We start from the raw sequence: 70493 nt of genomic DNA, 5'->3' as shown, positions 1-70493 counted from the left end.
TCTAACCCGCAAATTATTGACTTGAACCAAATCCGACTCGAACCCGAGAATCACCCTAACCCGTGAAAATCCTAATTAAACCCGACCTATTGTTCACCCGACCCGAATGTAACTTGACATGTTATTAACCCGATCTAAACCCGACACAAACTCGGTAAGAAGTATAACCCGACGTGACCCGACTCAAGCATGACCAAACCCAAACACGACACACATAGGTTATGGAATTAATTCGAATTGACCCGACTCACTATTACCTACCAAAACCCGACCCGTTTACCTGAATCGACAGCTCTAGTTATAAATTATAATGTCGTTCAAGGATTTGCTTGATCCTTGTCATGTGCGTATTAGACACGTGTAAGTAATCTCACATAGAATAAGAGAAGGAAAAACAATACGACCCATTGGCCCAACATAATTTTGGGCCTAGGATTTTTGCATAAATTTAAAGTCCGGCAAATGATCATAACAGATTTTATGGGGTATTACCCAACTCACATAGTCTATTCTTGTGTATTTTTAAATGTGGCGTAATTTTACAAAACTTAAGATTCACAGTATTGATATTATTGTGAAGGAGCTTTTGAAGGAAAGCTATTGTCTCTGCCTCATCAGTGATAAAAAGAGGTTGAAATTTTAAAAGCGCTTTATTTATATTTATTAACTAATACTAAAATAAAACTTTGTTGACATCATGACTTTCCCAAATTGTACACGTCACTTTGACATAAAATCGTGCATTGCACGGGAACTAAACTAGTATGCAGCTATATAAGAGGAGGGTGAATGTGGATGAATTTCCAAGTATGTGCTTAAGCTCCTAGGAAAGTTACTGCCAACGTCAAGATGCCCCATTTTGAATCATTCAAGGTGTCAATCCGCTAATACACAGATAATTGTACACCCTTATATCAATTTTTTTTTTTTGGTGTTTAATGAGCCACAAGGACAAGTGATGAGAATCGATCCGAATCACCTGGAATTGAGAGGAGAGCTCTAATCACTTGATCTATCCCTCACTCTTTACATCAAATTTTTAGGCTATGGGCTTACGGTTTAGGTTTAGTAGTCAATAATCATACCAATTTCTTTCGTTTACTCTCGGTCCTTCAGTCCTTCGCAATATTAACGACCTTATTCTAAGGCCTTTGATCTGAGTAATCGACATAACCTATAGATATATTTATTTTTTTTCTTTTTTATTTTCCAGCCACAAAATCATTACCATCAATCTCAGCTTACATCCAAGATTAATCAAATTGTTTAAGTTTCCATACTCGACAATTAACCTACACGATGATGATTCCTAGCTGCCTTAGTTGACTAATAACAATTTTAAAAACTAATTCTTAATTTGGGGAACGTAATTAATTGTTATATTTTAGCAATTTTGTTACTTTTTTAGCTGTAAAGAAGTTTAATTTAATCATTTCCGATTCTCGTGAGATTGATGTATGCATACAGTCATATAATTACTTGCTAATTAGCCTGATGATGTAATGTTTATTTCTGTCTTGTTCCGTTTTGAAGTATGAAAACTTACTAATAACATTTGTTCAATTCATGCGTGCATGTTTTCATGTTTTCGGAGAATAATCAATTAGTCTATATAATATAAGAACGTGTCTTTAATATATATTTTGAATCAATTATAAATTTAGATCGTTGATTGTCTCTAAGACTTGTTACAGAATCTAAATATACATCATATGAAAAAATGATGCATTATAGCAACTAACATGGTTTCGCAAAAATTATGGGTTTAAAATTTAATTATTATTTAGATTTAAATATGCTTTATAATTTGTATAGTGTTCAGTTCATAAATACTTTTTTAAGTAGCTTTTAGAGTTTTGACTTGAAAGACAAAAGGTGTTATTCGATTCATTGTTGTAAGTTAGCTTTTGGCAATTGAACTAGTGTTAAGGAAAAGCTATAAGATTTAGCTTTGAGATAAAGGTGGATTTGAAGATGAATACTATGTAGTATATAACTCTTTATCTTTGTTCTTTTTCTAATCCAATGTGTAAACTCAAAACAAATAAATTATTTGAAAACTACTTTGAAAGCTAACATCAACCGCATGCAATAATAAGTAATATGATACCTAACACACAAAGAAATATCTAAAATCTATTGCAACAACTATTATTGTCGAACATACCTCGCATAAAGATTCTCCCTTTTAAGATGAACTTTCCTATAAGTCAACTATCTGAACCCAACTCACAAGATAAAGCTACTAATTAAAGCGGAAAAACCTAATCTTTAAATAGTTATATAGCTGCTTATCGATGTTTAAATTTATTAACTAATCTAACTATTTAATTTAAATTATTAGGTCTCAATTCAATTTATCGACCCTTAGTAACATATACCGTAACCCATTCAACTATAGCTCTCATTTTATATGGAGGTTTAAGTAGTATTATCACAATACTAAATCCTATCTTCACCAAAAAAAAAAATAGACAACAAACTATGAAACTATATCCAATAAAGATATTAATAGACTGCATAATATGAACACATGAACATGTTGAAAGTTTAAAACTAATCAACCGAAAGAGTATATCACAAGAAAAGATCTCCAAATTCATCATGACAAAGTTAATTAATTCGAATTACAATCCTAATAAATCCAAAAACCAGGATCATATATATATATATAATCACATAATTAAAAAGAACTATAATCCCCCTAACTCAAATCTCAGTGCAAATCGCACTAAAGTATATATGCATGTAACTATGTGCAAAACAAAAGGATCTCTCTTGATATGTGTTCTACATGTTCGTTGAATCATAACCTATCTCTTACACTATATCAGTATATCTTAATCTAAATTAATTAACCTACTAATATTCCCATGATGATGTCATTCATTCACACTGATGTTTTAAGCAACTCCTTCTGATTGGGTAAACTTTCTGCAACTAACAATATAAAATGTGTAACACATGTTACCCTCAACCTTATATTATAATATTATATCATATCATAGAATAAATATACTTAAATAAAGTCATTGGATTCGGGCTGACAAAGGTGACAATAATGCAAAATTGTAAGGAAAACAAGGGTCGGATTTTTTTAAATTTTATGTCTGTCTAGGATTTTATTTTCCCTTTTTGGAGAAAACAACTTTTGCAAGAAAAGCATGTGCTTTGCCTAGGAAAGCAAGTTTAGGTTTATTTAGCTTTCATATACTATATACTTATGGAGTATTAATTAATCAAGTTTGTTAATTGGTAGGTGGGTAATATTTAGGATCTTTTACCAAAACGGCTAGTTTGACAAAAGTATTTACCAAAACGGCTAATTATAAAATTTAATTCCCAAACTAGCTAATTTATTAACTTGGTAGGAATTTAGCTATTTCTTATTTCCTTTGAACCAGTTTGGTTCACCTTTTTTTTATTTATTTTTAATTTTGTTTTTTTGGTTTATTTTTATTTCCTTAAAGACTTTTGTAAGTTGGAAAATTTAAGCAATATACAAAACTACGAAGAACGTAAACAATCGCATACTCGCAGATCCCTAATTTCGATAAAAAAAATAATAATTAATAGCCTTAATTTTTCATCTTGATCATATCAGTCACAAAAATTACGACGATAAGGGATTTTAAGGTATTGTTCATCTTTTTCATGTCTATTAAATCAATTGTATACTCTTTGTTTATGTCGGCTAGTATGAATATTTTTTTGTTTGTTTGTTTAATGTGTATGATAAATCAAACCTAAATATATTTGTTTCTATCTATATCTTTATGTGGGTTTAGGAAAAAAAATTATATATTTATGTGTTAAAAAAATAGTTGTTTTTTTTTCTTTTGTTGATTTTGGATCAATATTTTTTTTTTTTGAGTGGTTGTTTATGTTGTGTAACTTTTTAAAAAAATTGAGAATTGTTGCATATATATTATGTTGATTGTTATTGTTCAAATTAATGGGATATTTTAAACTATGGCATTAGAGTTTTAATAAAACCAACATAAAAAAAAAAAAAAAAAACTAATTTTCTTTAATTAAAACCAAATAAAAAATAAAGTGAACCGAACGGGTTCAAAGGAATATAAAAAATAAATAATATCCTTTCAAATCAATAACATTAGCTAGTTTAGGAATTAAATTTTATAATTAGCCGTTTTGGTAAGTACTTTTGTCAAAATAGCCATTTTGGTAAAAGATCCTAATATTTAGGTCTAAATCTTGTTGTTCTTTTTATTCTTCTTAGGCAAATCTTAGCTTGATTATTAATATTTATTGTAATAAATTCCTCAATTGTTGATAAACTAGCTTTGTGTTCCTCAATTTTATGATTTCTATGCTTAGTAAGTTACTAGGAGAATATTTTAGGTTTGTGTTTATACTCTATGTTCACACTAAAATGATTTATAGAATTATAAACGACTATTATCTATAATGCAATGGAGTGAGTTATGATCCTCGGCTTTGATATTTCATTAAAAATAAAAAAAATAAAAAAAATTTATGCATTACTCTGTACGTAGTATATGAGGGAGCGAGTATATTAATCACGGATTATAATGTAGTCTATGCTCATTCATCTTTTTTGTGTTATTAACTTATTATTCATTGTTTACCAACTTTCTCATTCACCTTTTATTTCATTTTATTTATTTATTTATTTATTTATTTATTTTTATTTTTATTTTTTTTTTTGTGCTATGCTAGCTCATGTATATAAACTTAGAAATAATGTAGTAAGGGCTTTTATTTTGGAATCAATTATATAATTATAGTCTGATTCTTTTTAAGTACACAAGTTGATTATGATTTATAAATGCCAACTTATATATGTAATACTCCATTAAACTCTAATTAGGTATACACTTCAACCTGAATTAGCTGGTTAGAACAAATATGTACTCCATAGTACTATTTACAAGTACTTTTATTAGTGTATAATATGCCATACAAATATACAATCAACTATAGTAGTAATTAAATAAATTAAGCTAAGAATTTTGACTAAACTGATCAGAAATAAATCTGAATAAAGTTGTCCTGGATTTCCTTTAGATCTAAGGAATAAAAGTTCCTGATGAAATTGAAATAAACTCTGGCAAGATCAGAAGGAAGATAGTGGTGTTGTTCCCACTCGAGCAAACACCTAATATTTCACATCATGATGAATATATGATCTAGTAATTAATCCTATAATACGAAATATGGATGAACATTATTCTTAACTGGTAAAGCATATACTTTATGATAAAATAAATATGAAATATAGTGTAATAGTATGGAAACAAAAACAAGTGCAATGTTGGTCCATGGCACGTGATAGAAGATGGTTGTTCAGGTGTCAAAGACAATTAGGTCAATTACTACGACCACTTGGAAAAAAATAAAGAGCTTATACTAATATACTACTTCCCAAATGCCAACTATGTGTCTATGTCCCATATGATTTTATGTTAAAGATAAATAAATATAAGGGAAATTTGGATTTTGGTACCTCAAATATGGGGGTAATTGAATTTTAGTACCCATCTAAAATTTTATTTTAAATTGGTACCTCCAAAACATCAAAACTGTAGATATCAGTACATCCGTTAAGGTTCTGTCATATTTTCCGTTAGTGGGTCCCAGTTCAACGGCTAGTGGGTAAATTTTGGCCCTTTTTAAGAACGACTCTGTTCTTATTTTTTCCCCAATTTGATTGGGTTTATAATTTAGAATCTAAACAGTGAAATTAATGCATAGCATTTGAATTAATCTTAGGGTTCTTGTTGATTGTTGAATTGCGAAGGGTTTGGGAGGAGTTTGAAGGGAATTTTGAAGCGCTCCTGCTGGCGAAAAACAGAGGTAAGGTCTCACTAATTTTTTGCGTAAATGTTAAATTTAAAGTGGAATTCAGCTGAATTTTGTTATAGTTGTGGTTGTTATGTTGTGAAATTGTGAATTGTATGCGCAACAGTGTGCATAATTGAATTATGTTGTTATAATTTGTTGATATGGAAAAATTAGGGTTCTTCAATTGAATAATTTAGGGAATTGTTGGTTCTTTGAATTTTTTGTCGCATGTTAGTAATTCATCTGAAATTGTGTGTTGTTGTTGCATTTTTGGTTCAATTTTATTGCAGAATGGCTGAGAATAGGGTGGTATTCAGATTTAAGTACTTGAGTGTAGTGATTGACATTGAAGTAGACATAGGTAAGGACAACTTGATGGATAAATGTCTAGAGAGGGAAGATCGTTTGCGTGAAATGGATGATCCAGTAGAAGGGTCTATAGATATCTTGTTTCCCAAATTCCAGTACATTTATAAAGGGAAATATAGGGACTTAGAAGATGATAGTGATGTGTTCAAAATGATTAGGAGGCTGCCTAATAAGGACATCTACACCATTCATGTGGGCACCACTGATGATCCTGGGTTCTTGGCAGATTGTATGTGGGAGTTTAGGCAGAAACAAAATGGGAATTGGCCACCCCCTGGCTATCCCTATAATGGTGCTCAGCCACCAGTTTGACAAGGTTTGTGTGTGATTGGTGTGGGTATCAGATGTTGTTGTTGTAGTTGTTGTGTCTAATGCTTTTTTTTTTTGTTCTTATTTTTTAAATTTTGCAGGAGTTATAATGTCCTGGAATTCTCAATCCCCCTCCAAATTGAAGAAGTGTAACTGTGGATTGCCACTTGCAAGACTCACATCTTGGACAAGAGACAATCCAGGGCGCAAGTTCAAGGCTTGCAAATTTTGGGATCCCAACACTTAGACAAGGGGATGCAAATGCTTTGAATGGGTTGACTTAGAGCAAACTGAATGGCAAAGGGAAGTGATCAATCAGTTGATGCTTGAAAAAAAGCTGATGAAATCTGATATGAATTCATTGCAAAGGGAGGTTGATGATTTGGTTGGGCAGAGAAGGTGTTTGCTTAATGAAGTTGACACATTGAAGACAAAATGCAAGGCCTTGTCTGGTGACAGGAAGAAGATGACACAGCAGCAATGCCACTACTGACAGATTTCCCTTGGTTGTATTAGTTGCAATTAGTGTAGTTGTTATGATATTAGGAGTTAGTGTAGTTATTAGAATGATTTAGGGGAGTTTGAGGGATTTCTGGACAATTAGTGTAGTTGTTATGATATTAGGAGTTATTACAATGAATGTCATTATCAATTTCAAGCATCACTTATTGTTTGAGTTTTTGAAAATATTGAATGATGTGGTGTTGTGAATGACTTTGATAAGTTCAAAATAGGCAATTTACACACATATTTGTTCAACAAAAGGTGACTTAGCACAAAAATGATATAATGCTAAGTACATGTGTTCAACACACAAAATACATATTCTTTGTTCAAAATAACAGACCCTTCACATGTGTTCAAAATACATAATGCTAATTACATGTGTTCTACCCTAAATTTTTGTTCTTGCTTGTCCTTGTTGCTGCACTCTTCTTTGCTGTAGTTGTTGTTGATGCCTGGCTGCACTAGTGTGGCTCAGCTCCTACAAACTTTGTAGACCTTGTGGTTGGTCCTTGGGATGATGCTGCTGCAGCCTGAGATGGTCCTCCTTGTGATGCTGCTCCCTTTGATCCTTGTCCCTTTGAGGCTACTCCCTTGGAAGCTGCTTTGGCTGCAGCTGCTGCAACTTTCTTTTTTGCCTCCTCTTGGGGGAATTTTTTGTTAGCAATGCCATTGGGGCCTGCTGATGCACCAGGAGTAGCCTGCACATAATAAATAAGCACAACAAGTTAAAAACAGAACAAAATGATATGTATGAGTCTGATGTACACAGAAAGTATGAAGAACTGACCTTGTTTAATGCCCTTGCTGCTTTGATTCTTCTTTGTTCTACTACCCAAGGTGTGTTCACAACAGCCTTGCCTTTTGTGTCAGGGTGGGAAGTAGACTTTGCTACATCTGCAGGCACATTGGTGCATGTCTTGGCATAGTGACCATATTGAGCACATTTTTGGCATCTCTTTTGCCCTTTTTGTGTACTTCCCTCAGCAGGATCAGAGACACCCTCACCCCTTTCTTTCTTCCTCTTCTTGGACTTGGGTCTGCCAGGCATGACTCTGACTGGTGGAGGTAGTGGCTCCCTCATTTTCACCTTTTCCCAGTGCTTGGGACCTGGCATAGGTTGCACAGGCAAGTCATATGCCTCAATGTACCTCTCCCTTGTGTAATAGTGATCCACAAACTCCTCTGGATCACTTCTCTTGTCAAGTATGCATGCAAAGCCATGCACACAAGGGAGGCCAGTTAACTGCCAGTGATAGCATGTGCATGTTCTTTTGTGAAGGTCAACAGTGACTTGATCTGCATTTAGGTTGACCTCATAGGTGTCATCCCTTGACACCTGTAATATGCAATGCCTAGCCACCCTCTCCATTTTTTCAAACACCTTACTGACATATGGCATCACTTTTCCTTGAATTTTTTTCACACCCTCCCACTTATCATTATGCCTCTTCATTGCATATCTCCTTAACCACTCCATTTAGGTTAGGATTGGTTTATCCCTAGCTTCTCTAATACAGGCATTAAATGTCTCACACATATTATTAAGAAGCAAGTTTGATTTGCAGTTAGTGGAAAAGGCATGCCTAGACCAATGTTGGGCAAGAATGTTGGCTAGATACTCATATGCATCCTCACTTAGGAATTTAATGGATTCCATAGCAATTTCAAAGTCATCCTACAATATACATCCACAAACACATGCTAATCAACTAGTATTCACAGTATACTCATAAATAATTTGCTGAGAGTAGATATTATGCAGAAATCTGACCAGCATAGTGAATTCACAATGTACTCATAAACAATTTGCTAGTCAACACAACATGCCAGCATAGTGAGGATTAAACCTTTCAGACCACAAAACTGACCAGTCAAATCAAAAATAAACAACAATGCACACCACACAACAGAGCTAAACATACAACCACTGACAAAAATAAGCAACAAAAATAAGCAATATTCCAGACTATTGTCAGGAACATATGTCAACAATAACCAAGGTAAGACAATATTCAACAATAATCACCCACAATCAGATAATAAAGCAACTGACAAAAATATAGATGCTGAGAGATATTCATACCCAAGTAGTGGCCCTAGCAGCATTCCAAAATAGTTCTTTGAATGTGGACCCTGAGAATTGAAGTTTGAAATTGGCCCATATATGCCTCACACAAAATCTTTTCTCAGCAAAGGGCACCACCTCCTCAAAAGCTTCAAGCAGTCCCTAACACATAAGATAAAAATACAGTTGTCAGTTGACATTAATGCAGACAATTTAAAAATAAAAAAAATAAAAAAAACAAAAAAAATCAAACATTATCATTCCCAACTAACCTTCTGCCTATCTGACATGTATGTGAATCCACCTCCCATTGCTAAGTCATCTAGACTCTGCTTCAAGCACTCTAAGAACCAGCACCAGGTTTCTTTATTCTCCACCTCAACAGTAGCCCAAGCAAAGGGGTAGATACTGTTGTTCCCATCCTTTCCTACAACCACCAAAATCTGACCAGGATAGGAGCCTTTCAAATGGCATCCATCCACACCAATTAGTGGCCTACACCCTTTCAAAAAGCCCCTCACCAATGGAGACAGGCACACAAACATTCTCAAGAACAAAGGTGGCTCTGGCCTCTCCAGCTGATCTACCACAACATTAACTACAGTCCTAGGGCTATACTTTTGAACAGCCTTGCCATAATCCCATACTCTGGCATACTGTTCAGATGCAGACCCATATATCATGAATTTTGCCCTTGCCCTAGCTAGCCATGCCTTGTAGTACCCAATTTTGATACCCAAATCACTTAACACTCTATCCCTGAAGCTGTTAGTCTTCCAGTGTGGATTACTTCTCCACTCTTCAACATATTTTCCAGCTAACCATTCTGCAGTCACATTTGCATTCATGTTGCTCCTCATACAGTTATGTTCTAGCCTAAGATCATGAATTTGCCAGGCACAACTTTTGAACAAAGGCCTAGCTATCACCTTGAACCTGCACCTCCTTACTTCATCACTGCACTGACAAACAGGCAGCTTGCTCCTCTTAGAATCCCATTCACACCCACACCTCCTCCTACAGAAAGTGGTCAACTTCACCTTGTTGTTGTGCAAAAAATAGAACTCATATCTATTCTCAACTGCATGAGTTCTTAAAGCTTTCCTAAGCACCAAAATGTTGCTAAATTTCTGACCCTTCAATAACACAACTGGTTTTTTGAAATCTGTCTCCTCTCTAAACCATGGACTATCATCTGCCTCTTCATCAGACTCATGCTCACTTCTGAGCTCATCATCCTCACTGTCTTCTTCTTGAAGTTCAACCTCAGGCTGCCCAATATCCTTCACAAGCTGCTCCAATTTCTGCTTACTGCTCTGACCAGGCTGCACAACTGCTAAGCTCCTTTCTACCTCTCCTAAAATGTGACCTGTACCCTAATCCAATCTCTCATCTTCAGAATCACCTTCTTCCTCCTCTCCTGGATTCCAATCTAGATCTATGTCACTCAAATCCTCACTTGAAGATTCAGATTCAGTATCCTCATCATCAATGAACAACTTCTTTTGACACCTGCCTTTTCCTTTCCCCTCTACTTTTTCTCTACTGCTACCCAACTCAAGCTCTTCTGAAATCTTCCCTTTCCCTTTATCAATTGCAAGTTTCACCTTATCACTCCCATCAGAAAACCTAGGACTCCTCCTAAATGTTGTTGTTGTGGATTGTTGCCACCTAGGGCTCCTCCTCACAACTAATGCAGTTGAAGCCTTTTTGGGAGTTTGTTTTGCTGAGCTTTTTGCTATAACAATGGGCTTTGACACTTTTTTAGTAAGAGAAGTTTGAGGTGGGCTGACTTTAGACTGACTCTCAATGTCTTTGGGTGGGCTCAGGTTTGGGTTTGGGTTTTCACTTGGCCATTGAGTCTGGATTGGATTTGTTTGGTCATGGTTTTCTTCAGAAACAGTACAAAATAACTCCAAGTTCCCATCTTTGTGTTTGGCCTCAAGAAACCCCTTTACAGCCTCATCATCCTCTAATCTCCTTTTCCCAGTCATCCATGTTTCTCCCTTCTCTTTATACCATAACACATAAATTTGAGGGACTGCCAACCCCTTTTCCCTAAACCCTTCAGCACATAACCATCTCAAGTACAACACAGTTATAATTGACACAGGCACATTCAACCTCCAATACACAAAATCAGCCTCATATACTTGATACTCACTCCCCTTTCTTTTTCTTTTCTTAAACACAAAGCCCCCAAACAGTCTTAGCTTTATGTCAACAGTGTTATCAAGCTGATCCATTTGTTTAATCTACAAATTAAGCAAAAAATCAAGTACCAGTACCTTAACAAACATAACCCACCCTAATTAAGTTCATATGACTTAAGCAAAATAACACAGTACATGCAACAACACATATACCACACTTAAGCATACAGTCACAATATTCCACACATATACCACACTTAAGCATACAGTCACAATGAATTGTAAATCAATTTGTTTAAAACTGATTATTTAACCTTAATTTAATCCACACACACATTTCTAGGGTTTGCGAATTTATTTTCCAAAATTGCCCAAAAAATTGATCCAAATTGCACTTAAACCATTAATGGAAAGGTACAAAAAGTTGAAGAAACCATACCTGGGTCGTTGTCAGAAGATTCTCCTAAGTGTCAATGGAGATGACGACTCCCAAGCTCCAGCCTTTCCCAGTTGCTGATGTGAGCTTCCAGTAAAAATTCGCGACTTAGTCAATTGCAAAAATTACAGTGAGAAAAAAACCAAAAATAAACTAAACCCTAACAATTGATAGTGGAGAGAGAAAGAAATTGTGGTTGAAGTTAAACTATGAAGTAAATGCATGTGGTTGAGGAGTTTGATTATGGAGGAACAGGGCAAACAAAGAGTAAGAGAGAGTAAAAGGGAGGGAATTGAATTAGGATCGAAGAGAGAGAAAGAATAAAGGGAGGGAAGTCAGGTAACTGGGACCCTCTAACGGAAAATATGACAGACCCTTAACGGAGGTACTGATATCTACAGTTTTGATGTTTTGGAGGTACCAATTTAAAATAAAATTTTAGATGGGTACTAAAATTCAATTACCCCCATATTTGAGGTACCAAAATCCGAATTTCCCTAAATATAAAGTAAAATACAAATTTAGAGTAATTCAAGGATGTGTTCTATTCGGATTTTCTAAAAAAAATTGGGTTAATTATGTTTAATTAGGGTATATATGTCAAATTATATAAATATTAAGGGCAATTTTAGGTCTAATTTATTTATTTATTTATTTTTTTTTTTTTTGAGGGAAAGGTCTAATTAGTTTATTAAGTTAAGTTTAAATAAATTCAGCTGAAATATTTCAAAAGAAAAAAAAGGAAAAAAAAAAAGAAAAAAGCTGAAAAGATAATTAACACACACAATTTTTTTGAAATACATATTTTAAATCTTTAATTTTCTTATGGGATGGTCGGAATATTACTAGTTTAAATTTTTTTGTTCTTTTCAACACAATTTTTTTAACTGCATTAGATCTCAAAGATAAATTAGAAAAAATTATAATGAGTCGAAATATATCCAATCCGATCTTCGAATTTTGAATTATCAAATTATCATATTTATTCACTTATCTACTTATTTTTTTATAAGAATTATGAAACTATCGAACAACCGTTACGATAAAATTTTAACAATCATCCAAGATCCAACGGAAGCAACAAAGTAGAACTTTCATTTTCATTTTCCAAAAAAAGAAACTTTAATTTGGTATTCGGTTTAGAACCGTTTTTCACTTTCATAACCTCCAAAAGACCAAAATACATACGCATTAAATAATAAGCGTATCTCTTTAATTTTGCGTACGCATGAATTTCAACTATTGGTGCCTCCCATTCATAATGCAAATATGGGTTTAACTAACTCGTTAGGTATTAGTTGGCGGTATCATTTTGACCATTTATCAACTATATATTCATTTCATGTATCATAATTCATAAAAATTCTAAACCATCAACAAATTAAAACCACCTTTTGAAAATATCGTTCTAGCTACTTTGATGATGACATACTTTTTATATGGAGGTTTAGTTTCTTTTTTTCTTGTATTCTGTTAATTATTACGCAGTACTAGCTTAGTTAGGTATATATTTCCATCTCAAACTACGTAACTTTCGTATTTAAGTTTTTTGAAGCCATTGAATATAAAATTGATTGGTCAATTTTTTAACAAATTAATGATGCTAGATTTTTTGTTATAACTTTACTTAATTAATTAGGTATTTACAAGACTACAAATCCTCATCAATAAACTTAGGAGTTTGAAGGTTATACTCTATTGTTTAATTTGTCCTTCAAATACGACTCCGTAATATGTTACATCTTCTATTTTAACGGTTGGTTTTACTAGTACTATGTCAATGCATATTATTGTTACTTGTTAGGATTGTTATATACACTTAGGTACGCAACATATTTTGTCCTTCATCAAATAACTTCTTTATTACTTTGTAATATGTTCTATCTTTTATATTAACTACTCCCTTCGTCCCTTAATTATTAGATTCCTACTTCTCTCTATTATCTGAGGAATATATGCTAGAAGTAGACGGAGGGAGTATTGTTTTTATTACTCTGTATATTTGTCAATTATTTAAATTCATCAATATCTTGCTATTTGGCCAAAGGTTGTTAATTATATACACTTATGTGCACAGTGTAATTTTTTTTTCCTTGATTTGATAATTAAATTAAAGGATGGTTATTATTGCTCAATTGATTATTAAATTAACAAAAAAAGTAAATTAACAAAAAAATTATCCTTGGTGTATATGTATCCGGGTGCATATAAAAAATTTCATTATTTAGCCAAATACAAAATTTGCTTTTGTGGTTTAATTTTAATTTGGTGTACTCCAACATGTTCATTGTTTACTGTTCTACCAAAAATATTTGTTATCACGTCCAAATACTAAAATAATTTGGCAACTCAATTATTCCTTTAGATATCTTGGAAGAAAGATTACATGCATGGTAGGTATTTAACTATTCTAGTTATTCATACACCTTAAACTAATTTCTATACAAAATCCAAAAGCAACAGATATTAAACAACCGAATGAGTAACGTATAAGTATAATAAGAATTAAGAATTAAGAATTTGAGGTAGAGTTATAAAGTTATTCTTGTATACTAAATATTAGTGTATGAAAACAAATTATCTTGGACGACCTAATTTGGACGACTTTTTATATGTTATGACTTATGAGCTGACTTTTATAAATTATAATATCCGTGTACATAATTTTTTTTTTTTTTTTTTTTTTTTTGAAACCATATCCGTTTACATAATTTATTTGATGAGAATGCATGGATAGGGATGACATGTAATGGAATTAGATTTAATTTTATTCTATTTGATATGAGCACGTATACTTACGGTATCAATAATTTGGTTTTCTATCATAATCATTAGACCTTTAGACATGACTTCAACCTACCATTCGTTAATATACATACATATCATCTCATAACCTGATAACAATTAGTGGCTTTGCGATAGTCATACCAACCCTCGCTGCCCTCTCGACCACACCTACCGAAATTTCTATCCATCACCATAACGTCAAAGGGCAATGATATAATCGAAATTCAACATATGATTATTTATCCCTCTTTTAACATTAATCGTTAACTAAGCTATTACTATCCATATGAAGTCCATAAAATTTGTAATAAGTTGTGAGTCAATTAATAAACTGCTAAATTTATAATACTCTATCTGTCTCAATAAGATTCCTATGGGACCAGAAGTAAGTTAGACTAAAACGCGCCCCAACAACATCGACAACAAAAATCTCTGCCGAAGCGGTTTATATATATGCATGCATGCCGTGAAGAAACAGCAAGGACTCGAGTAACCAAGTTATAAATATCTGGTAGTTTATCCCACTTCATAACGAATATAATTAAAATTAAGCAAGCAAGTAGTAGAAAACTTTACCTTAAATTAACCTACTTATAATGCTTGCCTTTTCAATTAACAAAAAATAATGTAATGGCTGTCAAATCGCACAATAAATTAAATTGCAAGAGCAAATCTTTGTGTCTCGATCATAAATATATATATATAAAAAAAAAAAAAAAAAAAATTCTCCCACGAATATAAAGTTGTACTTGAAATTGGATCTACCTTGAGTTACATTTTCTCTATCATAATATTTTATAGAACATAGCACGGCTGCTCCCGCTACTTTGGTGTAAGTTGTATAATTATATTATTAATAATACTCTCTTTGTACCTAAATTATTATGTAACATTAATCAGTATAATGTGAAAATAGTGTAAAAATCGGAAGAGATTATTACTACCTCCGTTAACTATTATTTGTAACAAAGGAGTATTATTTGTGAGATATAAAATATTCCTTTGTCACAAATAATAGTTAACGGAGGTAGTATTATTTTTAGTATAATTATTATTATTATTTTTTTTGGTGTTTAGAGAGCGACAGGGGCGAGGTGAGAACGAATCGATCCCAAGATCTCCTGGAATCGAAAGGAAAGCTCTAACCATTATTATTAAATTATTAATAAAAGAAACAAGAGTATATCTTGTAAGTTTGTTGGGCGATGAAAAATTAAAATACATTCGAATGCTAGTGCAGGTGCTAGACAAAGACAATGTAGCAATCGAGAGATGCTTATCTTCTTTGAGAAAATGCTCTCTAACCGTTTAACAATAATAAATAATAAATAATTTTATAGTATTATAAATTATTGTATTCCATATTTGTTGTTCAGATGTAAAAGTAAACTATTGAAAGGGAAGGATCAAGGAAAGTCCCTTAAAGTTAAGGACTCTCTTTTCTTGTCTATTTGTGTATAATTTAACAATGTTTAAATGACCTTAATTCTAACCAATCCTGCAAAGTTTTAGTACTAATCTAATCTAATTTTATAATTAATTATTACTTTAGCTTTTAGTACTTGTTTTGAGCATTGTAACCTGTTAACATTTTGCTGATTTGTTGAAGTTGTTTATTTTATTTTATCCCACTTTTGCTAATTTTATGGTTTATTATTATTATTGTTAATAAAGATAATGACAAATTATCATGATCCGAAAGTCAAATGGTTTCTACAGTTAATAGTTTAGGTTTCGAACTATATTGTATATATGTGTTTGCCTTGAAATCTAATGTCATGGCCTAGTGGCAAATTGCAAGGGTTTTACGTATGATATTATTGATATTATGATATGTCACAAAGTTAAATCTCTGATCTCCAATTATAAATTGTAACACTATTTTAATTTTGCCTCGTAAGAAAATTGATTTTTGTAAAATTTATATAGTCATACTACATTTCTTGCTACAATGCACGAGACGTGCAAGTGTGCAACATTATATGGCACTCCCGTACGTTGTAGTGCAGCTAAGTCAAAATATGGCAAATTGTGTAGATGTATGCTCATTTTATTCATTAGTTCCATGAGACGTGCAACATTATATGGCACTCCACAGTCCACATTATTTGTATGGTTTCGGTATTATGCATGGGTGTGGATGGATCGATTGTGGTCATGCATTATTCATTTATTCTTATGGAGAAGGAGATATACCTTTGATTTGTAACGTATGTAAATATGTAGTGTAATGTGTATGCTTTGATTTCTATCCTAGAGTTCGAGAATTTACTGAATTAATTCCACACGAGAAGTATGCTTGCCTCGATTTGAAAGTTGGTAATGATTTATTTTAACTTTTTGACAAAAAGCAAGTATTTGTTTGATTATTTCCCAACTTCATTACGAGCAAAAGTACTATCCACGCCTTTCTTCAAGTCAAGATTAAATGTGTTTGGGACAATTATAAGATTAAACAAAATTATTACGAGTAGCTTCTTTTGAGATTCTAGAGCATTTGGGATGAATCAATTATTTGAGTCAATAATTTTTCATAACATGTTTAGTACGAGTAACTTTAAGAAACTATATAGGTACGAAGTTCGTGTGATTGGACATATAAAATTCACAAATAGCATATTTAATTTCTTCCTTTCTAACAAGTCTGTATATAAATCTAAATTTTTTTTAATCAATCTCTTATACAACATGTTTTTCACAACTTACGTAACGACTCAACTAAAATTGTCAACATTTGAAACTATCGGTATATTCTCCAACTAATCACTTATATTTTTACCTCAATTTGAAAGTTAATGACTTTAATTTTTTTGTTTTGAGTACTTTCCAACTTCAATACGAGCAAAAGTACTATCCACACCTTCCTTCAAGTCAATCTTAAATGAGTTCGGGGACAATTGTGATTGATTAATCAAAGTTACCTTCTATTGAGATTATAAAGCATTTGGGATAAATCAATTATTTGAGCCAATAATATTTCATTAAACATAATAACTTTATTAAAAAATACTTATATAATTCCATTTTAAACACTTAAAAACCGCAAGTCTAACAAATCTCTATTTAATTTTTTCAAATCAATCTCTTATTCTCTTATATACTCCGTGATTCTTTACGCCCAACGCAACGACTCAATTAAAATTGTCTGTCCCATAAACAATCGGTACAACAACTAATCACCAATTAGTCACACACTACCACTCATCAATCAAAATTCAAATCGAAACCCAAACCCAATAATCTATGTGTGATGTGGTGTATTTATTAGCAATAAATTAGCCTAAAACAAAAAACAATACTACTAAGAAGATTGATAGATAAAATCGGTGATTGGTATGGAAAAATTGAAAAAGAGGGGGAAACCGAAAAAGGAAAGGACGGTGACCGACTGGTGTCAGTGAAGCAATAGGCCGTTAGAGTGTTGTCCAACTTTACGCAGGTTAAACAGGCTGGACTTACAACTCAGCTAAATCGTTTCCGTTTCCTGGTCCCACGCAAACCCCTCTACTTTTGTCGTTTTGTCCACCTCAGCATAAGATTCTCAACTTCCGTTTTTTTAAAATGACACTTCACTCCCTCCAGTGCCTTACAGCCTGTCTCTCAGTCAAAACCCCAACCCTCCTTGTGTTGGAGTATAATCTTATCTGCTCCTTTTTTTCTCGCACATCTCCTTAACTTCCATAACTACTACGGCTACTAATCAATCAAATTTTTTATTTTGTACGGTTCCAAAATTCTAACATTAATTCTGTTAAATAAGATAAATCGTTAATAATTTTAGATTATTTTTGTAACAAGAATTTTAGATTTTTTTTTTTGAGGAAAGAATTTTAGATCTTGAACGTATATACTTGGACAAAACATTAATTTATTAGAAACAATATATTATTTATTACTGTTTCTCAAAAAAAAAAAAAAAATTTACTTGTATATATACAAACATATGGGATTGAATTAAACAATTTCTATCATGATCAACTAAACACATAGATAGTGTGTTTCATAAAAAAAAAAATTAAAAAAAATGCTTTGACTAGCTAGTTTATTAGACCGTTGAGTTTATTTGTTTAAGAGTACGAGTAAATAATCATTTCACTGGTTCTCAAATACGGAGTAACATCTTTTTATATTTTTGTCTTTGACAGTCCGTTAAATTGTTTCATGCACAAAATAAGTTATCTTCTAGGTGATGATATTGTATGGGTAGTTTGTAATATTAACTACTTCGTGGTTTATGAATAAAATTATGTCTAACCTTAGCCGTGGGTTAGAGTTAATATTCTCGTGAATTACTTTTAGTTGTTAACCGAGTGTCATCTAAAATCATAATATTTAAGTAGGGATGCATTGATTTGTTTTTGTTTTTGTTTTTTTTTTTTTTATAAATGCATTGATTAAAATTAATGCAATGTTAATTAGGTGATTTTTTTAAAAAAAACAATGGAATGGATATTCTAAGCAAATATTAAAAGAATGAAGATTTGATTATTTGTATACCCAAAGCCACATCATATACACATACACCATAGTACCATGGTTTGTTTTTAAAAGTATTTATCTCGTATTTATCCATATACCAAATTTACATATATTTCATAACAAAACTCGCATAGCGTAAATGTACATCTCAAAACCATCAACCTTTTTAAATTAGACCAAAATATTGTCATTTAAATTATATTTATATTCTTTGAATAGTTATACAGATTAAAACTTTCTAAGTCATCATAACCATTTTCAGCAATAATTACAAAGTACGTAATCTTTACATACATTGTGCGTTGTTTTATTATTTTCTGCTTGAATTCAAAGAATTATTTAACATATATCGTAATTTTCATGTAACATAAAAATAGTCATTTAAGATTTTATCACATTCGTAATTTAAAGCAAATAATATAATTAATCAAGCTTTTACATGACAAGATTGGTTCAATTTAATTTATTTTTAAAAAAAAAAAATCATGAATGGCAATATAATGAAATAAATTTGTAACTAAAAAATAAGAAAGTTATTGGAGGCGATATTTTAGTTAGTTAAATCCAGTAAATTTCCAAGCAGTTACGTGGGGACGCGTGGCCCCCACTCCAGCTGTATCCCAATTAACCGCTTACCGGATAATACCCGTAACCTCCTCATCCTCCTCCACATTTTTTACCTCTTCTCCCTTTTCCCCTTCCTTTATATTCTCCCCACTCTCTCTCCCCCCCACTCTCTCTCCAGAGACCACCAAATCTCAGAGGCCTCCACCTCTTCTCCTTCCTCCCTCCCTCCCTCCCTCTTTTCCTCCTCCATTTTCTCTCTCAAAAATTAGGGTTACACTTTCATGGATAACCACCTTCAAACCTCCTCTTCAATGGCGGCGGATCGTATCAAAGGCCCTTGGAGTCCCGAAGAAGACCAGCTCCTACGAAAGCTTGTTGAGAAGCACGGCGCTAGGAATTGGTCTGTTATTAGCAAGTCGATTTCTGGAAGGTCCGGGAAATCTTGTCGTCTCCGGTGGTGTAATCAGCTCTCGCCGGAGGTTGAGCACCGGGCATTTTCCGCGGAGGAGGACGATATAATCGTCCGTGCTCATGCTAAGTTTGGTAATAAGTGGGCCACTATTTCGAGGCTGCTTAACGGTCGCACCGACAACGCTATAAAGAATCACTGGAATAGCACCTTGAAGCGGAAGTTTTCGTCGATCGTCGCCGGAGATGAGGTTTATCGGCCGGAAAAACGGCCGGAGATTTCTCACTCTTCTCCTCCGTTGAGTCCGTCGGAATCTGACGTCAGCGACTCCGGCGTTGGTTTTAGGTCGGCGGTTGCGGAGGAGAAGGAGAAGGTTGAGAATGATCCGTTGACTGCGTTGACTCTTTCGCTTCCTGGAGTGGAAGAGCAACATCAACATCAGCAGCAGCAACAACCGACGAGTCGGATTGAGGCGACGACTCAGGAGGTGAATCAGAAGAACGAATCGGTGAAGGAAACGATGTCGTTTGGACCTGAGTTGATGAATGTGATGCAGGAGATGATAAGGAAGGAGGTGAGGAATTATATGGCGGAGGCTGAGAAGAGTGGGGTGTATTTTGATGGAGATATTGCTCGAAACGCCGTCGTTGAGCGATTTTACAATGGACATTTCCATTGAATTCAAGGACATGAATGAAACAAATAATAGATGATATGATGAAGGAAGAAATTATCTCAAAAAAGAAAAAAAAAAAAACATTCATTTATTTTAAATCTTTTAAAATTTCAGTAGTTTCAAATCACAAATTGTATGTACAGAAATGAGGAGTAGAAAATTCAGTGAATTTAGGTTTTTAAAATGGATATGAAAAGCACATTTTTGGTAGAAATTGGTTTTTGAATTTTATTTAGTTTTTTTTTTTTTTCAAATTATGTTCTTGGCCTTGATAAAATCTAGTTATTGGACTTGTTGCATTACTAGTTCAAATCATACAAGCATTTGCATCATTTTCCGTTGGACGGGAGTTAGATTTCAATTTAGTTATCAAGCCTATTTCATATATGTAGCAAGAATAATCAATCACAAACACTATTAAAATTAGGAGCGAGTTGAATTGAATTTAAATGTATGAGAACAGACCCTTAGTGAAGTGAAGTAGGCCAAATATAAAATTTAAATGTCCGATTTTATCACATTATAAGTTCAAATTATAATCCGTATAATTTTTAGATAGATGGTTGGGAGTTAATTAGTTTGATTATCATGACATTGTATAATATGTTTGTATAAACACTGAGTAATCTAAAAATTAATTAAAAATTTAAATGTGCAAAAATGTCACATGGGTACGGAGGTTGTACGGTTTCCGCTGGTACAATCACTGAGTTTTGATCTTTTTGAAGAATGGGTTGGCCGGTGGGGAAGGAGGGGTATTATGGTCAATTTGATTAGGTGTGATGGGATGTTAATATTAGCTGGACAAACAAATTCTGGTTTGTCTTAATTTCATGGGCTGTAACTGTAACTTTTGTAACTGATTTTTAGGTCCAATGGGCTCTTTATTGTTAGTCCAACCGTTTCTTCTTATAAAGTGTTGACCGTTCTATTCTTGCTCTAATCAACTTGATAAGCTTTGAAAAAATACTCCAAAAACCTAACTTGAAAGGAGGAAGTTGGAAGGTTTTGTTTATTATGCTTGTAGAACATGTCAACTGAATCTAACTTATTTATTTTCAAATTTTGAATATCAACAATTGATAATTTAGTATTTGTGCATTACAATTTCAAATATTGAAAGGTTGTTATTCAAAGCTAGATTATGAACACGTTCGTAAATGAGTAAGGATATCTATCAAAGTATTACGGATCTTTGTTTTGACCAAAGAAATCCATAAATGGATTAGGTAAATAAAAACATTTAGTTTAATGTCACGACTAACATGTGAGTATATAGTGAGATACATGCACAAATAATGTTACAAGTTTATATTTACATTTATTACTTACTCCATAATTTATGTGTTTTTTCATAACCAATTTATTTTGACCGTAAATTTGGAAACTTTAGACTTGTTGACCCATTTTGGGTACTGATAATTTAGACTTGTTAACCAAATAATTATCCTCTTTGTTTTACTGACAAGCACAATGACTTTTTTTTTTTTGGTGTTTAAAAAGCTACAAGGAAAGAAAACTATAACCAATTGAACTATCCCCCACTCTCAACTAAATCTTAAATAACCTTAAATGAACATTTATGCTTGAGCTATTAAAAACTTTAACCTTAAATTTCTATTAGTCAATAGAAAGAGTAGTCGTTAAAGATTTTGTTAGATTAATTAAATTTTTTTAATGATAATGCCATACAAAATCACACGCCAATTAATGTAATTATTGTTTTAAACAAATGAAAACAAGATTTAAACTCACAACCTTAAGTTTGCAAAGTAAAGTTTTAACCATTAAACCATTCAAATATTGAATAGTTGATGTTATTTTTTACTCGGTATGATGTAAAATATTATGGAGTACGCGTAATAACTAAACATTTCAAAATATATCGCCTTGGGTATCGCTCGGGACTAAAAACTAATGAAACAATTAAACAAAGAATTAGACAAAATTTGGTGATAATCAAATCTTCTGGAGTCTTGCTGTATAGTTTTTCGCAAACCCAAAAATTAAAACAAGAGTATCATCATCTACCTATCAATGGAGTACAGAAACAAAAGAGGAGAGAGAAAGTCATCCATGGAAGAAGACGCTTGATGAAGCTTTTCTTCTTCTCTCACCTCCTTTGCGACTAGCCCACTTCAACTGATCCCCACCTTATCACACTCTTTTTTGTACTTCTTAGAGAGAGAAAGTGAACACGCTGAAGAAGAGATCCTCAGATCGAAAGCTCGAAGATGTTGCCGACGACGTCAAAAGGGCGTTTGCCGTCCATTTCTCGGCAACCTAATCCCGTTTTCCCTCATTATCTCCGTCGAATTATCAAGGTAATTTTTTTTCTATTAATCCCTTCTTTTTTTTTGCTGTAATTGTTCAATTGCTTTGTAATTACGCTTGTTGATTCCTCTTTTGGATCTGGGTTTCTCTTCGTTTCATAGTTAATTTCGAATATGCAAATTGATCATTTGTGGGTTGTTTTAATTTTTTATTTATTTTGCTGTTGATCTAATTTTCAGTAATCTATATCGAATATGCTGATTATCTGGGTAATTTAGCTTTTAATTTCTGTAATTAGAAGGCTATGTTTGAATTCTTCTCTTTGGATCTGATGGAATTGGGATAAACTGCCAATTTTAGTAGGAAGTGTATCAGGCAATGCGGTCCATTTGATAGTATATTGTTGATGTTTATGGCAGTATTTGCTATAAAAATACAATATGACATTGTTTTCTTACTTGCACTTTTGAAATGGCGTCACTGCTTGTGTGATGATCCAAAATATTGTATTCACTTTGATATGAGTTGTGTAAACCAATTGCATTATACTGCATCGTCTTTGAGTTGCAAGGATCTGATAGGATTATTACTACTCTTGCTTGCTGGTTCTGGGTCGTAACTTAGTCGCTGTGAGAGGTCTAGTGAGGCTTTGGAGGTGGGACTGGAGTTGAGTTATGTGGATGATTGACGAGTTGATAGTATACATTGTGTTTTGAGTGTGTGGAGAGGATTGGAATCTGGAGTACTTTTCATCTTGGCAAGGACTGTATAATCTTCTAATGATTTTTATTTGAATGCCTTTAAGTTTTGTTTACGGGAAACAGGATGAGACGATCAGCCATCTAGGTGCACATTGATGAACTTTGGGTTGTGGCCTTTCCAAAATTCACGGTGGTTTAATTTGGATTGGAAAGGAGGCTACTGTGAGTATAAAGACTGATGCTTGGTCATCTTGATATAACCCATGGTTTTTAAGTTCACAGATCTGCAACAATAGCTGCTGTATCAGACAATTTTGTCAATTTTTGGAACTAAATTTACCTGAGTTTCAAGGACCCTTTTATGTATTGGTCAATACAAAGCCACAAAGCCAATTTGGGCTGATGCATCAACTGTAACCTTTTATGAACATTGCCTTAAGTATGCTATTGAGATGCAGTATTGTAACCACAGCCGAGAACCCTGTGATAGATATGAAAATTACCTGGGGTGATATTAATGTCATGAAACCAAAAGATAGAAGGGTGGTAATTTTACATGAGTTTGGTACAACATCGTTGTTCCATTGCAGAGCTTTCCAGGGGTGTTTTTTTTTGGAGATCATGATGCTAGTAAATTTGGATGGAGAGCTCTTACATAATTCAACTGTTTACTAACTTATTTGTTAGGTTGATGATTGAATATTTACATATCGAGGTGCTATCATGTCACAAGCTCAATCAGGATCATGACTTTTTGTTTTGAAGGGCTGTAAATGCAAATTCTAGGGATCAGAGGAGACAGGACTAAGGCGGTGCTTGAGGTGAATGTGGCTTACGCTGGTGATATTGATGGTTTATTTCGACTTTTGTTTTACTTAATCGTTTGAAAGACTAATAATTAAGAGAGATTTGCTTCAAGCATTGCACTTGAACCTTAGATGAAGTGTGGAACATTATTTGCTGGTGGAAATTAGTGCAATCATTTAAGAAGTTTTTCGTAGAAATTGATGCAACTATGCAAGGAATCATAGCTGAGCAAAGTGAAAGAATTGAATGTGTTCTTGGAGTAAAAGTTGAATCAGAACACTGCAATGAATAATCTTTTTGTAGCTTTTTCCTAGGATGTGCAAATTATGAGATTCCTCTTTCCTTAACAGCATGCTTTGACTGGCTCTTGCAGATGCGCCGTTTATATCTCTGACCAATACTTTTGCTGATGAGGGGGGGGGGGGGACTGGGTGAGGGGCGAGACTGGTTTTTTTTAGTTTGAGCTAGATTTAGATTTGACTATTAGCAAAATTCATTGGAATTCATATGATTCCTGCTTTCATCATTCTTGAAGAATCAAATCTGATTTATTGAGGTTAGTTCGAGATACTAGGGTGCTGTGTTGTTTGTTGGTTGATCTTTTGGTAGGAGGGAACCTGTGTTCCTCGTCCTCCAAGGAGGAAAGATTGTTGAACATGTCGCTCTACAGTTTTTTTTTTTTTTCATTTTATTTTTATATATACGAATAGAAGGGTTCACTATCATAGTTGTCCAGTATCTTTAATTGATGCACTAAATCACTGCCTTGCTTTATTATTGCTTGATGATGCTTTCCTGACAATAAGTATGGCTCAAATTCCCACATTGGCCATTGTATCTTTGTTGAATTTTACTTATCATAAAATTATGTGGATTTTACTCTGCTGGAATCTTGCTTGCACATATTTCTCTTCTATACGCAGGGGAAGGGAGTTCAGAAAGTATAAGCTCATCGTATGTTTTCTTTACTTTGCTGATTGCTTGCAGTGGCAACAAATGGATGTTGAATACACCTTCTGGCAAATGCTTTATCTGTGTACCTCACCAAAAGTAGTGTAAGTAATTGTTACCGTTTGCCTGAACTCTACTTTTACTATTGGTGGAATCATCTTTTGCATTGATGATGTGGGATTTTTCTGAAATTGTGTAAGGAGAGGAACAGGCCTAGCTTCTTTTTTATTTTATTAATCTAGCATTAACATTTTCACTTCTTATTACAAGGCCTATGATTGTGTAACACTCTAGTAGGTATTTACTTGTAATAAAACTTAGTGAAAGCAATAAAGATTGAATCTTGGGAAAGTTGGCAGCTTTTTGATTAATTGAAATGAGGTAACAAAACAGGGGGTAGCTTTAGGCTACTAATCTCTGGTTTAGCACCTTTAGGGTACCACTCTCTAGGTCTAGGTAATACAATGAACTTGGCTAACTCGCAAATCCTACCCTCCCTTTGTTTATATAGACATCCTGACAAAAGAAAGAACAAGACAAAAGTTGTTGTTGTTGTGGTAGCTGTCAAGAGTCCCTCACTGATTTGGTGGTGACTGTCCTACTGTCACATTCCTTGGCAGCCCGTCATTCTTTGACACAGCATCAATCATTGGCTCCTCATTCCTTAGCCGACCTTTCTTCCTTCGCACATAAGTCACCAGGCCACGATCCTTAGGGGTCAGAGCACTCGTTACATTCCCTCCCCCTAGAAGACTCACCTTGTCCTCAAGGTGGAAGGAGGGAAATCGTTCTGTGATGACAGCAGCTTCCTCCCAAGTAGCCTCTAATGCTGGCAGTTAGCACCTCCTTGACCTGCTGAGTGCTCTTGGACACCCTGATATCTAGAACTTGCTCAGGCTCTACAATCAATTCCAACTCCTCGGTTAGCTGACTGGGTATTGTGGGGTTCACCATTTGATTTCCAAGTGCTCGTTTCAGCTGAGAAACATGAAAAACCGGATGCACTTTACATGTACTCGGCAAGTCCAACTTATAAGCTACCAGCCCTATGCGTTCTATCACCAAAAATGGTCCATAAAAACGCGGTGATAGCTTCTCATTGGGTCATTTTGCGAGTGACTTTTGTCTATAGGGTTGAAGCTTCAAGTACACATAATCTCCCACTTGAAACTCTTCCTCCCTCCTTCTTAAATCCGCATTGGTCTTCATCCTTTGTTGTGCTCTCAGCAAATTCATGTTGAGGTCCTCAAGCACCCAATCCCGCTCTTGTAGCCACTCATCTAGGCTATCAACGGGTGTTTGCCCTTTGCCCACCTTAATTAGTCTTGGAGGATCTCTTCCATAGACCACTCGGAACGGAGTGAACCCAATTGACTCGTGGTGAGCCATAATATAGGCATACTCGGCCTAATGTAGCCACCTACCCCAAGATTTGGGCTGCCCATTCACAAAGCACCGTAAGTATGTTTCTAACGTTTTATTAACTATTTCGGTTTGTCCATCGGTTTGTGGGTGGTAGGCCGTACTTCTTTTGAGGTCGGTGCCTTGCAAATTGAATAGTTCTCGCCAAAATGTGCTCATAAAAATACGATATCGGTCCCACAATTGAGGTTGGGAACCCATGTAACCTTACAATCTCCTTCACAAAGGTGGTGGCTACCATCGCCGCACTATATGGGTGTTTCGAACCCACAAAATGCGCGTACTTGGAGAGCCGATTAACTACCACCAAGATGGAATCCATCCCCTTCGAGTTAGGAAGGCCTTCGATAAAATCCATTGAAATTTCTTCCCAAATAGCCTTTGGTATGGGAAGGGGTTGTAGTAAACCCGCGGGTTGCAATTGAGAGTGTTTGGATTGTTGGCAAGTGGAGCATTGCCGAGCATGTTCCCCTACATCCTCATCCCAATCCAATACCATTCCGCCGCCACTCTTAGATAGGTTTTAGTTTCACCTTGGTGTCCTCCAATGGGGCTATCATGGTACTCCCTCAATAACTTGGGAATTAAGGTGGAGGTCTAAGGAATAGCCACTCTTCCCTTGAACAAAAGTCTCTCACCTTCCAGAGCATAGCCCGCATATAACCTACGCCCCTGCTTCAGCTCTGCCGCAATCTTCCCCAATAGAGAATCGGCTTCTACCTCCTTCTCAACCACCCCCCAATCAATCCCTTGCACCGTGGTCATAGCCGCCAATTCCCCCACCTTGCCACCTCTCCTTGAGAGGGCATCGACCACCCGGTTGCTTGCCCCGGGCTTAAATTGGATTTCAAAGTCAAACCCCAATAATTTACGCAACCATTTTTGGTAGTCCACTCCCACTTCTCGTTGCTCCATAATATACTTCAAGCTTTGTTGATCCGTCCTCACCACAAAGTGCCGGCCTAGCAAGTAATGGCGCCACTTAACTACGGCAAGACAAATTGCCATCAATTCTTTCTCATAAGTCGCCTTGGCTCGTGACTTTGGCCCCAAGAGTTTGCTATAATAGGCTATGGGCCTTGAGTCTTGCATGAGAACCGCCCCTAGGCCATAGCCGGATGCATCGGCTTCCACCACAAAGAGCTTGCCAAAATTCGGCATTGTAAGGACCGGAGCCTTGACCATGGCTGCCTTAAGTGTTTCAAAGGCCTTAGTGGCTTCAATGGACCACCCAAAATTGTCTCTCTTCAATTGCTCGGTTAATGGCTTGGCCACTTGAGCATAGCCTTTAATGAACTTGCGGTAATAGCCGGTTAGCCCCAAAAAACCCCTCAATTCCTTCAAATTCTTGGGAGTTGGCCACTCAACCATGGCCTTGATCTTCTCCATATCCACGACAACCCCCTCTTGGGACACCACGTGGCCTAAATAAGCCACTCGTGGCTGCCCAAATTCACACTTTTTGAAATTCACCACCAAGCTATTTTCCTTGAGCACGGCTAACACCATTTTCATGTGTTCAAGATGAGTGTCCATGTTGGGGCTATAGATTAATATATCGTCAAAAAACACTAACACGAACCTCCTTAAATAGGGATGAAACACATCATTCATTAATGCTTGAAAAGTGGCAGGTGCATTAGTAAGCCCAAAGGGCATCACCAAAAACTCGTAGTGGCCTTCGTGGGTCCGGAAGGCCGTCTTCATCCCTCACCAAGATTTGATGGTAACCCGACTTAAGATCGAGTTTCGAGAAGATTACCGCTCCATGTAGTTCGTCCAAAAGCTCATCGATGATAGGGATTGGGTACTTATCGGGAATGGTTTCCCGATTCAAGGCACGGTAATCCACGCAAAAACGCCATGAACCGTCCTTTTTCCTAACCAACAAGACCGGACTCGAAAAGGGGCTCACCGATGGCTTAATAATTCCGGCCGCCAACATCTCCATAATCAATTTTTCAATTTCATCCTTTTGGAATTGCGGATACCGGTAAGGCCTAACGCTTACAGGATTGCTCCCTTCCTTCAACACGATGGCATGCTCGTGTCCCCTCCGTGGAGGCAGCCCCTTAGGGGTAGTAAACACCCCCTCGAACTGCCCAATAACCTCCTCCATCCAAGGTGGAACAACAGCCCCCGAGGTATCACCACCCTATCTTCTCGGCTGCACCTCCACTTGATTAACTTCCACCCATAATCCTCCTCCCTCATGCTGCAGTGCCCTTATCATAGTCCTCATGGACACCTTAGAACGCTCTAAAGCTGGGTTGCCCACCAAAGTCACCAATTTCTCACCCACCTTGAAACTCATAATGTGGGTCTTCCTATTGTGGGTGACGGAGCCAAGCTTCTCCAGCCACTCAATGCCCAAAATCAAATCGGCGCTACCCAACTTTAGCGGCAAGAAGTTGTCTACCACCACAAAACCACCCTTGAGCACCACCCTTACTCCTGCGCACCTTATCCTGCTCATTATCACATCACCGTTTCCGAGCGAAACCCAAAACTCACGGTCACCACTCACCGGAACTCCCACCTCCGCCACCAACACTTCGGAAATGAAGTTGTGGGTGGCGCCGGGATCCACCAATATTACCACCGGTTTAGGGCCAACTTTTCCCTCCAATTTCATAGTTTTAGGGCTCGAGATACCTACCAAGGAGCAAAGGGAGGCTCCGGCTGCCACCTCGTCATCGCTGGAGTCTGCTTCCGGTGGTTTGGACGGTCCGGCACCGGCATCTTCCCCTTCTCCTAGCAAGAGAACACTCAGCTCCTTGTTTTTGCAACGGTGCCCAACGCTCCAACGCTCGTCGGGCCTTTGGCCTTGCGCTCTTGGTGCTCAAAGTCAGATAGTCGCCGCGGCTCTCCAGATCTGGCCGTCGACGACGCGGTGGTCTTGGGAAAATTGACCGACGCCTGTGAGTCGGTGGGCGCCTTTGGCCACCCCTTAAAGGAGGATGCTTGCTGTATCGGGGTCCCATATGTGTTAATTAGCCCGGATCCGACTACCGATCTGGGTCCAGACGATCCAGATCCGCTTGCTACGGGTTTGCCTGACCCGAAAAAACTGGGTGTCTTTTTTGACCTGCTGAGCAAGTTTCGTTCTTCGACCCGGCTCGCAATCTCCATGGCTTGCTCCAAGTTGAACGGGTTCATTATTCGAACGTCGGCCTTAATCTCGTCCTTCAGCCCATTTATGAAGTGGCCTATCATGATTGTCTTAGGTATATCTTCCAGTGGTGCCGAAAGCTGGATGAAACGCTTGCGGTACTCAAGCACAGTGGTCTCTTGGCTAGCCGCCAGCCATTGTTCATGAAGGCTGCCGGCGTGAGTTGGTCGGAATTTGCGCAAGATTCTCGCTTTAAGGCTCTCCCAACTCGGAATCGGCCGTCTTCTGTTCTCCCACTGAAACCACCGTGGCGCGTCCCCTTCAATGGCCGACACCGCAGCCTGCAGCTCTGTTCCTCCGTGAGGCGGTAGTGCGTTAAATGCTTCTCCCCTTTAAGTATCCATCCGTCGGGGTCCGTTCCCTCAAACAAAGTCATATCTAGCTTTCTCGGCTTCCAATAGTGGTCGCCCCCGCCGTTCTGGTTGCGATTTCCTTGGCCATGGCCTAGCCCTTGTTCATGGTTTCTCTGATTCACCAAGTTTCGTAACTCCTCGAAAAATCGGGCTTAGTTCGTGGCGTTTGCGGCCGTCTGGGCTTCCTGTTGCTGCCTTAACAACTCGAACTGATTATCGAGCTTTTGGCTGGCTTCACTCAGTGAATTCTTGAGTGTTTCCTCTTGCGTTTTCATCGCCGCTTCCATTGCTTCTAGCCGTGCCTGAACTCCGGCCATTTGCTCGTCCAAATTATCACACCTCTGAGTCGCGGATGCCACCATGTTCCTTTTTTCTTCTTTTTTTTTTTTGAAAACAGAGTATGTAGTGGTGGTTTTCCGGCACCGGCAGGCGCAGGATCGCGGCTCAGATACCACTTGTAACACTTTAGTAGGTATTTACTTGTAATAAAACTTAGTGAAAGCAATAAAGATTGAATCTTGGGAAAGTTGGCAGCTTTTTGATTAATTGAAATGAGGTAACAAAACAGGGGGTAGCTTTAGGCTACTAATCTCTGGTTTAGCACCTTTAGGGTACCACTCTCTAGGTCTAGGTAATACAATGAACTTGGCTAACTCGCAAATCCTACCCTCCCTTTGTTTATATAGACATCCTGACAAAAGAAAGAACAAGACAAAAGTTGTTGTTGTTGTGGTAGCTGTCAAGAGTCCCTCACTGATTTGGTGGTGACTGTCCTACTGTCACATTCCTTGGCAGCCCGTCATTCTTTGACACAGCATCAATCATTGGCTCCTCATTCCTTAGCTGACCTTTCTTCCTTCGCACATAAGTCACCAGGCCACGATCCTTAGGGGTCAGAGCACTCGTTACAGATTGTAGCCAGAGGTCTACTCTTTTGGTTGTATAAGAAGGTGTTTATATTGATGCCCTTTGGTTCACCTGTTATTAGTGGCTTGTGTGTCAGTGCGTGTCTTTTGTAAATTTCGGGAGTGTATAGAAGTTGTGGTTGTAGGATGTTAGCCGTGTGGCGAGTAAGGGCACCTTTATACCGTATCTATTGACGTATTATGTCAATCATCTTTTGAAGGGATAACATGTTTTATTAAACTAAGAATATTTTATAATCCACTTTTCTACTCTTTATTATTTGGGGGTGCAGAATAATGGCTTGAATGCCTACACACTTAGTCAGTTTTACCTACCATCATCTTGCACCCTCATCAAAATATTATTAACTCTATGATCAACCAAGTTTGCGTTCATACTCTCTCTCTTATTTTGAACTAAGAAAATCAGCATAATAATGTAGTGTTATTAGGGTCTGACAGATCACATATGTATTGTGACAATTGTCTAACTGTGTGTTTTTTCTTTGGCATATCATATGGTTCAATTATGCAGCTATCAACACACTAAGTACCACAAACGTAAGTTTTTATTCTTTCCCTTTGCCATTTTCTCAAATATTCAAGAACGCAACAAAATTAGCTGTGTTGAGTTTAGAGTGGTTCTACTGATTTTGAGTTCTGATATTGCAAGATTGTCATGTGAATGTTTTCCTTGGTCTAGTTTGTAACTGTATAGCTTTTAAATTGATGATAGGGGCTATATATTTACACATGCCCTTTTTGGATGATTGGTCCCCATGAATGTTGCCTGAGCGACACGTAGCATGTCTTGTATGGGATGGGACATTTGTTGTTCGGTTTCATATCATTTGCAACATCATAGCTTAGTTGAAGAATTTGAATCTTTAATATCTTGGGCTTATATGTCCTATGTCCTGTTAAGTACGGGAAGAAACTATTTGATCCACCGAAATTTACTGTGCTTGCTGCAAAAACTACTCATATACCCTTTACATTTGCCAGTCCCAGCTTAACCTGCTGTCATCCTGTTCTGTGTATAACACAATCTTGTGAGTTGAGGATGATCTTGTCACTTTTTCAGTCAATATCTTCTTGAAATTTAAATTCTGTTTTGTATCTGAGTGGCAATTAAACTTCTGGAATGTAAGGTTGATTGCTCCAAAGGTTTTTTTTTTTCCCTGATTGTTTGCATTTCTTGTTTTTTCAGAAACCAAAAACCAATGGGCTCGTGATGATCCTGCTTTTGTTGTTATTTGCAGCCTTCTCTTAGTAGTTTCGACTTTGGCCTATTGTGCTGCGTAAGTCTCAAAAACTCTTAACTTCTATTTTTCTCTTGCCATTTAATTGTTTTATGCCACACAAAAATTTATGGGTGATTATGCGATTTAAAACATTAATATGTTGGCAAGTGAATTTAAGCTTTCAAGAGCATAGTATATGCACTATCTTAATGTGCTCTTCTTAATTAAGAATTTTAGAAAATATTGATGTGAGTTGCTTTGTCATGTGTGCTTCCAAAGAATACTTGCTCGGAGTATTTACTCTCCTAACAGTAGTACTTCGTTCATGAAAATATTAAGAAAATATTATTTTCCAAGCTTTGAAAGCCGAGCATTCTTTTGATGGTTGATACATAAACGATGATTATCTTTTCTGCCAAACATATGCTAGTTTATAATTTCCTTGGTCTAATAGTTTGGGTCTTTTTCTGACAATCATCAGGGTAATCTAGAAAAACTCTCATTTCTTTTCCCCCAAATGCTTACAGTAGTTACTAGTTACAAGGCGTACTTTAAAAATCGATCTTATATCTTTGGTCTTTTAAGAACTTCTGAAGAAATAGTGTATTGCATTGGCTTCACTTTTACCAAACAGAATTTACGTGTTTGATTATATGATTTTTCCCTTTCTGTCTAATAAGTAATGACTGCTGTACTAAGTAGAGGTTATGCAGAAAACATACACCTCTCTTTGGTATGAAGGTTTAGTTACCTTTTATCTGCAACTTTGTCTTTTCTTGTAAAAAGAGACTTTCACCTTCTGGAGACAACTTAGCGATTTTTATGGTTGTTGTGAAACATGAAATATTTTGTAACACAGATAAGGAGCTCTACCAGAATTGGCTTATTGTGCCGTGATAAAATCTATGCAAGAAGAGCAAATATAATCTGCATTAAAATAGTCATATAGAGAGGGTGGAGAGTATTGCTAATCTGCTTCACTGAATTAACTTTCAAGGACACAAATCTGTCATTGATGTTTTTAGAATTGTTTAGATGCTTAGATGCAACAGCTGATTTTCTGATAATTTGATCTTTTTTCCAGCCAAGCTCTGGGAAAGTATACCCTGCCTTTATACAGCTTATTACATCCGTGACTGTCAATAATGCACTGTCATTTTGTTGGATCTTGGAAGCATGTATCTTCACTGATCTAACTGAATCACTCAATAATACTGTTTCAGATAATTGTTGAAGGAGTTGTGGAACCATTGCTTGTACATTTTGAAAAGACACATCAATGTTCCAATTAAAGCATGTTCACTGTCTCTTACCTTGTTTTTTTGAACCTATATTGTATTTTGCCCCAATCACCTGTACCCCAACCCCATTATTTTCTGTCTAACAAAACCAAAGTTATGGTTTTGTCAACTCTTGACCTTCAAGATAAGATCACTATGGAAACAAAAATGTATGACCTTTCCTTAAGGTCTTTGCTATTGCTGGTATTGTCCAGTGCAAATTTTCTGACATTGCCTTTTATTGTATGGAATGCAGGTATGATCATAGCACAGGACATGCTGTTTACGTAGTTCTTTCAGTTTTGCTTTTTCATTTCATCATAACTGGAGCAGTGTTGGCAACCTGTTGTTGGTAAATCCACTCCCTTACCCCAATCCCCCTTCATTCCCAAAAAAAAAAGAAGTCCCTTCTTGCTCTATATCCTTGTGGAAATTTGCCGCTTTTCTTCCTATGCTAGTATGCTGTTGCTTCTCACTTGAATTGTTAAATAGGATGTTGTTGCTTGCTCAACTAAATGATTCCGAACTCTTGTATACTAAGCTATCATGATAAACCTGTGTGCATTAGATGGTATTTTTTTTATGATGAATGAATCATTGAGTGCTTGACTGTGTCTCAGTGGTGGGAACAATAAATGGAATCCTGTGTATTGGTTGATTTCCTGTATTTTAGCTTGGTAATTAGGGTATGCACCTGCCCTTTATATTACCTAGACGCTGATTTCTTAATTCTTTTTCTTGGATGAGCATATGATACTTGGCCAAACTTATGTATGTTGTCTGTGGGTTTTAAGTGGTGGACTCTCTTTAGTAGGTCTGTTCTCTAAATGACATCTACAAGTTTCTGTTTTTGATGAACGACGGTTTTTTTTTTTATTATTTTATTTATTTATTTATTTTTATTTTGTGTGTGTGTGTGTGTGGGGGGGGGGGGGGTTTGGGTTTATATAATATATAGTGTACATGTTTTGACAGAAAATCTGTATATAGTTCCTATCTAAACCAGAAAAGACATTTTTACTAGATGCTGAATACTATTGTTATTGATGGGTTTATGGTAATTTTGTGAGCCAATGGTTACATGTTTTATAGCCAATGAGCCTGTAATTTTGAAATCTTAAGTAATACAAAGATGCAATTTCGTTTAGTACATGGCCTGCTGATTGCTAAGGTCCTTGTTGAATAGGTAAACTTAATCTGTTGTAAATTCTGCCTGGGATGAGTGGGATCCTTATACTATGCTATGACCCTGGGACAAATATTGATACTTGATCAAGGAGAACATATGATGAGAGTGGCTTAATAATGTGAAAGACATATTCTTTGATGATTCATTATGTCACTTTGTGTTTGTGATATGCTGGGTCTTTTAATCACGTCTTGTGAATATATTGATGCTGATTTTGCCTTGAATGTACAGGTTTCTTACAAATAATTACCTAAGAGAAGAGGCTCCGAATAGTTATGTGGTTGAACAGCGGGTAGAATGGTGAGTTTGGCTTCTGGATGTCTACTTGAGCAAATTATTATATCAATTAGAATGGCCTTTGTTCTTGTATATGCTGGGTATCATGAGGGGTTTCTCTCTCTTTACTTTTGATATTGCATTCTAAAAGCTTGTGATTGCGTTTGACTTGACTGTGTGATTTGGTATGCTAGGCTCTATGCATTTGATGTGCACTGCAATTCTTTCTTCCCGATGTTTGTTTTACTTTATGGTAAGTTTCTGTTCTTTCAGGTATTTGCATAAAACTTTGTTTTCAGTAACTAGAGACATTTATACAGGCTTACTACTGAATTTACATGGATTTTTTTTTTAATTGCAGTGATACATTACTTTTTGTCACCGCTGCTTCTTGCACATGGATTCATACCTGTTCTGTTGTCAAATTTGCTCTTCATGGCTGCTGTGTCATACTACCATTATCTCAACTTTCTAGGTTATGATGGTAAGACTTACATTTTTGATCTGGAAATTTTTATTTGGTTGGAAGGACAAGACGGGTTTAAAACTGTTGCTTCAAATCCATCATGGCTCAGAATGACTATATTTATCCATGTGCGAATAATTCCACAAGCCAATGGCAAATATTGTCATTTTAGAGTAGATATAGAGCTTATTTCAAGATTTTGTTTCTTTTTTACTAATCCTTTGTCGTAATGCAGTGTTACCCTTCCTGGAGAGGACAACCTTTTTCCTCTATCCTATCGGCGTTGTTCTAATCCTTTCTCCAATTTGTAAGTATGAGATATTGTTCCTTTATTAGTTGTAAAATTAGCTTTATTAATTACTGTCATGATTTTGTCTGATTCTTATTCTATTTGTTATGCAGTTATTCTTAGTGGCTTTAATCCCTCGAGATATATAATGAACATGTACTTCAGTATGCGACTATGATTCTGAGGTTGAAGCTTGTGATGTAAGCACATACAGTGACCCGGAAACGGTAGATGACAGTAGGCAAACAGGAGGTGCTATGAATGTCCCTTGAAGTATGAAGATTTTCCTGATGGTCATTTGTGGGAGCTTTTGAATTTTTTTTACCCTATACGGCCTATTCCCCCCTCCCCCCTCCCCCCTTCCTATTTCTACAGATTTTTTACCTTTAATTTTTTGGGGCAATGGGAAATAGGATGCCGAGGAAGGGAATTGGTGGATCTTGTCAAGAAAATGCTAAATGTAATGGTTCCGCTTATTCTTTTAACCTGTCCGCTCTAGTAGTTCCTTTGTTGAAAGAATTCCGCACTTTTACTAATGTAAACTTGGAAATGTGAAGGCAATTAGAGCTTTACAAGCAGTACATGCAAATAGAAAATGTCTTTGTTTCTTCTGTGTATGGGTGTATGGTAGTGTTTTTGTACATTTGAACCGAAATACAGGTTGCTTGTTTGTTAAATACGAATACACAAGTTTGTTCTTTTACTGGTCAAAATGTAGGATAAGGGTGTTGCTGTAATACACGACTATCTGAGTTCATTGCCACAGTGCTAATCTAAAGTCCCAATCCAAGAACCTTAGACATAAAATAACTTATTTACGTAAAATTTCAGGCTAATGAAGCCATGTTCTCAGAATAAAAAGCAAGAGAACAATTTTCTATTTGTTAGGTGTTTTAGAGCTGCTATGCCTCCCTCTCAGACACCTGAATTTTCCGAATTGTGACATGGAGCTAATGCAAGTTTCCATGATAAATTCCTAAGATCCAACTGTGTAAGGATCTGAGGACTTTCTGGTTGCAACCACCAGAAGAGTCTGTTTGGAGGTGGATTAGATTAGAGTCGCTAACCTACCAAAACTCCAACTTTAACACTGCAAAGAAGTGGGAGAGTCGAGAGTCCAGGAGGATTAAAACATCTCCAAAACCTGCAGAGTTCATAGATGGCATGTGATAACTTGAAAAGTCTGTCCAGAGGGGGGTGGGGTGGAGCAGACCAACCTGCATAAACTCACAATTCGGACTTGGAAGTGCATGAGGGCAAGAAGGAAAGGGATGCGAGGGAAATTTCTTCAGTTCCTCTCTTCCTGTATTATCTGTCTATTTGCTAGCCTGGAATGAGTTTCAATGGGATTCCAGTAAATGACTGCTCTTCAGTCCTTATCCCTATCATAATGCTATGGCTTAACAATTCTCCCGGAATGGCTCCCTAGCTTCACATATTTATAGTTGCTTGTGATATCCTGCTGCCTATGTTGAACTCACTGCCAGACACAATGTGCCAGCTCACTTTCCTAAAATCACTTAAGCTGAAGAACTGCTTTGTCCTGACGAGAAAATGTACCCAAGGCAGGAAGGACTAGCCAAATTTAGTCATATCCCTAATTTTCATGTTTGTTGCACACTTGCACAGCCACATACTCTGAATCTCTCTATCCAGGACTAATCCAGGCCTTCCCTCTTAAACTGCCCTGCTGTTTGCAGATTACTAGTGCTACATTTTGTTTACAAGATGACCTCTGCAATGCCGTTTTATTTCATCTAGCAACTAAGATGAAGTTGCTCTTTTCTTTTTTAAGAATATATATTTAAAAAAAAAAAAAAAAAAACCACAATTGTAAATTAAATTTATGTATTTGGTTCCTTGCAAGAAGAGTTAGGGACAAAATGAAAAAGGGAAATGGAACGGGGAAAAGGGAAAGAGGAAGGTAAGACAAAAAGAATAGCTTCCCTTAACAAAGAAAAAAATGCTTTACACTCTGTAGATAACTACTTGTAGTTTTCACAATTGGGAAACCTGTTTCCCATTCTTCCCAAACCAAATACAAGAAAATGGGAAATCACCTTTCTTGGAAAATGTTTTTCTCACTAATAAACCCTCTTAAAAGATGCTGGCATTTCTGCGCTCACCCTAACAATTTGAAGTCAAAAGCTCTTTCGACTTAGCTGAGTTGCAAACTGATCAGCAGTAGTCACAGCACACGATGCAGATCCTATTGAACCTTCATATCTGTGTAACATGATGAAAATTGAAGTTACATATGAGGAACATAAGGATTGCTATGCACAAACACACTTGAAAGTGCAGTGTGCATTCAAAATATGATCATCTACTTGACAGTATACTAGGAACAAACTATCATTAAATGTGAGGAACAAAAGAATTGCTATGCACAAACTCACTTGAAAGCTCACTTGAAAGTGCGATTTGCATTCTATGTATGATGATTTACTTGGCAGTATTCTAGGAACAAAGTGTTGTTAATTGTGAGGAACAAAAGAACTGCTATGTACAAACTCACTTGAATGTGCAATTTGCATTCTAAGTATGATTATGATCTAATTGGAAGTATTCTAGGAACACATTGTCTCCATAGTATGCAATAGGTATGAAAAGATAAATGAAATATTTACACTTACAGAGCTACCAAGAGAAATGCTGCTGTCTGCATCACCACGACACCTTCACCTGAGGGCTTTGCTGTGTTCATGCACCTTGCATGAAACCAGTTCTCATGAATTGAAGTTACCAAGTCTACAACAAAAAGTGTCAGGGGTTAAGAAGGAAAGGCCAAAACAGTAGTGTACTGGAAGCCGGTAACATTTAACAAAGGATTGCACTTCCACGACCTGATTTTGAAAGTCTTAACTTAATCCTTATTAATTTAAGAATAGTGACAGCTGGGTACTGAACCTCATTTTCACAACCTATAATATGCGACATATTTTCATTGATTTGAGGAGAAGATTACTCAATACATAGGCCTTGTTTGGCAAATGGTTGTTGGCGGTTGGCTGTTGGCTGGTTCACTTGGCTTGTTTGACCAGCTGGAATGTTTGGTTGTTTATATGGCTTTTGAAATTGGCTGTTTAAGCTGGCTGTTTATAAAAGTGTTTGGTAAATTAATTGTTGGTTGTTGGCTGTTTATTAGATAATTTGTGGGCCAAAAAGCCAAAAGCCAACAAAAAAGCTACTCAAAGCAGCTTTTTCATTTTGGCTTAAAAGCCAGCTTTTTTGCTGGCTAAAAAGTCAATTACCAAACACATTTTTTGGCTGTTTGACCGCCTAAAAAAGCCAAAAGCCAAAAGCTAACCAAAAAGCCACTAAAAAGCCAATTACCAAACATGGCCATAGTATTGTTTTTGAGGAAGTAGAACTTTTCATCATTGCTACAAAATTAAAGCTGCAATTCTGGAAATATTCATATAAAACAGCTGAAGCATACTATGTAGAAATAGATTAATAAAAACACTTCCGAACAATAGAAATAATTTTGTAGTCATAAGTTGAGAAAATGAGCACAACTCACATTCATTTGGTCCAAGGAGGAAGGTCTCAGTCTGCAAGTTGTTGCGTTTTACAAAGTTTACAAACTGACTTAGTTCAATAGGATCTGCTCTATATCCTTCTTGCTCTGCACTGCAAATGCCAAATCAACCATCAGCAAGCTAGATGGCTTTCAAAGTACAGCAATCAGAAGAAAAAAAAAATCTTAAGTGTACATTAATCTCCTTTATTGAGCTACTAGATAAACAGCACCATACAATTCAGATTTTGCACAGCTTAACAATGTTGGATGCAACAAAAAGCGGATGGCTGGCTGTTATGTGCCAGTGTAAAACTGTCAAAGCCATAATCTCTGATCAACACATATTTTATTCCTCTACCAATTTATCCCCAACCATGTTAGACAGAATTAGGCCCTATACAACCCTATTTAGAATTTTATTTATTTATTTTTTATTATTTTTTTTTTTTTTTGTTGGTTTAAATTGAAGTATCAACGATCAAGTCTTCCCACTCTATTGGAGGAGTATTGAATATGGAATATCCAACAGGGATGCTTGAGATTAAAAAAACAGTCCAAGCCAAATAACATAGCCCTTAAAACAAAGAATCTTTTATATGATCAAGTTAGGCAAAACAAAACTGTTTCCTTTTCAAATGATCCCAATGATACAAGAAACAATATAGTTACATAGTGATCATTTATATCAAGACAATTAAGAGATCAATGGCCAAATTAACTAACTATAACTTTGCCTCCATACTACGCTACTTATACTTGGGTACTCGTATCAGTCATGTCCCACATGGGTATATGTCCAAGTGCTCGACTTGGCCACTTTGTGAAAATACTTCATGATTTTGGCCAAAATTAAGTGTTAAAAGTATCATGTTGGGGATTCAACTACTTCTAATTGAGGTGAAGTGAAAAGTTAAATGCTTTCAACTATAAGATTCAAAACAAATGCAAAAATCATTGCAAAATAATAAAATGTCATACATGGTTGATAAGAGGCGTGAGGGTCCTGTAGGATCATAGTTTACAAGTAATGCAGCCTTTAAAGGTTGCCCTACAAATTGAAAAGCATAATCAACAAATTGTTCATGAATATTAATAAGAATTTAAATCAAAAACCAAATTCAAACCCAGAAAATCAATATTTCTAACCTGAACCTACATTATCAGGTGCCCATTTATCCCACAATCTATGAACAGCAGTCCAATCCATTCATAATCAAGTAGAAACTGCAAGAAGTAAAATTTCAAAACCACCCAATTAAAAGAAATCCAAAACCCATCTTAAACATTCAAATTTATGAAAAATTAAAATTGAATTCTTAATTTGACAATAAAGCTATAAACGATTTTTGGGTAGGTCAAAAACTCAAAATTATGAAATTTCACAAATTTAGTGAGAGAAAAGAGAAGGGAACTTACAGATAGTGAAGAAGAAATCCAAATCCAACACCGTTGATTATGTTTCCGGACAAAAGTCGGTGCCGGGTAGTGGGAGTTTCAAGCAAGAAGAGAAAGAGTTAAAGAGGGAATATAGGAGTAAAGTGCTTCATTGCTTTGGGCTAACAAACCCGGTTGTGCATGGGTCGGGTATTCGAACCAATATTTAGCAATCGAATTGGATATAAAATGTGTTGTAGATTAGGGGTGTACACCGGTCCAAAACCGGACCGGACCTGTTTGGAGCGGGGACCTGAATTGGGTAATTATGAGGACCGGGGACCGGACTTGAATTAACAGGTCCGGTTCCGGGCCAGACCTGAAAAATCAGGTCTGGTCCGGGTTTGGACCTGAATGGACCTGTTTTGTGTCTTTTTCGTTTTTTTTTAATAAAAAACCTGTTGGACCTGCATATGGACCTGTTTTGTGATTTTTAGACCTGTTGCATAATTTAATAATTACATACAAACCAAAATTATCAATTACAAAACTACATAAAGTCTATAAAGTCCCGATTCTCAAACACCAAAAATACAAATGAGTCCACCGAAAATACAAATAAGTCCACGAAAACTCATAAAATTACATAAATTCTCTTAAGTCTCAACTCTCAAGTACTAGAAATACATAAATTTTCCAACGAGTTGTTTTCCCTTTGATCGCGTGATTCACACTAATGAGTCCACGAAAACAACTTCATTGTCTACATCGTTAGATTCACCACGTTGCACCTCTAAATAAAATACAATATAGAATATATTAATGATTGATAACAATGAAATAATAAATTTGGTGTAACAAAATTTCAAATACATAAAATTATTACTACCTTTCTCTATTTCCTCTAACTCTTTCAAATTTTCTTCCACATCAACAATTGGCACTTCCTTAGCTCTAAGCCAATCTTGTGTGCAAAGTAACGCTTGAACCATCTTCAATACAAAAATATTACACAAATATGTATAAACAAAGTCATATTAAGATATAAACAAACTTGATTTTATAAAATAAAAAGATAACGATGCATTACCTTAGGAGTTAAAGAACTCCGAAATGGATCTAGAGTACGACCTCCCGTACTAAAAGCAGATTCCGATGCAACGGTCGACAATGGGATGGCTAGTATGTCACGTGCCATGCGATTAAGAATCACATAACGCTGACCATTCTTACCCCACCATGTCAATGCATCTTGTTCTTCCTCCTCCGGCCCTAATTGATCATTTAAGTACCTATCCAACTCACTTATCGCATACCCACTTGTCCCCTTCAATCGTTTTGCTCTTTCTTTTAGTTTCCTCACATAATCGGAACCCACTCCTTTACTATTATCAATATCCATTGACATATTATCTCCACAATCTGGAATATTAGAAGTAGCATACATTTTTCTATATTCCTCAAATAAAGAGTAAGCGAACTCCTTCACATCATTAGCAAGTTTTGTACCCTTTTCCGGTCCATGCATATCCGTTAGTGTCAATTCAACAATGACCATCTTAGAGTGAGGGTCGAGAAGAAGAGCAACATAAATGAACTTATTCATCTTATCCACATCCCCCCAATACTTATCAAACTTTTTTTTCATTGCAATGGCCATAGCTTGAAAATTCAAGTCCTCACTTTGTTCCCAATTATTCAACATATCATACATAGAAGCAATTTCTCCTAAACCTTTATTAGCTGTCACATAATGGGAATCAGAAATTCGTTTAGTTAACAGATAAAACCCCTCTAGAAACAAAACCAACCTCTCCACTTTTTCCCAATCTTCGGGTTCGGGAGGCCTTTCATTGTCATTCAAATCCTCTCCATCAGGAAGAGATAACCCACTAAAAACACGTCGAAACTTCAAAGCCGTTTCCAACATTATGTATGTGGAGTTCCAACGAGTGGGGACATCAAAGGATAAAGAAGATTTTGAATCTATGTTTGCTTTTTGCACAAGATCTTTGAATCTAAGTATTCTTGCAGGGGAATTCTTAACATATTTCACAGCATTTCTAACTCTATCAATGCACACACCATGTTCTCTAATACCATCCCACACAATTAAATTAATGATATGAGCAATGCATCTAACATGAAGATTTTTTCCATCATTTATACATCCTGTTCTTCTAACCATTCTACTCAAGTGTGCACAAGCAACATCATTTGAAGAAGCATTATCAACAGTGACAGTAAAAAGTTTATCATCAATACCCCAATACTCTAAACATGCCTCAACTGCTTTTCCAATAGCCTCTCCTTTATGACTAGAAATTGGACAAAAATTTATGATCTTTTTATTCAATTTCCAGTCATTATCAATGAAATGAGCTGTAAGACACATATAATTAATTCTTTGTATTGAAGTCCAAGTATCAGTGGTCACATAAATTCTTTGACATGTCTTAAACATTTCTCTCAATTTCTCTTTTTCACTATAATACAACTTTAAACAATCACGAGCAATGGTAACACGAGATGGAATGTGAAATTGTGGACATGCAACTTGCACAAAGTGCCTAAACCGGGTTTTTCCACATGCTTAAATGGTAACTCATCAACAATAATCATGTGAATCAATGCCTCTCTAACATCATTCAAGTTAATAATCCTACTCCCACACTTTAATTCACTACTCTCATGTTCTTGATCAAAATACAATTTAGTTTGCTTTTCTTTGCCCTTTTCTTTTTCTATATTAATAGGATTACCGAGACATGATTCTGCATGGTTTTTAACATTTTTTGAACCATTAAGATTACCATCAGCAGCAAAAGTTTTAGGACAGAACTTACATTCAGCTCGTAGTTTTCCATTCTCGACGTACTCTAAGTAATATTTCCAATACTCAGCTTTCCTCTTACTTTTTCTGTTCCATATATATTCCCGCCCCGCTTTTAGCTTCTTATCAGGAGGCAAAGTAGATTGCAATTCTTCCATATCCTTTTCAGAAAGTGGCTGTGACGTTTGTTTAGAAAAAGAAGCAGACCGTTTGGATTGAGAGCTCTCCATCTACAATATAATTATATACAATATAAGTAATTTTAAAGTAACAATTATATACACATACCATTTTATAAAAAAATTTAAGAGCAACTTACATTGCAAGAATAAGAATCCGTGGTTCCTTGACTTCCTTCACTCCCTGCAAGAATAAAAACAAAAATAAGAACCCCTGAACTACACACAGGTTAGCCAACTTATTTAATCTTAATAATCTGAGTCCATACTTTTAGCAGCCTAGCAGGAATAAACACAAATTTTAAAGTATAAGTTAGCTTAAAAAGTGTCCATATATACACATTAGAAATATCAATACCAGGTAAATAGCGTATATGATACGGAGTATGAGTTAGTTTAATAAGTGCAAGTCCATTCATTATTCATTAGAAAACCAAACAATGATTAATATAATGAATCACTAGTTCACTACTCATCCAAAAAATTTCTCAACGATCAAAATTTATTACGAAGTAGTAAGTTACTAAGTTGTGCCGCATTATGTTGGATCAATTTGCAGGTTGGTATTATGGTATATATTCAACTATTCATAATACAATGTGAAATTGAATTGCCACATATAACATTCAAACACAGAGACTAATAATGCATACAAATATACAATAGAGTACATACTTAGCAGTTTTTTGTATTATACAGAAATATTGATTGAGATAATGATGGATTTTTTTTTTGTATTTCTCATCATCAAGACAAATTCAAGTGGAGACATATATTACCTTGAATAACTTATACTTTAGGAATAAACACAAATTTTCGCACTAAATTAATCTTAATAATCATAATAAACACAAAATTTCGAACTAAATTTCGCACTTGAACCCTAAACCCTAAACTTCTTAATTCTTATGAACCCTAAACTCAAAAAAACCAAAAAAAAAAACAGAAATTCAAAAGAGATGAACTAAAAATAAGAAATTCAACATGCAAACATCAAACAAATAAACAATCATTAAAAGCAATTGAAAATTTGAAACAAGAATAAACATATAAATTCTCACACTTAAATTTATTATTTCGAATTAAAAATACCAAAATTATAAGCAAATACTTACCAGATATTATCGGTGTGCATCGCCTGAGAGAATGAGGGAGGTGTCGGCAGTGGGCGGTGGCCGGAGCGAGTTGGGACAGCCGCGTTGAGAAGTTGAGATTGAGGGAGGCTGAGAGAATCAGTTTGGGCTTAGGGAGTTAGGGTTAGAACTTAAAAATATGAAAGAGAAGTTTTAACGTCAGTTTCAATTTTTTAGAGTTTGGTTTTCTTTTTTTTTTTTTTTTTTTTTTAATTACGATTTTCCCGGGTTTCAGGTCCGGACCTGAAAACCCCGGGTTTGGACCGGGTCCGGACCGGGACCGGGAACCTGGATTTTTAAGAACCGGGACCGGACCTGAATCAACAGGTCCGGGTCAGGTCCGGTCCGGTTCAGGTCGGTTCAGGTCCGGGCCAATTTTTGTACACCCCTATTGTAGATAACTAAATTTCAAAATCTACACCAAAAATTCAAAATCAATTTTGGATTGAATAAGATATGGAGTATGCAAATTAAAGTAAAGAGTACTCACTCTGTTTTAATTTAAGAGTTTTAGATTGATTCCTGCATTGTTTACATACATTATTTTACCATCATTGTTTTAGATTGATTCCTGCATTGTTTATATCATTATTTTACCATCATTGGTTAAATTAGGGCACTTAATAAAAGCAAAGGAAATACTTGTATATGACATAAAAACTGATAACACGATATTATACATGATTTATATGTGATATTTGGTCATATTTTATTGTGTTTCCTTCATTTTCCTACTCTTTTAGAGCTATTATTCTTCCTATTTTGATATTGCTCTTCTCGGTTTGTTTGTTTTTGTTTTTATAGGAATAGGGATCGATTTGTGTGGAATTCAACTTGGACGCAAGATATTCTTCATATGGAGCATTTTTTAGCATCCACGAAGCATCATGACAGCCTAGTCCGCAGCTTGATTGCAGTTTACTATGACCTACCGCAGCTTACCTGCGGCGCACTTCACAAAGGAGCAAGAATTCAAGTCGGCAGCCTACACCGCAGCAATACCGCGGCTCGCGACCTTGTACCGCAGCCCGGTTGCAGCCTCTTCATTACCAACGAAATTAGCCCTATTTTAGGGATTTTAGGAGTCCTAATCCTAAGAAAAGACTACTATTATTTTCCTAGCATATAAATAGGTTTTAGATAGTCTTTTATCTATCACTTTTACATACATTATTTTAGAGCTTTTGGTATTACGTTCTTCATTATTACTTTCAAGATTCAAGTTTTCATATTTAATTCCAATTCCAAGTATTGATTTCTCTTCTTTATTCTCTTTAATTTTTATTGTTATTATGTTTTCTTTAATTAATTGTCTAGTTATTTCTATTATTATGTGTGAGTAGTTTCATAATCTAGGGTTAGGTTGAACCCTAATATGGATTGATGTGTTATTTGATTCCCAATTCCCAATTTAATTAATTCATAATTTCTCTTTGTTAGGGTTGGTTTTATTATCAATGATAAACTAGAAATAGTATTATTGAATGTGATTAGGTTTACAACGAAAGTTGATTCTTAATTAAATTTAGAACCCTAATTAAAAGTAAGAGCTTTTATGCATGAAAATAGCTAATTGTTCTTGCTAGGGCTTATAGGATGCCGTTCTCAATGTCTTTAATATGTATGATTCCATGAAAATAGGTATGATTGCATGTTAGGGAAGCTATTAGTTGATCGAAATAAACTCTTAGTATTGTTTTAGGAAGCATCTGTCCTGTGGAATATTTATTGATTTAAATTGAGGGAAAGGGACTGTTCAATTCTATTGCATTGATTCATATTAGTGGGGATACTTAATCTTAGATGTCTTTAGTTCTTGATTAATTCATTATTATAATTTTCTTTTCTTGATAGTTCGTAATTGTTCTAGAATAGATTTCTCGATATTGATTGGTTACCTGCTTAGTATTGATTTGAGTCTGTTTAATTAGTAGTCCTTAGTCTCTTGGGATTCGACCCCTACTTGCTCAACTACATAGTAGAGTTATTTCGGTTATTTTTGTTAGGTACGCGACACGCCTATCAAAAACAAATGGATACCTTATTGCTCATGTATTTTGACAAAGTAAAAAGTGTTTTGATATGCTAGCTAGTAGATGAAATGGTAATAAATGCTTTAATTTTGAGGGAATCCCACTTGATCTATGAGATTAACAAAACATGTCAATCTATTGCTTAGTCACTGCTTAGTCATCAATTTAGACATTAATATTCCATTGAAGTTTCAACCTTTCTCCATCGACACCAGCCACCTTCCCCGAACTCCACCTTCCTTCTACTGACACCACCAATTACACCATTGGTGACACCATATGCATCACTTATTCCTCCCACCAGGATAACACCATGTGCAACATTTCCACCGACACCATCTTCTTCATATCTACCTTTTATTGATAATATCACGGTAGCTTAAACCGCCAAAATAAATGAAATCCCAATGTTAAAAGGGTAAAATTAAGAGCAAGATTAACTTAAAGTAGGGGAGTGCTATCATCCTCCATTAACGCTGCCTTTGGAGCTTTTGCAAAAAAAATTCAAAATTCGCCACTTATTAAAAAAAAAAAGGGACTTGGTACAGTGCTCACTATCGACGCCTTCTTGTTGGTGGTTGCCATTAGAGCTGTCAATTCAGGTAAACGGGTCGGGTCAATTCAGATTAATTCCATAACCTATGCGGGTCGGGTGAACAATAGGTCGGGTTTAATTCGGGTTTTCACGGGATAAAACGGTTAGGGTAATTCTCGGGTTCGAGTCGGGTTCGGTTCAAGTCAATAATTTGCAGGTAGAATCAGGTCGGGTCATTATCGGGTTTGAGTCAGGTTCGATTCAAGTCAATAATTTGCGAATTATAATCAGGTCGGGTCATTTTCAAGTCGGGTCATTCTCGGGTTCAAGTCGGGTTCAGCTCAAGTCAATAATTTGCGGGTTATAATCAGGTTGGGTCATTCCAAGTCGGGTCATTCTTGGATTCAAGTCGGGTTATAACAAGTGAATAATTTGCAGGTTACAATCAGGTCTAGTAATTTCCAAGTTAGGACATTTCGAGTTCAACTAAATATAAATAGATAATTATAATTTTTATCAAGCTAATTATTTCCTTTGACTATAATATATATGGCAATATACTAGGGAACTATAGTCTACAATTTAGGAAGATAATAATTATCTCCTTTGACCATACAACAAATATATACTATAGTTAACCCTTAAATTTAAGAATGATGCTCCTTTCTTTTGCTGGCATGGACCGACTTGGTCTCCCAAGAAAAAATGTTGTGATCAACAATAATAATGTGATCTAAATTGCATTTAAGGTTATTTGAAATTGGGTTAGGAACAATTTGGGTTGAATTTAGGTCGGGTCAACAAGTCGCCTTAATTTTGAGTCGGGTTAGTAACAGATCGGGTTGAATTTTTGGGTTGGGTAAGTAATAGGTATGGTAAAATTTGGGTCGGGTAATTAACAAGTCGGGTTGAATTTGGGTCAGGTCAATAACAAGTCTGGTTGATTTCGGGTCGGGTTTGTAATAGGTTGGGTTAAATTCGGGTCGGGTTAGGAACGGGTCAGGTTGAATTCAGGTCAAGTTAGTAACAAGTCGGGTTAAATTTGGGTTTTGACGGGTTAAAACAGGTTTGGGTCAATTTCGGTTCAAGTCTGGTTCAGTGCAAGTAAATTAAATTGGTCGTGTAAACCGGTAAACCGGTGCAAGTTGTAAACTGGTAAATTGGTCGTTTAAAAGCAAATTGAATGGTTCCACACACCCAATTGGACTCCCACAGGGTATTAGGGACCATGGTAAACATTTCGGAAAATTTTATTTTCGGGCGAAAAAAAGTAAAAAAATTCCAAAATTGAAGGCTAATATCACGATTTTTGAGAAATTTTGAGGTTTTGGTGTTCGGTGTTGAAAAGCCTTGAAATTCTATGGGATATATCTCGGGGTCATATAATGCCGTTTGGAACCATATATGATCATTATTTTTGTCATAAATGTTCGTAGTAGGCTTGAATTAATGAAATCGGTGCAAGTTGTAAACCGGTAAATTGGTCGTTTAAAGACAAATAGGATGGTGCCACCCACCCAGTTGGACTCCTAGAGAGAATTAGGGACCATAGTAAACATTTAGGCAATTTTTATTTCCGGGCGGAAAAAAGTAAAAAAATTCCTAAATTGAAACGCTTTTTGAGAAATTTTAAAGGTTTCGGCGCCAGGTGTCGAAAAGAAATGAGATTTTATGAGATACATCTCAAGGTCATATAACGACGTTTGAAACTATAAATGACCATTATGTTGTCATAAATGTTCGTGGTAGACTTGAGTTAATGAAATAAGTGCAAGTTGTAAAGCGATAAATTGGCCGTTTAAATTCAAATTAGATGGTTCCACCCACCCAATTGGACTACCTGAGGGTGTTAGGGACCATGGTAAACATTTTGACAATTTTTATTTTCAGGCGAAAAAAAAGTTAAAAAATTCCAAAATTGAAGGCTAATATCCACGCGTTTTGAGAAATTTTTTAGGTTTCGGGGTCCGATGTCGAAAAGCTTTAAGATTTTAGGGGATACATCTCGGGGTCATATAATACTGTTTTAAATCATAAATGATCATCATATGTTGTCATAAATGTTTGTGGTAGGCTTGAGTTAATGAAATCGGTATAAGTTGTAAACCGGTAAATTCACCATTTTAATGCAAATTGGATGGTTCCACCCACCTAATTGGACTCCCGCATTGCAATAGGGACCATAGTAAACATTTCGGAAATTTTTATTTACAGGCAAAAAAAAGTCAAAAAATTCCAAAATTTAAGGCTTTTTGAGAAATTTTGGAGGTTTCGAACCCGGTATCGAAAATCCTTGAGATTTTATGGGATACATCTCGGGGCCATATAATGCCGTTTGGAACCATATATGATCATTATATGTTGTCATAAATGTTCGTGGTAGAGTTGAGTTAATGAAATCGGTGAAAGTTGTAAACTAGTAAATTGGCTGTTTAAAGGCAAATTGGATGGTTCCACTCAACTAATTAAACTCCCGGAGGCTAAGGGACCATGGTAAAAATTTTGGCAATTTTTATTTTTAAGCGAAAAAAGTCAAAAAATTCCAAAATTGAAGACTAATTATCCACACATTTTGAGAAATTTTGAAGGTTTCCTGGCTCGGTGTCGAAAAGTCTTGAAATTTCAGGGAATACATCTTGGTGTCATATAATGCCGTTTGGAACCATATATGATTATTATATGTTATCATAAATGTTCGTGGTGGACTTGAGTTAGTGAAATCAGTGCAAGGTTTAAATCGGTAAATTTGTCGTTTAAAGGCAAATTGGATGGTTGCAGGTACTCAATGGGACTCCCAGAGGGTATTTGGGACCATGGTAAATACTTCGTCAATTTTTATTTCCGGGCGAAAAAAAGTAAAAAAAAATTCCAAAATTGAAGGTTAATATCCACGCTTTTTGAGAAATTTTGGAGGTTTCGAGGCCTGTTGTCGAAAAACCTTAAGATTTTAAGGGATACATCTCAAAGTCATATAATGCCGTTTGGAACCATATATGATCATTATATGTTGTCATAAATGTTCGTAATAGGCTTGAATTGATGAAATCGATGGAAGTTGTAAATAGGTAAATTGGTCGTTTAAAGGCAAATTGGATGGTTCCACTTACCCAATTGGACTCCGGGAGGGTATTATGGACCATGGTAAACATTTCGGCAATTTTTATTTCCGGGCAAAAAAGGTCAAAAAAATTAAAAAATTGAAGGTTAATATCCATGCTTTTTTTTAGAAATTTCGAAGGTTTCGGGGTCCGGTGTCGAAAAGAAACGAGATTATAGGGGAAACATCTCCGGGTCATATAATGTCGTTCGTAATCATAAATGATCATTATATGTTGTCATAAATGTTCGTGGTAGGCTTGAGTTAATGAAATTAGTGCAAGTTTTAAACCGGTAAATTGGTCGTTTAAAGACAAATTGGATGGTTCCACCCACCCAATTGGATTCTGGGAGGGTATTAGGGACCATAATAAATATTTCGACAATTTTTATTTCCGGACAAAAAAGTTAAAAAGTTCCAAAATTGAATGCTAATATCCACGTTTTTTGAGAAATTTTGGAGGTTTCGGAGCCAGGTGTCGAAAAGGCTTGAGATTTTAGGAGATACATCTCGAGATCATATAATTCCGTTTGGAAACATATATGAAAATTATATTTTTCATAAATGTTCGTGGTAGGCTTGACATAATGAAATCACTACAAGTTGTAAATCGGTATTTGGCCGTTTAAAGGCAAATTGGATGGTACCACCCACCCAATTGGACCCCCAGAGTGTATTAGGAACCATGGTAAATATTTCGGAAATTTTTATATCCGGGCGAAATAAAGTAAAAAAATTCCAAAATTGAAGGCTAATATCCACGTTTTTTTGAGAAATTTTAGAGGTTTCGGGGCCCGATATCGAAAAGGTTTGAGATTTTAGGGGATACATCTCGGAGTCATATAATGTCGTTTGGATCTATATATGATCATTATATGTTGTCAAAAATGTTCGTGGTAAGGTTGAGTTAATGAAATCGATGCAAGTTGTAAACCGGTAAATTGGTCGTTTAAAAGGCGAATTGGATGGTTCACCCAGCCAATTGGACTTCAGAAGGGTATTAGGGACCATGGTAAAAATTTTGGCAACTTTTATTTTTGGGTGAAAAAAGTCAAAAAATTCCAAAATTGAAGGTTAATATCCACATTTTTTGAGAAATTTTGGAGGTTTTGGGCAAGTTGGGTTTGGTTCGGGTCAATTCGAATTAATTCCACAACCTATGCGAGTCAAGTTTTGGTTGGGTCATGTTTGAGTCGGGTCACGTCGATCATACTTCTTATTGGGTTGGGTCAGGTTAATAACAGGTCGGGTTACATTCGTGTCGGGTGAATAATAGGTCGGGTTTGATTCGGGTTTTTGCGGGTTAAAACGGGTTAGGATAATTCGTTCGTGTCGGGTTCGGTTCAAATCAATAATTTGCGGGTTAGAATCAGGTCGGGTCATTCTCGGGTTTAAGTCGGGTTCAGTTCAAGTCAATAATTTGCGGGTTATAATTAGGTTGGGTCATTTTCAAGTAGGGTCATTCTCGGGTTCAAGTCAGGTTCTGTTCAAGTCAATAATTTGCGGGTTATAATCAGGTTGGGTCATTTCCAAGTCGGGTCATTCTTGGATTCAAGTCGGGTTGTGTCAAGTTAATAATTTGCAGGTTATAATCAGGTCTAGTCATTTCCAAGTCAGGTCATATTCGGGTTCAACTAACTACAAATAGATAATTATCATTTTTATCAAGCTAATTAGATTCTTTGACTATAATATATATGGCAATATACTAGGGAAATATAGTTTATAATTTAGGAAGATAATAATTATCTCCTTTAACCATACAACAAATGTATACTATATTTAAATCTTAAATTTGAGAATGATGCTCCTTTCTTTTGCTGGCATGGACCGACTTGGTTTCCCAAGACAAAATGCTTTGATCAACAATAATAAGGTAGTCTAAATTGCATTTAAGGTTATTTGAAATCGGGTCAGGAACAATTTGTGTTGAATTTAGGTCGGGTCAATAACAAGTCGTCTTGATTTCAAGTCGGGTTAGTAACAGATCGGGTTGAATTTTTGGATCGGGTTAGTAATAGGTCTGGTAAAATTCGGGTCGGGTCAATAACAAGTCGGGTTGATCTCGGGTCAGGTTTGTAACAGGTTGGATTAAATTCGGGTCGGGTTAGTTACGGGTCGGGTTGAATTCAGGTCAGGTTAGTAACAAGTCGGGTTAAATTCAGGTTTTGACGGGTTTGGGTTTCGGTTCAAGTCGGGTTCGGTTCAAGTCATTAATTTACGGGTTACATTCGGGTCGGGTCATCTCCAAGCCAGTTCATGTTCTGTTTCGGGTCACACATACTCGGGTCAACTCGGGTTTTGGGTTGGTTTCAGGTCGAGTCAGGTTGGGTTAGGGTCACCATTTTTTCGAGCTCAGATGAGTCGGTTAATAATGAGGTTTGAGTCGATATTTCAAGTGGGTCAACTTTTGATAGCTCTAGTTGCCATAATGGCAAATCTAGAAAAAATATTTAATAAATTTGTATGCGGTCATTTGATAACAAAAATAATTCGATAAGTTTTTTTTTTTTTTAATATTAAAAGCCCTTGCATCCGCCAATGGGTTGCCAACAACAAGGGCCTCGCTTTAGTGGTGGATGTGGTCGCTGCGTTATGGATGTGGCTTGGTGTATAATGTTTATGGTGGTGGTTTGGCCGGTTGAGAAGCAAATGTATAGTTTTGGTGATTTGGCATACTACATTACTAGTTACTATTCTGTGGTAACAAATTTAAATTAAATCCCATTTACAAAAAAAAAAAAACAAAAATCAGTTTACAAACACCACATTTTAGCATTGTATTACTTCACAAAATAGAATACAATAAAGCTCATAAAAGAAGAAAAAGAAAATAAACAAGTAAAAAGTGTCACTCATCAATTACAGGCAGAATACAGCTCTTCTTCTTGCATTTTTCCATACATAAGAAAAACTACACCATATTTCAGAGGAGTATTCTCTCAATATCGAACAGAATAAGTCAATTCATGGAGCAAAAGTAAATTCATTAACCATCAAGCTTGCTTCCGGCAACATCAACAACGAACCGGTATCGAACATCGTTCTTCTCAAGCCTTTCCATAGCTTGGTTAACGTAATCCATCTTAACAATCTCAATTTGAGAAGTCACACCTTTTTCATTGCAAAATTGTAGCATTTCCTCTGTTTCTTTCATGCTTCCTATAAAGCTTCCTGTGATGGACTTCCTCCCTAAAACACAGAGTACAAAAATCACATTACTTATTTGTCACCATACTATATTATACACGTTACTTAAAATGAAACATAGTGTACAAAATTCAAATTTGTCAATTAAAATCGCATTAGTCATTTGTCACATTATATTAGAAGTTTTAGTCATTAATATTTCACCCAATAGTTGTTATCTTGACATAGGTCTAACTTTGAACAATACTTTGTATCTATTTGGATTATGAGATTATATTAGTTTCAATGTGATATGACAACATGTAATTGATTTAAGTTAGCCGTAATTGTTGAAATAGCCTTGCTTAATGTATGCCAATTGAAATAGAATGACTTGACATGACACCATATCTTATTTAGATCATATAACAAGTCAACGGCTAAAATATTTTGTAAATCTAGTAAAAGTGTGGGGAAATGATGTTTGTAATTGTCATAGACGAATCTGAGGTTTAGTTATATTTTGATGGAATTAATAATAACACTAAAGAAGAAATGTTGGTTTCAGAGGTACGGAGTATTATTTATATAATTAAGAACCCTCAACATTAATTTATATATATCAACATCATGAACCTCAAGACTGAATAATTAAAAGTTTTATATATATAAAAAAATGTTATGAAAGAAAAGGGTTCGAGACTTACCAAGCATGACCATCGGGGTGAGAAAAGAAAGAGGAGTATTAATAACACCATTTAGAATCAACTTGCCATTCAACTTCAAGAGAGGAAGGTAAGGCTCAAGTGGGTGAAACACAGGAATAGTGTCAATAATATAGTCAAGTGAGTCAGTCAATTCTTGCATTTTCTCAGCATTTGAGCTAACCACATAATTATCAGCACCCAAATCATCCAATGCTTCCTTTCTTTTCTTATCAGATGAGCTTATCACTGTCACATTATGGCCCATTGCTTTGGCTATTTTTACTCCCATGTGGCCCACACCTCCTAGGCCCAATATCCCCCCTCTTAGCCCACTCTTGTTTAGCCCAAAATGTTTTAGTGGGCTGAATATTGTTACTCCTGCACATAATAGTGGGGCTGCTTGCACTGGTTCCATCCCTTCTGGTATTTTCACCACAAATCTGCCAAGAAATATAACACATTTCTATGTTAAATTTACTATGTTATTATTGCGTGTCCAAAATTAGTTGTCACGTGAAAAGTTAGGAGAGTTCAATGAAAGTCCAATCGACTATGGAGTTTCAAGTTTAAATTAGTATAGCGTACTTCTGATCTACCACCATGTTAGTAGCGAAGCCACCTTGCGTGGGGTTGCCATCAGTGTAGACATCATTATAAGACCAAATCTTCTTGTTGCAATATTGCTCCTCTTCCGACTTGCAAGGGTGGCAGTTCCTACAACATCCGACGATCACCCCAATTCCGACGCAATCACCTACTTTGAACTTGCTCACGTTTGACCCAACCTCCACCACTTCACCCACCACCTCATGTCTGCATAGTGTAAAACAGTTAATTAAAATATAAATAATACTAAAATCATTGACACGTTTATAGTGAGGAATTATACTAAGGACACGTAGATAGTGTAATTTGAATCAGTTTTGTAACCAATTATTACATCCGAACTAATTAGGAGTCAAAAGTGGGAGTGCTAATAATTCACTTTTCTAATTATATCAATCTACAAAATTCAGATAAACTTTTAAGATTTGTAAGACTTCATGTACACAATACACCATATATTTTCAAAGTTATGGGTGATGAATGGGTCCAAGATAGAATTTTTTAGAGTAACATGTACCTCAAATTCCTATATTAGGTGCGGAGCATGTCATTTCAAGTTTGGTAAAACAAAACGCTTTTGATTAAAGATGACCAACTTTTAAATTATGTAATTATCTCTCAAGCAAGATCCTAAAACTTATAATTAAGTTAATAACCATGATGGGTGTTTATGCTCTATATATCAAAATAAATCTATATTGTTTTGTTCTAATACTTCGTATTTTATAATATGGTATTCATATTATGTCATGTCATGGCATAGTCTCCTTTTACGTGAAGCAATTTCATGAGGATTGAAACAACATGACAATGAATTCATAATAGAGGAACTAATGGTACAAAGTACAATCATCAAAACATAGGACGAAAAACAGATTTAAGTTAAGGGGGTCGAATACAAACCCAGGAACCATGGGATAACGAGACATGCCAAGATCATTTTTGGCTTGATGAAGATCAGTGTGACATATTCCACAGGATACTACTTTTATGTATACGTCTTCTTCTCCTGTATTCCTGTTTTACACATTAACCATTTTTGTTATATCACTTTGCCAAAATATAATTTGTCCATGCATATTTGAAAAATATATATGAAGTATATACTTGGATTAATTATTGAAAATATGAAAATTAAAGGATAAAAAAAATTACGAAGTATAAGTTATGGCACTAAAGGATCTATGTGGGTGCCTGGTTGGCACGGGCCCAACCAAAAATACTTAATTTTTTTTTTATTGGTTTAAAATTATGTTATATTGATTGATAATATAAATATCTATTGTCTACGTTATTATTCACTAAGTGCCCCTTCAATCTTAGTATTCTAGATTCACCATTATAGTACATGCAAAATCATTAAGTTATTTATGGTCCACAAAACCATTACTCAATAAGATACGTAAACTAGTTCTTTGCTTAATACATTTGATGTTTAGGCACGAAAAATCAACCACGTATTCTGAAAAAGACTATCAAATCCACAAACAATTCAGTTTTGATCAATAAATCGAGTCTAATCAACAAATTTATTTCAATTCCGTTCAGTTCAACAAACAAAGCGATATCCAATTCAAATTTAAATAACCCTTTTAGCATGTCAACTTATCATAAGCCGGGATCATATAGATAACAAAACAAATGCTTGAGGGTGGTCGAGATCGAGTACCTTAGAGGGAAGGAGTACGGCGAGAGAATACCCGAGGAGTCTCTAGCAGCATATCCTTTGATCACCCTTTCTGATTCTTGTTTACCCATCTTATGTTACCTTTTTTTTTTTTGTTTTTCCTTCAAATATTTAGAGTGAAATTTGAAGAAAACTATGAGTTCTTATTTATAGTTGTTGATATATTATTGGTGGGAGTAGAAAGGAGCTTAGAAGTGGGAATATATACTGGAGAAAAGGGTAGATAAGTTATGAAATTATTATATATAGACAGGCGCAACAAAAGAATAAAAATATGTTTAAAAATACGATTTTGTTTTTAAAAGGTTGGTGAAGGTAGCAAAAGAGCAAGAAACGAGGGCAAAATCAGCAATAATTGTTTAAATAGGCCAAAGCGCACTCACGGCAAATTTAAAAGGTTGTACGTTAAAGAAGGTGGTTTTGTGGTAGGTAATTCCATTGAGGTTGCTGCGTCACTTAGTCGTCATTGTCAAGAAACCTAGCCATGATTGAGCGTAACAAGTCATTCTGGATAAAATTATACTTTCTCTGTTTTATTTATACTTCACTTTTCACGCTTGCTGATGCATAATTTCAATTGTTAATATCCTTAATTATTAATATGTAAAAATTATAAACATTTGATGTTAAAATAGTCTAAATCGAGACATATTTAATCAGATTCCACGTGACTATATATACTTGCTTAAGTATAAATTATTAAAGCTAATTAAAGTGAAAAACTTTTATAGTGTAAAAGTCAAACTGTCATAACTATAAAAAAATAGAGGAAGTATAAAGTACTCTGTAATAGTTTATATAAAAAGACACAATCATTGATACTAGTTTGACATTCTTGATTTTTTTTTATAAAACAAAAATTAATACTCCTTACTTATTACTCCATAATATCTGACAACTTTAGATAAATAGTACTCCCTCCGTCGCTTAATTAGAATTCTATTTCTAGCATTTGTTCCTCACATAATAGAGAGAAGTAGAAATCTAATTAAGGGAGTATAAAGTAACACAATGGTCACTAGAGTCTAGTGAAAATCTCGGCACTATAATGTGTTATAAGGAGGATTGTAGGAGGAAGTTGATTCAAACTGAAGATTAGTTTAGAGTATTTCTTAATCTGGTTTATTTACCTAATTGGGCAAGCACATATTTTCATTACCTCTATCTATAGCAAACAAATTAGGAGAATTTCATGTTTATTTACATGCATGGGAGATTTTCTAGTTAATTACTTCAATAGCTACCTACCTCTAGTAGAATGGTCTAATCATGAATGGTTCTTCTTCTTCATGATTAACTTCACCAAAACATGAAAAAGTCAATTTCGAAGCATCTAACATGGTGAGAGAGACATATTTTTTTTTAAAGTCTTATTATACATGTATTTTGGATTTCCACTTAATTATCAAGTGACATAATGAAGCTCATCTAATATTTATAATGAATCACATATATTTACACCATAGTTTATTGTCAAAGTCTTATTATTCATATATTTTGTGTCTTCACCAAATTATCAAGTGACATAATGAATTTTAACTAATATTTATAATGAATCACATATATTTATATCATAGTTTATTGCCAAAGTCTTTTTTTAAGAAAATATTTTGAGTATCCACCAAGAATTAGGCATTCAATGGCTTATGGCTTGTTCTGTTCAGCTTAATTTCAATTCAATTCAATTCAGTTTTAAATTTCCTTATCTTATAAACAATTCATTTCAGCCCAGTTCATCTCCAATCAGTCCAGTTCAATTGTTTTCAGTAAATTAGTGATATACCTTTTTTTTTTAAAAAAAAAGGCTTAGTGATAGAGACATAATAAATCTCATACAAGAACTTACAAAAAGGTGTGAGAGCCACAAATTTTTAGGTATATCAAAATTGACTAGACAAGATATAACGAAGATAAACAAGAAGGAAAAGTAGTAGGAAAGAATTCGAGATCCAAACCCCACCATACTTAACTTTGAAAGTTGGGTAGGTGTGAAAATGATATTTTGCTGCCCATAATTCGAGCACTTTTCTTCAGTTGTTTGACACTCAATCTGAATCTCTCAATTTTGCGCTATTTTACACTGTTGTGGTTGGTAAGATGGCACCCCGTATTACAATGTTTGCACTTCAAGTTCAAACCCAGCAACTTTTTTCTTGCTTTTCTGTTCTCATCTCATATCGACATCAATATTGCTTTTCATGTAATTTTGACATTGTTGTGGATATAATATCATTTCAGATTTCGCCCTTGTAGATCGTAAAGAAAACTACTAAAACATTTATCAGCTAATGTATTACTTCTTCCGTCTAGAATAAATTGTTTCTCCGTATATTGACCAATTTTTTCTATCTGAATCAATACAATCTGAACCGAGAGAGTATAATATCTATAGAGTTTTAAAAGTAAATATTGTTTCATTTTACATAAGGTCTGGTCGAGATGCTTCAATGTAAAAAGATAAGGTTGAAATGTATTACATAGAAGTTGCTACAATCTCACTTCTTTTGCTAAACCTACTCTAGAAAAGAATCATGACTGTGTAACACCAAGAAGGAAATCAACACATTAGAGGCTATATTGCAATCTCTATCAGAAGCAAAACTAAATAATATAAGCCGAAAACATGACATTAACTAGGTTTGCTAAAAATGGATGAAAGAATTAGAGAAGTTGAGAGTACCATTTACTAATGAACGATGATCAGGAACTTTGCTGAGCAAGATACTTCAGAAGGTCCCAACTCTTCTGCATGTGCAATGGCAAGGGGGCTACCAAGTTTACGCTCTCCAACTTAGAGAAGTCATAATCTGAATCAGGGGAGACATGATCAAGAGCGAGAGAAATGTTCGGCAAAACCATCTGTTTACAGTGCAGATGTAAATGGGGTTGCTTTTCAGTGATGCTGCCGAATTCTAAATCAAGGCCAAGGGGATCTGGTTTTGCTTCAACAAATTTCTCGTTGGGACTTGGTGCTAAAGGTTCCCATCTCCGATGAGCTTGCCAGCCGTATTTGTAGTCTCCAACAATAGGTGTACCTAAAACTTCAGCACAATGTACTCGAAGCTGCATTTGGCAATTTGATAGATGGGTGTAATGTTAAATTAAATCCTGACATGGAGTAAAGACCATAGTCAGGAGTAAAGATGTCCATCAGAATTTACCTGGTGTTTCCTGCCAGTGGCTGGGCATAACTCTAACCATGTATACCCTGGGAAATTATCAGGAAAATTAAAATGTCAGCGATATATATTCGGAGAGCTGTTCATGGACGGGTCAACCCGCTAAAACCGCCCAACCCGGCCCGCAAAATAAGCGGGCTTGGACAACCATTTTGAAAAAATTGGAAATTTGGGCGGGCTAGGCCCGGCCCATTAATATAAATGGGCGGACACGGACAAGACAATATGTACCATGGGCTAGCCCGCCCGGCCCGTTAATATAAATGGGCGGACACGGACAAGACAATATGTACCATGGGCTAGCCCGCCCGGCCCGTTTACTTCAAAAAAAAAATAGTTAAATGATTTTTTAGTTAGTTGATTATGTAGTATATTTTAGAAAATAAATACAAAGAGACTATATTGGACTCTAACCTATTATTAGCTACAACTATTTATTTGAATTTTATATTTAATCATTATACTTGTATTAAATAAGTTCATTCTTTCCTTTTTTTCACTAACATATGTCACAAGTTAAATATGTTTTTTTCTAGTATCATTAGTGATCAAGAATTTTTAAGATAACTAAATCGAAATAATATTAGCATATGTAAATTATATAAAAAAAAAAAATAATTAGTGTTAAATATATGTAAAACAAATAATTTAGGCCCGTGAGCCCGCGGGCAAGCCCAGCCCGTTAATAGAGCGGGCTTGGACAATTTATCAAGCCCGCATAAAAGGGCTCGGGTTAGCTACAATTAGCCCGTTGGACAAAAAATGAAGTATAGGCCCGGCAGCACGTTTCCCGTCCAAGCCCGGAAACAATCACCTCAAATTCATAAGTCCCCTCTTTGAACAGCATACAAGAACAAAATCCAGTTAGAACGAAAACCTTTTATGCTAAAAAATGTATAAAAAAATAATTTACCATAATCAGAAGTCTCGAAGACTCTATACTCTGTAATAGCATGCTGGGATGAGGAAGCACGGTCTGCAATAGTAATTCGTTCTGACTTTCCATCATCTACCAAGACCTAAAATAATATGAAGTACAAGTGAATTGATGACTCTCAATTACTAGCGCTAATAGTTATTCAAACACAACCACCACATAGTAGTCAGATGATGTGAAGATATGATGGTTAGGAAAGGGAGGGGGGGGGAGCAAAGAGGGTTGGATCTCAGCTTATGTGCAATGATAAAACAGAATGATAATCTAATACCAGTTCAAAAACAGTGCTTACACAAGGCAATGATATGTACAATTACAAAAGTAGAATGTATGCAGGTCCAAATGTCCAATTTTCGTAATATTTGATAGGCAGGTAAACTCCATTGTATCAGGATTACAAAAAAAACAACTAACAGAATATATTCATATCAACAAATGATGAATCCATCAATATAAAAGAACACAAACTACAACTAGAAAGAGTGTGGTACTGCCGTACTAGTATGTTTATATACCTATTTTACACCCTTTTTAATATCATAACACCACTTTACATAACCAAAAAAAAAAAAGGGTTGGAGGGCCAAAGCAATATTGCTGTGTGGGAGCCATCGAAGCAGAGTGATATGGAGCAGTGGCTTAACACATGATTGTGAGACCACAGGTCTAAGATCAGCACGGCTCCTCTTTCAACACAAATCTTATTTCAGAATATGGGTTAAAATTTTCATGGGGCTGATTCTACTTCATATAGAATGTAATAGACTAACCTAAGGAGGGGCAATATTGGTAGTCTAGTCTAGTCTAGTACTATTAGGTTAGTAGTCTTAAGCTTTATTATAAATAGGGGGGGGGGGGAGAGGAGGCAGAAGTTTGGGAGTGGATCCTTCAGAGAGTTGTGACCTAAAGTCACTAATAGAGATTGGCATCCTAAAGTTGCTAGCTTGTACAAACCCCTGCTTTTCAATATTATCAATCGATTCGATCTTTTGCCTCTGTATTATGTGTTAATGGTGTGTGTGAAACTATGATAGTCCAGCAACCATAAGAGAACAACCTTTCCAACAGATGTGTGTTTGCCTCACAGGCACAACCTTTCCAATAGGCTTAATCAATGACATCTTAACATACACTATATGTCAAAAGATCAGTGGAAATTCAGCAACAAGAGAAGAATTTCCATACATTTTTAAAGCATGACAACAATGTAATATTATAGCTGAAAAGGAGGAGTTTAACCGTAATGGAGAATAAGTGACACCACAACAACAGACAGGCTGAGTACAACCTGATCAAAGGCTAACTTGAGCCATGTATTGTATGTGTTAAAAGTTTAAAGAAACATTATAGGAATATATATAAACGATAAACGATAGATGTAAGAGGTTAATGACAAGAGTAAGTACCTTTGCTAGTGGTGCTGAGATCAATCCCTTGCAGTGTTTAGGAACTCCAAAGACAAGCGCCAAGTATCTCTTTTGTAGGATCATCTTCCCCCAGTCAATCTCGTTCTGAAATTAAAATTATTTCATCTCTCTTATTAGCTATGACAGTTGCTTCCTCACAGCAACTTGAGAGGGGGGGGGATTGAGGTTAATGTTTAAGCGATGGCCTGTCAAGAAAGAACACAACTTAAGTTGAAAACTACAGCTTACATTTTCCAGGGTACCAATAGTTTTCTCACGGAAAACAGAGTGAAGGATTGCTGTGCTTGTTTGTGTTCTTCCCATCACTAATATTCCACTACTATCTCTATCGAGTCTGTGTACCTTAAAGAAACATGAACTTTTCAGTAACAGACTTATTTAGACAAGAAAGCAAGACAACTAAATAAATGATAGATGATTCAGTGGTTCAGCCTTGTTCTGAGACTTAAACCACAGATACATAACATCTGCTTCTAACCTCCACATATTCAAGATAACCTGCAAAAATTGTCGTGTACAAATATCTCATGAGTGTTGACGCTCCCAATATACATTTTTGCTCTTCAAATACTACTTCCAAAGCTCCAAGCAATACAAATGAAGTACTTATAATTTGAGATCTTACATACTGGTCCACTTTCCTTCAATTATAACATTACATTTTATTCAATCCTTCCCTAGAGACTACTTCTTAGACAACATCCCTTACAGCAGAAGCAGTGGCAGACGCAGTTCGCAAGATGGGTATGCATGTGCATATCCCTCATGCAAAAAGAAAAATGGTTCATACGTTTTGTCACAAACTTAACACAATAGTTCATAAGTTCCCTCTTGACTTTGCAGTTTACACCACAAAGTCACAAACAATAGAACACACCATGTGCTCTACCAAACTTTGGACATTAACCAACAGCAATTTACATGATACCATGACCACTCAATGCCAATATACCATTACCGCATCACTTCTAACAGCCATCCAGTGCGGGATAGACAAAGGGAGCTTTGATGTATACACTTTGCCCCAACACTTTACAAAGAGGTAGTTCGTGTTAGAATTGTAAAGGAAATATAACTCACCAGCCTGGGAGGTTCATTGGAGTCATATCTCAGACACGTAGCTTCCAATTCATCTAAACTCTTTTTGATCCCAATGCCACCCTAAAGAATGTTGATCACTGTAAGAATGAAGCAAGATGCATAGTTTCTTAAATATCACAGCAGCAAATGCAAAAATGTTCATGTTATACCTGCCCACATTACCTGTACTGGCAGTTTCGGGAGTTTATTGATAGCAATAATAGCAGAATCCTGAAATTACACCATACCAAAAGTCATTATCCAAGTGAAACTCAGAAAACAACAGTCAAAATTACAAAGTCAACATTATAGAACCTTATACAACTCAAGGCCGCGGATGAAGTTCATTTCTTCTTCACTGCACTCATACTTTTTCTGCTTCTTCACAGGTGATGATCCTTGAACAGATATAGGAAGAAAAACACGCTCTCCTTTCTTCATCAAGTCCTTAGCTCCCACCTTCCAATAATCAAAATTACTACTCAGAATTAGACACTTAACAAATATCATTAGCAATGATCATAGAAACATATAGACTGCACGAGCAATCACGTTCAAATTACCCTTTTCAACCGGCGTTCTTGGGCATCACCGCTGCAGTCCACATCTCCTTCTATGCAGTCTCTTCTAACCTGCCACAGCCTCAAATAATGAGTCTTCTAAAGCATTAATCTTCCCAAAAATTCCCTTTTCCCCCCAAACCCGACTTCCTCTAGTGCTATCTTTAATCTTTCCCTACACCTAAAAGGCTAAAACCAATCACGAACAATCCCTTCGTCTGGAATTAATTGTCACATTGTCCTAACGGCTCATAATTAGATACATATACTATATCACATAATTACATTAGAACACCCCAATACAATCAAGATTAAGAGGTAAGTAAAAATGTCAGTAACATTACACCAAATTTACTTTATGAAACAATTTCATGATTCAAGAGATTAACAAAAACCTTATATTCACATACATCAAACATAATTAAAAAAATCGATTTTTTAACAACCACCAAAAGATTACAATCAGTAGCAGTTCATAATTTCTGAAGAAGAGAGAGAAAAACAAACCTGTCTAAGACGAAAGAGTTTCTGAACAAGTGATTGAGGAAGATGAGGGCAACAACGAACAACCCATTTCAAAGCAGACATCGTCGTTCTGATGGACTCATTTTGTGCTTCAATATCTCGGCGGCTTAATCTTCTACCCAATGAATCGACGTTTACGGTTGAGGTATACGGCGGCACAGTCACCCACTTTCCTTTGCCTCTCCCACCGTCACCGCCGTCGTTTTTTGCCGTAGACTGGTGGGTTTCCTGTTTAACGGCGGCGGAGGTGAAACGATGACATTGTTGTTGGTAGAAAGTTTCGAATTTGGCGGCGGCTGCCGGAGAACGGAGAACTTGCCGGAAAAATAAAGGTCCTGTCATTTTCTGGTTCTCCCAAGTGAAGAGGGTTCGTTCGGGTGCTTTGTTTCACCGGGACAAAGTCTAGCTCCTCGGTCAAATTCGCTTAATTAGCTATTCCGTAGTTCGACTTAGGTTTAATCGTGACTTTACCTTGTGACCTCAAGGTTACACTTATGCGTAGAGGTGTTGGGTGTATGGTTTTGTAAGGTCGGATCAACTCAGGTCTATTTTAAATTTAAGTTTTGTTAAATTATTATTTTCATACTTAAAACTCAATTTGATTTTTTTCTAATCTGGGCAATTGAGTTAGTTTTTAACACCACTAGATACACAATTAGTCTTTTTATTCAGCTATAAGTGTATACATAAAAGAGTGGGGAGTACTAAATGCAGGACAAATTTACCTAAATGCAGAATAAGTTATTTTTTAAAAAAAAATTATATTCCAATTTTGTCCTTGTTTTAACTTAATCCGTTACACTTTTTTAAATGATTAAAATTAAATCACGTACACTCCTAACTCTATAATCATCTCAACTGTTTAATTTACAACCATATTCTAACGTATTCAATCTTGTATCCAATTTAATACGGAGTATTCAATACTATACAAATTCCTAGACAATAATGAAGTGCACTATGATATTTTTTTGAGGTATGAAAATTATGTGATGTAATAGATGAACAATCAAACAACATAAAATTTTCATTTTATACGGCTAAGATTTTTGAAGGTCTCTAGCATCCCCCTTATACAATTTCCGGGGGTCTCAAGTACCCCCCGGCTAGGATTTCCGGGGGTCTCCAATACCTCACGGCTATGATTTCCGGGGGTCTCCAATACCCCTCAGCTAAGATTTCCGGGGGTCTTCAGTACCCCCCGGCTAAGATTTCTGGGGGTCTCTAGTACCCCCGAAAAACAAAGTCGGGGTACTTATAATGAAAAATTATAACAATTCAACAAAAAAATTAAACGAAAAAAAAACCTAAGACCGGATGGTTTATGAGCGGTGAACGACTTATTCGTCTCTAGGGCTCAAATTGAAAAAATTTAAGGGAATGAAATGGTGAAATTTAATTGCAAAAAAAAAAAATGGTGAATGAAATGAAAAAAATTGGCAAGTATAATGAATTGCAAAATAAAAAATGTAACAACAAAAAGCCGGGTGAAATGGCAAATCAGTTTTTTCGTTTTGGAAAAGGGTATATCAGTTATTTTATTATTTTCATATTATTAATTAATTTCTGTATTTAGGTTATTTTGTACTGCATTTAGTACTTGCGTTATGATATTCGCATTATTTCATTTTCAACTATATGTGTTCTTTTATTTAATGACCGATCTTTTTGTTTTTTTATTTGGTGCACCGATTCTTTAATATATGTAGTTGTGACGTGTTCTTAATTTTGACACATACTAAAAATCGTGCATATGTGTCCATTGTACAAGTGCATCTATGAAGATTGAAGAACAATTATTTGTCCTTAGGAATTTTTTTCATAGCAAGAGTCGTAAAAGAAAATTTATGTTTTAAGTAGAACTTTGAGAACAAGAGAAATACAGATGATGCAAACTAACATGCCGTAGTCTCATTGAAATGATGGTCATGCACTCTGCCCCTCACAACTACTACTACCACCAAGGAAACCAACATGTGCCCAATGATTTTGAAAAGGCTAATTGTTAAAATATACTCTTTTTTTTTTTGGGTGGAGTAATTGTTAAAATATACTTGTATGTTGTTAGATGTTGTTAAGTTTTCAACATTGAAATGTGTTGATTAGCATTTAGTTAGTACAAAGTACCTTTTATTAATAAATCAACTAGTGTGTGGCCCGAGCTTTGCCTCGGGTGATACTTTGAATAATTTCGTTTTTATATTTGGCACTTTAAAAGATGTACTTCATAATTTTGTTACGTGGTAAATTTGAAAACAATGACAACAATAACTCGTTTTGGATTTTTTTTTAATTTTTTAATATTACATTATAATACTTGTACTATACGCATTTATACATAAATGTAAAACATAGATTATAATTTAATTCTAGCTAAGATGACAATGTATGTGGTTTTTATTCAATGAAGTTTAGGTTCGAATCTCTTTGCATACATTTTTAATTTAATTTGGATAATTGAATGATGATGTGGCATGATGGTAGAGGTTATTGAATGATGATGTGGCGTAATACGGGTGTAAGAAAGGGTACACGTGACACATACACAATTTTATAAACGCCTTTTAATATATAGTATAGATTTTACAATTCAATGAAAAATAAAGTTCCAAAGCATAGTCAAATAACTTCTATTTTTACTTGCTTTAAAGACAATAATTTTTTCTTTAAAAAAAAAAGGAATAATTTATACTCTTAATATCCTTTAATACAAGGTGTTATTTTTTTTCCGTTGTTAAGTTATACTTGTAAGTGTCTCAAAAAAAGGAAAAATATATATATATATATATATATATATATATATATATATATATATATATATATATATATATACTTGTAAGTTGTAACCTGTAAGTAGTTAAATACGGATTGAGAATTTATTTATTTTTTTTAAAAAAAAAAAAACCTAAACTAGCCTAAAAAAAGCCTCTGAGTATGAACGAAAATTTTGGAAAAACTAAGGTTTGACCATCCCTTACATTGACCACAATTCCACAAATTTTTTCTAGGATTTGTGAGTGGAGAGAAAAATAAAGATGGCCAGGCTGTACATCATCTCTTGGTCAACTATTTCTTTATTCCCTTGTGATTTTTATCTTAACGTCATCAGTATATTATCGGTAAATATTCATGGCTAAAGTTTGACTCTTTAACCAAGACATTCTAAATAAGACAATCTTTAAAGATCACTGAAGGGTACGATGTAACACTATATATCAATCTTATACATGAAATCAGTCGATCAACTAAAGACGGGACATAGATATGCACATACGTAGCATACCAATTCAAGCACTGTACTTCATTATTTGAATTCCATAAATGAGATTAAAACTTACGTGCACGAGATGGTCCATAAGGCTTACCCTTAATATCACTAGCAATTTTGCTTTAAGATAAGATTATAAGACGTAACTACACAAGGGTCAACACATAATATTTAGATGATCGTGATTTATGCCTAATTATTGGTTGCACACATTAAGGGAATAATTATCACATCATTAGGTATGCCATGCAAATTGAATGAATAGTCATTAATTATTTAATAATCACTTCAAAGCCAAATTAAAGATCATTAACATGTAACAACTAATTACAAGTCAATACACAAGATTAATTATTATAAATAAATAAAAGACATAGACAAAATATTCTGTTAGCTGTTCATAAATCAAGACCATCAAAGTTTGCAAGTATATGATATAGTAGTATATATCTAATCAACTTCTTTAAAAATTACAAAGTTGAAAGAAATAACATTACAAAATATATTTACTCTAGTATTGCAAATTAAACAAGTTTGCATGAAAAGAGAAAAATATTAATTATGATTATCTTTAACATACTTATGATGACCTACACCAGGACTAGGACCAGAGTCCTTGCTTACACTGAATACTTCAAAGTGTTTAAGCCTCTTATGCCCTGCACCACCTCGGCTAGGACCCGAACTCATCATCGAGCCAATAGCAAAGCTCTTGTCGTCGTGGTTGTTGGAATGTAACCGCCGAGCATCCACCTCCGAGAGAATAGAGCATAAAATGAGAGAAAGGAGGAATAAAAGAGCCATAATTTTACTCATACAGTATACAATATGTTTAGGAGTGCAATGCATCATAAATGATGTATGACTTTGTTACTTATAATATATAGCAATTAGAAACTATATAATATATAAGGAATTAAGGACAATAGAGGTTGGGTGTCGTAACGTTGAAGGCAAAAGGCTTGTGCTTGTGCTTTGTGCAATTTGCATGAAACAATGCTTATTGTGGGGGTTTATACTTTATATAGTATTTTAGAATTTAGAAATTTGTGTTTGGATTTTTTGGACTTCGTTAAGAGGGGGACATAATATAATTCAAACAATTATGTTGATTAAATTTAATTAATTTGGAACTTGTATTTTCTAGGGCCGCCTAAATTTTTATATTCATTTAATTTGGTTTCAAAGTAGGAAGGCAACAAAGAAAAATCCCAAAATTAAGTGGAAAATTAACGAAGCATTTTTGAAGGGATATAGTGAAACATTGGCCTAGGAAAATGACTTGTCATAATTTGATCGAGTGTTTGGAAAAGTTAGCTACTAGTGAGTTCCAAGTCTTCCTACAAGCTTTTTGTAAGTCTAAGAACAAAAAATTTGCTAGCTAAAAGGACATATAATACTTAAAATTATCTTTTTAGATCTTCTACTTTAATTTTATATTATTCGCATACTTTCGTATCTACGTATTTGTTAACTTGAAATGTTTAAAATTCTTAACTTGGGACATTATTGTCTAGGATTATTTAGTTTCCAATTTTCCACTTTTGTTTCAAACTTTAGCACAAGTATTTAGAATCTAGCTACTCTTAGTTTTTTGTTACTGAATTTTCAATATACACTACCAAAAAAATGAGAATTGACAACACTTAAGATTGCAACACTTACCGAAATATTACTCTTAATAATTTAACACAACAAAATTTATTTGTTACCTTGAATTAAAGTAACAGAGAAAAAAAGTGTTGCTCTAGACTATATATGACAACAGTCGCTTAAAGTGTTACCTTTTTCTTGTCTAAGACAACAAACATAATTATTGTTGCATGAAAAGATAACAATAACAAAACTATTGTTTAAAAATGTAACATTTATATCTATGTTGCCGTCTATGGCAACATTTATATTAAAAAGACAACATAATTTAAGATGTTGTTTTTATGGCGAGTTTGTATATATATATATATATATATATATATATATATGTGTGTGTGTGTGTGTGTGTGTGTGTTTTTGGTGGAGTTGGTGGGGAACTCAGTTCGAGCCCTACCAACTACTAAATGCTTGGGAGTAGCATCATCATTTAGAAACATTTTTAAATTGTCTCCTTAAATGACAACAATTTTCATTTGTTGTCTTTGTAAAAGTGTTGCTTTATGCATCATTTTACCTTGGCTTTCAAAATTGTTGCATTTGAATAAAAATGTGTTGCCTTATGAATAGACAACGGGGGCATATACTACGCCTCATATGTGTTGCCTTAGCTACAAGGCAGCATTTTTTTTTGTATTAGGCAATGGTTTTGCACTGTTACCTTTGCTTTATTTGGCTGTAGTGATACTACTAGTTTTTCTTATTAAATTTTCAATATTTTGTGCACAATTTCATATTTATAAAGTATGTATCAATATACCATGCAAATCCGAATTATTAGTTGAAGTTTTGATTTAACTTTAAGAGTGAAAATTCAAATAAAATGTTTGAATTTTTATCCGTAGTTGAAATTAGAACTTAAAGCTTAAAATCGTTCCGTAATTAAGACTACAAACTATAAAAAGACGAAAAGAAATTTAACTATTCCCTTTCTGTCTTGACAACTTCAATAGTTTTGCTTGTAAAAGTAATACTACGTATAGTTTTTGATTAGACGACATGGGCCTTTAACAAAAGTTAGCAGTAGGAAGTTATAAACTGCAGTATGAAGAAAGTTATGGTAAGTAAGTCAGAGTATTGGGCTGATTAATGTCATATCATTTTGTTAGACTG

General features: G+C 35.2%; 5 protein-coding genes across 5 annotated transcripts; 2 read left to right on the top strand and 3 right to left on the bottom strand.

Moving 5' to 3' along the window:
• Window positions 1-19656: 19656 nt before the first annotated feature.
• LOC110716464 (transcription factor MYB44-like) lies at window positions 19657-20918 on the top strand. The gene has a single exon (XM_021895095.1). The coding sequence runs from the start codon at window positions 19783-19785 to the stop codon at window positions 20587-20589; it is 807 nt and encodes a 268-aa protein (XP_021750787.1). The 5' UTR covers window positions 19657-19782; the 3' UTR covers window positions 20590-20918.
• A 1598-nt stretch (window positions 20919-22516) lies between these two features.
• Window positions 22517-36618, top strand: LOC110716455 (protein unc-50 homolog). Its single transcript, XM_021895077.1, has 10 exons — window positions 22517-22910; window positions 25356-25423; window positions 31707-31732; window positions 32382-32472; window positions 33952-34047; window positions 35116-35184; window positions 35355-35413; window positions 35522-35644; window positions 35862-35933; window positions 36029-36618. Exons 1-10 carry the CDS (start codon window positions 22821-22823, stop codon window positions 36091-36093), a joined length of 759 nt encoding a protein of 252 aa, XP_021750769.1. The 5' UTR covers window positions 22517-22820; the 3' UTR covers window positions 36094-36618.
• Window positions 36619-37840: 1222 nt separating this feature from the next.
• On the bottom strand, window positions 37841-41005 carry LOC110716492. The gene is made up of 6 exons (XM_021895127.1): window positions 40858-41005; window positions 40588-40665; window positions 40420-40489; window positions 39442-39551; window positions 38552-38666; window positions 37841-38141 (listed from the first exon to the last, which is right to left on the bottom strand). Exons 2-6 carry the CDS (start codon window positions 40646-40648, stop codon window positions 38057-38059), a joined length of 441 nt encoding a protein of 146 aa, XP_021750819.1. The 5' UTR covers window positions 40649-40665; window positions 40858-41005; the 3' UTR covers window positions 37841-38056.
• Window positions 41006-53376: 12371 nt separating this feature from the next.
• Window positions 53377-57083, bottom strand: LOC110716510 (probable cinnamyl alcohol dehydrogenase). Its single transcript, XM_021895144.1, has 5 exons — window positions 56737-57083; window positions 55971-56084; window positions 55047-55274; window positions 54462-54901; window positions 53377-53817 (listed from the first exon to the last, which is right to left on the bottom strand). The coding sequence occupies exons 1-5, from the start codon at window positions 56823-56825 to the stop codon at window positions 53615-53617; spliced, it is 1074 nt and encodes a 357-aa protein (XP_021750836.1). The 5' UTR covers window positions 56826-57083; the 3' UTR covers window positions 53377-53614.
• A 1970-nt stretch (window positions 57084-59053) lies between these two features.
• LOC110716482 (RNA pseudouridine synthase 4, mitochondrial-like) lies at window positions 59054-64962 on the bottom strand. Its single transcript, XM_021895114.1, has 10 exons — window positions 64445-64962; window positions 63941-64009; window positions 63693-63836; window positions 63561-63608; window positions 63378-63458; window positions 62526-62639; window positions 62277-62381; window positions 60847-60952; window positions 59916-59962; window positions 59054-59817 (listed from the first exon to the last, which is right to left on the bottom strand). Exons 1-10 carry the CDS (start codon window positions 64802-64804, stop codon window positions 59455-59457), a joined length of 1437 nt encoding a protein of 478 aa, XP_021750806.1. The 5' UTR covers window positions 64805-64962; the 3' UTR covers window positions 59054-59454.
• Between the last annotated feature and the right edge of the window lie 5531 nt (window positions 64963-70493).

Source organism: Chenopodium quinoa, unplaced genomic scaffold, assembly GCF_001683475.1.
Source record: "Chenopodium quinoa cultivar QQ74 unplaced genomic scaffold, ASM168347v1, whole genome shotgun sequence".
NCBI classification, from domain to species: Eukaryota; Viridiplantae; Streptophyta; class Magnoliopsida; order Caryophyllales; family Amaranthaceae; genus Chenopodium; species Chenopodium quinoa.
The sequence above is the reverse complement of the archived record's forward strand: the minus strand, read 5'-3'. Positions and strand labels throughout refer to the sequence as shown.

Coding starts and splice junctions, on each gene's coding strand:
- LOC110716464 (XM_021895095.1), top strand. CDS start 19,783: ATGGATAACCACCTTCAAACCTCCTCTTCAATGGCGGCGGATCGTATC.
- LOC110716455 (XM_021895077.1), top strand. CDS start 22,821: ATGTTGCCGACGACGTCAAAAGGGCGTTTGCCGTCCATTTCTCGGCAA. Junction 22,911..25,355: donor ATCTCCGTCGAATTATCAAG/GTAATTTTTTTT, acceptor GATTGCTTGCAG/TGGCAACAAATGGATGTTGA. Junction 35,185..35,354: donor GTTGAACAGCGGGTAGAATG/GTGAGTTTGGCT, acceptor TTGGTATGCTAG/GCTCTATGCATTTGATGTGC.
- LOC110716492 (XM_021895127.1), bottom strand. CDS start 40,648: ATGGATTGGACTGCTGTTCATAGATTGTGGGATAAATGGGCACCTGAT. Junction 40,490..40,587: donor ACCTGATAATGTAGGTTCAG/GTTAGAAATATT, acceptor TTCAATTTGTAG/GGCAACCTTTAAAGGCTGCA. Junction 39,552..40,419: donor TCACGCCTCTTATCAACCAT/GTATGACATTTT, acceptor TGGCATTTGCAG/TGCAGAGCAAGAAGGATATA.
- LOC110716510 (XM_021895144.1), bottom strand. CDS start 56,825: ATGGGTAAACAAGAATCAGAAAGGGTGATCAAAGGATATGCTGCTAGA. Junction 56,085..56,736: donor CCGTACTCCTTCCCTCTAAG/GTACTCGATCTC, acceptor TGTGTAAAACAG/GAATACAGGAGAAGAAGACG. Junction 55,275..55,970: donor CGTTATCCCATGGTTCCTGG/GTTTGTATTCGA, acceptor TACACTATGCAG/ACATGAGGTGGTGGGTGAAG.
- LOC110716482 (XM_021895114.1), bottom strand. CDS start 64,804: ATGACAGGACCTTTATTTTTCCGGCAAGTTCTCCGTTCTCCGGCAGCC. Junction 64,010..64,444: donor AACTCTTTCGTCTTAGACAG/GTTTGTTTTTCT, acceptor AGGCTGTGGCAG/GTTAGAAGAGACTGCATAGA. Junction 63,459..63,560: donor TCCCGAAACTGCCAGTACAG/GTAATGTGGGCA, acceptor AACATTCTTTAG/GGTGGCATTGGGATCAAAAA.